The 72,089-nt window shown below is 43.1% G+C and overlaps 1 protein-coding gene across 1 annotated transcript; it reads left to right on the top strand.

Annotated features, from left to right (window-relative positions):
- The first annotated feature begins 18,278 nt into the window (after positions 1 to 18,278).
- GPR26 (G protein-coupled receptor 26) lies at positions 18,279 to 47,617 on the top strand. Its single transcript, XM_007053059.3, has 3 exons — positions 18,279 to 19,477; positions 29,836 to 29,949; positions 39,266 to 47,617. The coding sequence occupies exons 1-3, from the start codon at positions 18,810 to 18,812 to the stop codon at positions 39,495 to 39,497; spliced, it is 1,014 nt and encodes a 337-aa protein (XP_007053121.2). The 5' UTR covers positions 18,279 to 18,809; the 3' UTR covers positions 39,498 to 47,617.
- Positions 47,618 to 72,089: the final 24,472 nt, after the last annotated feature.

Raw genomic sequence — 72,089 nt, 5'->3', positions numbered from 1 at the left:
AGGACACAGGGCAGTCCTTAAGATTAGAGCTAATAATTGAAAAGCTTCCTGCGTTGTGTGTTTTTTGAGAACATCAGTTAACATGGTAAAAACATATGAATAATTGATAACTGATCTCTCTCAAACCAAAGGAAGCTAAGCAAAATGAATTTAAAGAAATTACTCTGATGCCATTATCGTATTCCTTGGTAGACAATAGCCTTCAGGCAGTTTAAATTAATGCTTGATCTGTAACTTTTTGTTCAGGATATTCAGATCAACTTTAGAGGTTGCCTTTTGTGTTTGCTTTGTCAAAGAAGTCCAAGGGGCACTCTCCTAATTGCTCAGTGATATTACCATCTAGGCTGATATGCCTCCGGCATTTCTATTGCCCAATGATTTTGATTTTGCTTTAATTCATTTTCAGTGCCACAGTGCTTTCTGACTTTTATACTCCAACTCCTCCGTCGGGGCTTATAGGTCAGGTATGGTTGCTTTTCCCTGAGCCAGATCATAGCATCTGAATATTTCAGGTTCTGTACCCACAGTTGCTCTCCAATTAATTTCAGTTCTTTTTCTGGAACACATTCTCTATGCAAAACAGGAAAGGGTCTAAAGGTACTATTTATTTTTCTTTTACTTCTGGTTTCTTTCTTACAGGGAAGCTGTGACTGAGGGCAGAAAAAGGAATGCTGTATATGGAAATTAATCAGACTAGAAATACCTTAAAGTACTGTGGTTCCACAAAGTGAACAAGACAACAATTTAACAGCCTAGCCATACACAATGTTTCAGAAAAAAATTAAAGCAGGAGAAGTGAACGGATTAGTTGTATTTGTTGATAAGTTCTTTGGGGGGTACTGACCATGTTTCATTATGGGTGTGTACCTTACCTAGCACAATGGGCCCCCAATCCCTGGTAGGGGCCTCCATGCATTACAATAATATAAATACATACAAATCATAATAGTGTCTTGGTGTTGCTCCCTCTACTCATTCCATTGTAGAGAAGTTCCACCGAAGAAAAGGGGACTATTAACAGCATTAAGGTTCTGTTCAACGTCAATAAGGGTGAGCGAATTGGACCTTAGGGGGTATTTTAGTCTTGAAATGTTGCCACCAGAAAACAAAAAGATCTTTCTTCAACAAGTCTCAGTGTTGCATTTCCTTTTACAAAAGCAGGAGCAGCTGCAGGTATTGAAATACAATGTGACAGGTGTAGTTCAGTCCCAGAATCTGCTGATTGCAGACGATGGACAATTACTTGCTCAGAACGAGCTTAGTATCCCAATATGTAAAAATAAAACACTCTGAAAAAAAGCTCAATTTTCAATGCAAGAGAACTGCTTGGTTCAAACTGAGCACCTTTCAACATCCAAATAATATATATAATTTAAGTATAAAATGGCTGAGTTGATAAAAATATGAAATTTCTCATTAAAATCACTTACTATGCCAGAGAGAAGCAAATAAAATAAGTCCCTCACAACAAGGTATTTAAGGAAACTAAGCAGTGACAGGGTTAGAGGTAAAGTTCTGATATAGATTATAAACTGGTTTAAAGACAGACGATATGGTAAAAGTAAATGGAAAATTTCTCTAAAAGAACTGATATCACTTATATTGTATATTAATGGAAGAGAGCTAAAACAGTTAGGTGGCAGAATTTGCAGGCGGCACACAATTATTTGAATCCTGAAGTTCAGAGGAGACCAAAGAAAGCTAGGTGAGTGGACAACATGACAAGCGCAAACCAAACCACATTGGAAAGAATAATCTGAACTGGTCATTGTTGACAGATAAGTGAAAACCTTTGCTCAATGAATAGCAGCAGTAAAAAAAAAGTGGCACTATCTTTTCATGAGGTCCCATCATGTATGCAAACTTTGTGAGTCCAAGGTCTCCTATACCCTATCCTGTCTTAAAGCAGGTGCACTGTACAGCTAAAGTATTCCCCCCAACACACATGCACACCATGAACTTGTAACAAAAATTGTATTCCAAACAGTCCCAATTAACATAGCAACAAATAAGTAAAATCCAAAGTTATCTAGCTAAATCACAAAGTAACTCCTGTCTCCAATGTTATAATGAAAATGTAAGATAGCTATACAGGTCGATACATATGAACATTCAGTTAGATATAGTCTGATAGAGGTGTTAAAAAGAAAGTAAAAAGATAATGGATAAGGAAAGGTCTATAGGTGTGGGTACTTTATGTAGTAGTTTGCATAAAGAAATGCACATAATCTAGGCATCATTTTTAAAGACTTTTTGTTGTGGGCCTCCATTTTAGCCCTTCTGATTGGCAGAAAGCATTCCCAGTATAAAATAAGCCTAAATAGAGATACCAGAAACACTTCTATAAAGGGCAAGGATGACAGATGTGATTTATGCTGTAACATCTTGAAAAACTATGGGGCAAACAGGAATACATGGATTCTGACTCAAGAAATATGGATGTGACAGATACTGCTTTGTTATCAGTAACTGGAAGTGATATAAAATATAATACTTGGCAGTCATGTTCCAAATTCATCCCTGGTGAAACTCCATTCACTACAGATATGAATTTGGCCTTATCTGTCTTTTTGTACCATTCTTCAGTTGCTGGATCTTTCTATAGATAGTGTTTTTTCTTACCTATTACATTCCCCCTCCCACAAAATAGCAAACCCTCCTTTCTGTGGATAACCTGAATCTCAAAGTTACTGATATTTAGTAAACAGCATGATCTAGTTGACAGTGCACTGGCATGGGAGTCAGGAGACCTGTGTTCTAATCCTGGCTCTGCCAATAACAAACTGTGTGATGTTGGACAGGACTCTGTCTACTTAAGGAGAGGTTTTTTAAAAGTACTGAAGGTATTTAAGTAAACATTTCCTTATGCACAGACTTTCAATGGGACTTGTGCTCCTAAACCTCTCAGATGCCTCTGAAAATTCCCTCCATGCAGGACAAAGACTGCCTGATAATATATGTATTGTGATAGACCCAAGGCAGTTAGGTACAGCAGAGTAGCCTTATTGGGATCCAGGAAGTAGGTGGGCAAAGCCCGCCCACTGCTAAAGGATTCCCCCTTAGCATAAGAGGGGGGTCCACAGGACCTGGAAACCAAGTAATTACGGGGGACAACTATTGAAAGAACAGGGACAGGAGTGCGGTCAAAGGGTCAAACGAAGGGAACCAGACGGGGACACCGAGCAGAGAATCACAGACAGCTCCCACTGCTCCTCGAAGGCATCAAGGGAATCAGTGGACGCTGCCCAGAGGAATGGATGGAGGATTGGAAATAGGCTCCACAGTCACAGGAGACTCCATCGGCCAACCTCCTCACCCGGTTTTATAGATGGCCACTTTAGCCAGGGCCAGGAGGAGGTTGACCAGGACGTCCCGTGACTTAGTGGGGCCACAGATAGGGAGTGCATAGATAAGGAGGTGAGGGGAAAAGTGCAACCAAAATCTTAACAAAAGGTTTGTGAGGAGCCGGAACGGGCTGCAGCCTGGCGCACTCCAGGTATATGTGAGCCAGGGTTTCCCTCATGCCGCAAAAGGGGCAGGTGTCTGGGATGGGGTGAACCACGCCAAGTACACGCCCATGCTAACAGCCCTGTGAAGGAGCCGCCAACTGATATCCCCGGCGGGCCTTGGGACCAGGGTGGAATATAGGCTAGCCCACCAGGGCTCCTCACCCTCTAGAGGTGGCAGGAGGTCCCGCCACTTTGTGTCAGGGCGGGAGGTGAGGGTGGGGGGACGTGAAGGGTGTGGAGCACAAGCGTGTATAGATGTTTGTTTGGCGCAGTCTGGAAACGGACTGGCTGCAAATCATACAGCCGGCTCACAGTGAAGGGGGGGGGTCGGTCAGGTCCATGGGGCAGGGGCCCAATGAAATGGTCCGGAGGGCCTGGGGTGGAGGGTGGGCGGGGCACACCCTCGTGCAGGACCCGGTCAAGGTAAACCCGAGCAGCGGGCGGCAAAGCGGCCCTCACCTCCTGAAGTACGCACCGGGGAGTACGAGGCCTGGAGAGCCCCATGCACTGAGCAAGCATCAGGGGATCCAGCCGTCTCCCCAGTCGTAGTCCAGGAGGTCTCCGACTCTGGTGACTTCTGCCAGGACAAACCTCTGGAGCACTGACCTCTGCCACCTGCACATGGAGCTGGGGATTGTGTAGCAGGGACTCCATGAGGAGATCTGCCCCCACGGTGGCTGCCACGGACCTGGTCACTGAGAACAGTTTCCAGGTCCGGAGGAGGTCCTGGTAGAAGACTGGCAGCCCGGAGAGGTCTCGCAGAAGACCTCTCAGATGGAGGTAAAGGAGCTGCCGGTCATATTGGAGCCCTTGGAAGTGGCGCAGGAAGGCATGTGCCAGTACGCTCCACACCGGACTACCTGCACCATAAAGGAGCCTCTGCAGGGCCTGGAGGCAGAAGACATGGACCTGAGTGTGGAGACACTTCAGGCCCTGCCCTCCCTCCTCCAGGGGTAGATGGAGAACCCCTGCAGAGACCCAGTGCAGTCCTGACCAAAAGAACGCCAGAATCGATGTCCAGAGGTTGGCCAGGAATCCCAGGGCCAGGACCAGGGTGTTGAGCCAGTACCAGAGCGTGGACAGGGCTAGTTGATTAAGCACCAGTGCTCTCCCTCGAAGGGAGAGGCACCGGAGTAGTCCTGTCCATTTCTGGAGTCACTCTATCACCGTGCCCTCTAAACCGTGCCAGTTCTCCGGCAGAGAGGGATGCGTGGCAAAAAGGTAAATGCCAAGTTAGAGCAGCGGACCCGCACTCCACCGGATGGCCTGAAGCGCAGGTGGGAGGGAGCTTGCCTGCCACCAGTCCCCTACCACCAGGCCAGAGCTCTTGATCCAATTGACCCTGGTGGAGGAGGCTGCCAAATAGATGGCCTGGTAAGCCTCCACCCACGCCAAGTTGCTCGGGTCCTGGACCACGAACAGCACATAGTCGGCGTACGCCAACAGGACCAGCCGCAGCTCCAGCTCCCGCAGCACCAACCTCATCAACCTCCTACGGAGCAGACAGAGGAAGGGCTCGATCGCCAGAGAGTACAGCTGGCCCGAGAGGGGGCACCCTTGCCGTACTCCTCGCCCGAAGCTGACCGGTTCGATCAGGGTCCAGTTGAGCTTAACCAGACACTCTGCGGAGGCGTATAGCACCCGGAGAAAACCCACAAACTGGGGTCTGAAGCCAAACGCCTGCAGAGTGCTCAGGAGGTACCCGTGGTCCACTCTGTCAAACGCCTTCTCCTGATCCAGGGACAGGAGGGCGAACGACAGACCGTCCCTACACCCGAGTTCCAAGAGGTCCCGTATCAGATTCAGGTTGTCGAAGATGGTGCGACTCGGGACGATGTAGGTCTGGTCTGGGTAGATCACGTCTGCCAGCACAGACGCTAGCCGCAGCAAGATTGCTTTCGCTATGACTTTGTAGTCCATGCTGAGGAGCGAGACGGGATGCCAATTTCATAAATCACGGTGGTCTCCCTTCTTCGGCAATAAGGCGAGTATAGCTCGCCTGTACAAAAGAGGGAGGACACCGCTCTGCTCAGACAGTGACTAGATCTGGGCCGAGGATGTCCCAGAACACGTAGTAGAACTCCACGGTCAGCCCGTCCATGCCCGGAGATTTATTGGTGGGCATGCAGCAGAGGGCTTCCAAGAACTCGGCCAGAGTGAGAGGCAGCTCTAGCCGGTCTCGGTCACCCCCACTGACCGTTGGGAGTTCGTCCCAGAGCACTCTGCAAGCGTTAGCATCGGTCGGATCTGGGGAGAAAAGGCCTGCGTAGAAGGCCCTGGCCCTCCCACACATCTCCGCCGGTTCCGTGAGGGGGGTGCCGTCCTCTGCTAGGAGGCAGGTGACGTGCTTCTTGGTCCCCATCTTTTTCTCCAGGGCGTAGAAGAAGCGGGAGCCGCGATCCATCTCCCAAAGGAGGCAGATGCGGGATCAAACAAATGCACTCCGGACCTGATGGTCCTCGAGGGCCCGGAGCTCCTCCCGCTTCTCCTGGCATGCCCCACAGATGGGATGGATCCTCGGGGCTGGCGGCCAGACACCTCTACAGCTCTAAGACCTCCCGTTCCAACTGCCCTATCGCCGCACTCTCCGTCGGCTGGCGCCCTGGGTGTGGTCACAGCAGCAGAGCCAGGTGCACACCTTCCCCAGGTCCCATCACCGCTGCGCCGAGGGAAAGGCACGCCGCTGCCCTTGCCAGGCCAGCCAGAACTCCTGGAAGGACGCCACGAAGCCCACATCCTCCAACAGGCTGTTGTTAAAATGCAAATAGGCCAGCCCCGGCCTCTCTGCGCAGAGATTGGTTGTCACGGTGGCTAAATGATGATCGGAGAATGGGGCCAGCCGGATGCCGGAGGAGTGGGACTGTGAAAGGTGGAAATGTGATAAGTAGATGCGGTCCAACCGGGAGTGGCACGGCCGATGGGCCTCCACCTGGACAAAGGTGAACGTCAAGACGTCGTCCGGGTGGTGGTCGCGCCAGACGTCCACCAGAGAGTGATGGTCGACTATCTCCCGGAGGATGTCCGCAGTGGCCAGGCACTGCTCGGTCCCCGAGTGGTCCTGCTCCTCGAGGGTAATATTAAAGTCCCCGCTGGAGAGCAAGCTGCACCTTGTTACGGGAGCCATGGACGTCCTCAAGGAACTCCCGCAGCTCCTCTCGCAGCGTTTGGGGGGCTGGGGTCACTAGCCCCAGGCTTTCCTCCGGAGGGACCACTGACACAGCCCCGTGGCCCACCGAGACAGGCAGGCAAGGGGCGGACCCCCGAAGTGGCGCCCGATGGGCTGGTGCCACGCGGCCTCCCTCAAACCCTGGCTCAATTGGGGGCGGTGGAGGGAAGATAGCAGCCCCTGGTGAGTCGGGACAGGGAAATACAGAGGCCGCTCCCTGGGGGCTATCCTCTGGCATCGAAAGGTGGACAGCCTTCAGTGGGGTCCCCGCCCGGGAAGGAGGTAGGTTGCCCCACGCCCACGAGGGACATCCCATGGGGCTCAGGTCCCAGCTGCATGGCACCGGCCATCGCCTCAGTGGGCTCGGCGGCCATCAGCAGGGTGCCACCCACGGCCGGGGAGATGGAGGAGCCCAGGGAACCCTCGGAAGCGGGAGCGGAAACAACGGTTAGGGGGAGGGAGCATGGAGAAGGGGGGCCAGGGTGAGGTCGCTTAGATCGAGGCCCGCTGGCAGAGGGTCGTTCTCCCCCTGGGTGACCGGGGTCAGACCCAGGGCATCGATCTCCTCATAGATGGAAGGGAGCTCTCCTTCCACCACCCCGGAGTTCTCTCGCCTCGGGGCTCACAGGGGCTCCAGATGGTAACGGGGCAGGAGGGGCTCCATCGGGGGCCTTGGAGGGAAGGGACTCCAATGGAGGGGCGGTACTGCCCTCCCATGCTGCCACATCTTCCCCAGCCGGTACCGGTGGATGGAACACACCCTTGGGCAAGGCAGAAGGCTCGGTATCGGTGCCCCCCTTTCTTGTCTTCCGGGGGGCTTCCGCATCAGTGGAAAGGAGCAGAGCTCGAGCCTTCCGCTTGCCCCGCTTCCCCTGGACTCAGGCCCAGCCCTCCATGGCATCATCCAGGGGCCTGCTAGCAGGGGTCGGGTCGGGGGGCAGGGGCAATGGCTCAGGGACTGTGGGAGGCAGCGGTGGGGCGGCATGAGGGAGGGAAGATTCCCCCTGGGGCAGGCCCTCTCCCATGCTTGATGGTATCCCTGCCGCACCCTCCTCTAGGGGCCCCACCAGATTGCAGGCAGCGGAGGTGGGGCTCTCCTGCTCGTCTGGGCGCACTGGAGGAAGTACCCCTTGGGCCTGAGCGGGAGCACTGGTGGATTGAGGAGGAGGAGGAGGGGTGGCTCTGGGTGCCAGGCAGCCAGGGGCGCTGGTGATCACAGGGCCGGCGCCCTGCCAGGGCTCGGGGGTCCCGGATGCCCCTCCTTGACGGGCCAGGGGGCAGTCCCTCTGGATGTGCCCCATCACCCGACAGAGGTAGCAGCGGGCCTCCCCCGTGGAATAATGCACCCGGTAACGGGCCCCCTGGTAGGGGACCAAGAATGACCCCTCGAGCGCCTTTCCATCACATGCCTCCGCCGGCAGTTGAAGCTGCACTTGCCAGCGGAACAAGAGGACATGACGGAGGGTGGGGTTCTTGCAGCCCAGTGAGAGGGGGCTCACGACGGAAATGGGCTTCCCCAGGGTAGAAAGGGAGGGTAATAGGGCGGCCTTGGGAAGAAAGGGAGGGACAGAGGTCAGGACCAGGCAGACGCCCAGGTCCTCTAGAGGCTCCAGGGGGACGAACACCCCCCACACTGCCAGGCCCTTCTCCACCGCCTCCTGGGTGGCGGCCTCTGATGCTAAGAAGAAGACGACCTTGCCATACATTTTGGAGGCTGCCACAATGGCCGTGGGCCCCACCACCCTCGCCAACGCCCGCAGGTAGGTCTCCATGTGGGGCAAGGCGGGCACCAGGAGGCAACGGACGCCGTGCTTCCTGGCCATGGTGGGAAAGGGCCCCGGCCGCTATAGCTGGTAGCGGAGGCGGTGGGCGGGAGAGATGACATAGCGGCAGGCGGGGGGGGCTGCCGCCACCTGGGCAAATGCCCTGGGGGCCGGTGGAGGGACACCCGCAGAGCTGGTGGAGGGAACGGCGGGGAGGGATGCCGCGGCAGTCCGTGCCATGGAGGGCCTGGTCTTTTTCGCGGGGCCCTTCCCCTTCTTCTTACTCTGGCCCTTCCTGCCGGCTGGAGGCCTCCCCCCAGAATCTGAGGGGGCAAGGGACGTGGCAGCAGCGGAGGTCACCCCGCTGCCTGCCACTGCCGGTGCCCCAGCAGGGGCGGTGGCAGGTGGTTTGGCAGTGGCGGTTAAGGTAGAGGCTTGGGGGCGGGGGGTGACGGAGGGGCAGGTGGGGGAGGGGCATCTGGGGCTGCTGGAGGGGCCCCACCCGTCGTGTCCCTGCCATAATGAGCAGGGAGGGAGGGGAAAAACACCAGAGAGAGGACAGGAAAGGGGAGGCAGGTCAACCACTCCTCCCCGCTAGGCTGCAGGCAGGGGAGGAGGGCGCTAAAAGGGGTGGGCTGGACAGGGGGTCAATCAAGGGCTCGTGGGGGGCAGTCTCCGACTCAGGATAGAAATCCGGCTTCTCTAGCTGCACTAGGGGAGGGCGGGGTCATAACAACGTTGGGGGGGTGCAGTGAGATAGGGGCAAACTCAAACAGGGGAAGAGCACAAGCGCCTGGGAGGGGGCATGGGCACACTGAGTAAGGGGCCAATCAGGGCAGGGGAACCACGTCAGGAAGGGGGGGAGAACTAGGCTGCAGGTAGGACAGGGAACCAAGGAGCTAGCTTCAGAGGCCGGGGCGGGGCAAACAAACAAAAGCTGCGGAGGGAAAAGGGCGGGGCAGGCACACAAACTGAAGCTAGCGAGGTGCTGGGGTAAAAGGGGGGCAAAAGGCTGCAAGGGGCGACATGGGGCAGGTAGCAAGGGACGAAGCTGGGGGCTTGCTGAAGGGGGTCAGTCCGGGGCTGGGGGCACATGCGCCCACTTGCGCTTGCACAAAAATGTCAGTATGGGCTGGCTGCTGCTTCAGGCCCAAAAGGTGGTGAAAGGGCACGGCAGGCCAAGCAAGCAGCGGAGTCCCAGAGGCAGGAGCTTGAGGCAGATGGTAAGCGTCCACTGGGGGTGGTGGAGGGGTCAGCGATGACGGTGGTGGTGGGGGTTGGGGGAGACACACAGATGGACTGGGGGGCAGGCTTCACACCACACCCCTCTGTGTCCCCACAAACACAGTCAAAACCCCCACCACAAGAGCACAGTTCATAAGTCACTCATTTTTAAGGCCCCCTCCACAGTGGTCTGCAGAGTCCCTGTGCGCTCCCCCAGCAGCAGATGGCCCCGCCCCGTCCCCTCCTCCTTCGGGATCCAGCAGCTCCCAGGCAGCAAAGGCAGCAGCAGCTCCAGGCAGCAGCCCGGTGGCCAGGCAGGCAGAGAGGACCCCTCACAGGTGGTGGTGGTGTCCACAGCAGTAGCAACGGCTGGGGTAGGGGTCTCTCACTCCCCCCATCTGGGGAGCGGGCCAGCAGCCCTCCCCCCCAAGGGGCTGGAGGCTAAACTGTTTTGGCATGAGGCCATAGGAGCAACAGAGACTGGGAACTCTCTCACCAACCTCCATTGCTGGCTTATGATGAAAAGAGCTCAGTAGGCTGTATTCCTGGCCCTAGGGAGAGAAGGGCTACGTGGAGGGTTGCAGTGAGCCTCTGCAGCTAGCATAAACCGCCTGGAAGTGCGGGACGCACGGGGACAAGGTCGGAGCTCTGCCACAGTATCTAAAGTGCCTGGTACAATGGGGTCTGATCTTATTTGGGGCCTCTCCCACTACTGTAATAGCATGCTAACAATAACATCAGTACTCATGTTTAGCAAACACAAAGTAGAGTAGGAATTTTGCCAGGATTGAGTCCCTGAAGTTCAAAATAAAGCCCTAATACAGTTCATATTGTTAGATCCATTTACATGAAAGTGCTACACGTCACCTAGAGCCCCCAATGCATTACATGAGTGGCAGGCCCGACAAAATGAAAGTGCATCTGCACCACTTCCGGCAGCTGAATTCCAACACTACTGTAGAGTCAACTTCAGTATTTCACGCTCGCTATCTTTCCTCATGGGGAATGTACCTCAGGCCCTCACCAACCCTCTTTTAAACAAACATTGGCATTTGTTCTCATCTTCATAATAATTTAGGCAGAAAGTGAAATATTAATATGAATACATTTTCAATTTTGACAAAACTAATTTTTTCAATGAAAAAAAAATATGGTCAGAAAATTTCAACCATCTCTCAACGGTACATTATGTTTGGGGATAAGCCAGCTAATGCAGTCATACTTGCTACATCATCTCATTTAAAATATGTTAAAATGGAATTTAACATTCAAAGAAATAACAGAATGCAGTTCACTCTTGAAACAAAATATCAAAAATTGCAATAATTGTGTACAATGCACTTTTGAAATAAAGCAGAGGTATGACTTGGCAATATTTACGCTACTGACAATACTGTACCCATGAGATTTAAAAAGTATAATTTAAAAACTAAATATTGCATTGATGCTACAAAACTCTGTGTCAGTATCATCTCTCATATTTACATAGATAATGAAGACAGCTACATTTACTGCCATAGGCACACCGAGAAATTGAGCACAATTCAGCCACTGACTTGGTTATAGGGAATAAAGCTCAGAAATTATTCAAAAACAGACCACAGAAAGAGCAGTGCCTTCCACACATGAGCGTACATCCACCCACAGAAAGTTCCTGAGTCAAAGATTCATGTGGGTTGCTGCTGGATTGATTTGATTGTCTAATCTACCCTAAGAGCCCTTAAAAAAAATCTATGCAGCAGGCAGAACAGCCAGAAGCAGCATCCGTGTGCCTGAAGACTTGATGGGGTTTTTTTTAATTCCATGAAGCAAACTAATAGTTAGTGACAACCTGAGCATTAATCATTCAGTAGAAGAGCTTTAGTAAATAACATTGTAGTAATTGTCACTGCACTAGCATGTCTCAAATCGTGCAAGTATGGAACTGGGTAGTGAAACATAGAAAGGGTTCTCTATGTAGTTTCAGAAAGCAATGGCTTCTGAGAAAGCAGTGGCTTATGAGAACTTAAAAATTGATTTCAAATGCAGGCTATAGTCCACAAGTGATATTCTCAGAACAATGCAATACATAGGAGAAGGGGAAATAGGATGGAAATCATTCTACTCAATAGTCATGCATCTCTTTTTAAGACACATATTTCAGTTTATAAAAAGAAAAGGAGTATCTGTGGCACCTTAGAGACTAACCAATTTATTTGAGCATAAGCTTTCGTGAGCTCACGAAAGCTTATGCTCAAATAAATTGGTTAGTCTCTAAGGTGCCACAAGTACTCCTTTTCTTTTTGCGAATACAGACTAACACGGCTGTTACTCTGAAACCTGTCAGTTTATAAAGGCACCAGTTGGGGAAGTATGAGGGACTGTGGCCAGTACAACACACTTGAAGAAGGTGCAATATTCATTCACCTCTGCCCCATGCTAGCTGTGCTGGTCACAGTAGTAGGGGAACCAAGGAACCATGTCCTCTTCACCTTTCCATCCCCATTGAAGAGGCTACCTGCTGTATAGGTTTTGTGCAGTGTCAAGCTGAAGAGAGCATACAAAGAGAGGAGGTTCCTTGTGCCTTTTCCTCTCCCACACTTGCCAGTGCTTTTCAGAAGATTCATAGCACTTCCACTATTGTAGTACCCCAGCATGTAAGTCCTTGCACAAACAGAGGAGGAAGGGTTCTCCACTGCTTCTGACCCTTTCATCTGAGAAAAGGAATATTTATCTGTACTCTCTGCCCCATTAAATCTATCCATCACCAAGCAAGATGGAGGCATCATGAAAATCAGTACTCATGTTATCTGTTGTAGATTTACTACCAAGGTGAAAATTCTGCCCCTATTGAAGTTAATGGAAGTTTACCATTGTCTCAACAGAACCAGGATCTTACTCAGCTCATTTGAAAAGAGTTAATACACATCATCTGATATTATATTATTAGAATTATAAAACTGTTACTCAAATACAGTTTACAAAAACAATGAGGAATCCGGTGGCACCTTAAAGACTAACAGATTTATTTGGGCATAAGCTTTCATGGGTAAAAAACCCACTTCTTTAGATGCATGGAGTGAAAATTACAGACTAACATGGCTATCCCTTGATACTTGACAACAAGTGCAGTTTAATTGATCATAAACAGAGGCCAGAGGGAATGCCCGTACACCATCTCCAGATATGCTGATGTCTGAGAGAGGCTAGCGAAATTTGAACAGGCAAAGATACTGCTGCTGCTATAAGGTAAGCAATCACCTCTGTTCATCAAAAATATAAGGTACCTGTTTGTAAAGTTTCTGACATTGTTAGAGGAGGAGGAGAAGTGGTGGGGCAAAATGCATTTGGAACATGAAAGTGGGACAAAAAAAAGGAACTTCCAAGTTGCAATAGTCATTCCTACTGAAATACATCTAATCTTAATGAACTCTTCAGTGTAGAGCCCTAATTTGTTTTTTTTTTTCAATTGTTTAGACACTTAATATTAGTTTCTTGTAGAAGAAGTGGCTTAGAGGTTTTAATCAGTTAGGGCCCCATTTTCAAAAAAGAGTCTCCTAAATTGTACCATTAAGGACCCAAATTCACTAATTTGCATTGAGTAACTTATTTACCAGTGATATAATCCAATTGCATTTCCCCCCCAAAGGCTTTTGAAGATCAAAGAACATTTAAACGCCAGTAATGAACCTTAAATAACACCGATTTAATTAGCCTCATGCCTTAGACCAGTGCCTAATATAGACAAAAATGTTATGGAAATGGTTTTGTGAAGACTGAGAAGTTAACCTCTTGCCCAGGCAAGTTTCAAAATACTACAGTGGTTCTACTATATAGCTAAGGTGATGTCTAGGTAAAGAATGTGGGACCCTCAGAATAATTATGATATATTGTCACATAGCAAAGGTATTAATTATATGCCATTCACAAGAAAAAAATGTGTGGTGTACAGTTATGGACTGCACATTAATGATGATTAGTTATTATTGGTATTATAATAGCAACGAGTGGCTCCAGCTGAGATCAGACCCTCACGGTGCACAAACACATAGCTACAGACATTGTTCTATTATTATAATTTTATTATAATGTATTAAATGCCAATGGATCTTTGATCCCCTCAATCAAGGTCTACCATGTTTTCAGATGTCACTGGTAAATAGTTGGCTTATAGTTCTAGATATTCATAATATTTTTATGGTAGCATGGATATATTGCAGATGAATATATGGTACAGTCTCTACCCTAAGGAACTTACAATCATGTCTTACAGCACATTATTGCCTCTGCAATAACAGGATAGTCACAGCACAGTTTCCCCTTCTACATGTCATATGAACTTTTTTGTGGATCCTATCACTGCCTCTTAGCAATAAACTGCTAAATCCAAAGACAGTAAATAATAACCCCACAGCTGCAGAGATAACTAAAAGGGGGAACAGGTATGCACAGTATCTGGGTTTCAGCAATTTGTCATATGTATTGGAATTTGAGTGAATGATAGACAGCAAACCTCAGCTCTTTGTTGAAATCTGTATTTTCAATTGGAGTACAATAGCTTTGCTGTAAATATATATCATTTAGACCTTACACATAAGGATGGTTTCTCTACTCTGGAACCAAACAATTAATCTGCTATAACAAAGAATGTGTTTGTGAATTCAATAGACTTTGAAGTAGTAAACCTAGGAATACTTCACGTGAGGGAATGTTTACCTCACCGCTTTCAGACAAAATGCAAGACTCACTGTTCAGTGTAGCTTTCCCAATAATAATAATAGCAGTAACAACTTACCAATGGGGAGAGGTAGGGAAAAAGAATCAGGGATCCATATAACTTTAGGGTTTGTAATAAGGAGCTCAGATACCATAGTGATGAGCACAGCATAAAGAAGATAAGACACAGAGGGCTTTTTTTGTGCTTGATAAGTCCTGCCCTAGTGGGTAGACACAGAGATGAACTACCTCATTAGGAACACATCAGAGACACAATGTAAGGGACATGGGCACAGGCAGCCTGGCCTAGCAGTCACATCTGGGCTGGTGTCCACAAGTCAAGGATGGTCACAAGGCAGTAGTCAGCAAGTAGGGATCATAGTAATCACTAAAGCCAGGACGGTTAAGGACGAGTCCGGGTCAGAGTCAGGCTGGGGTCAGAGGCCAGAGATCAGAGATTGTTACTAGCCTGGAATCAGGATGCAAGAGTCAGGATCCAAGTCAGGTTGGGGTCAGAGGCTGGAGATCAGAAAAAGATGAGGTCTGGAGTGTCAGGCTGCCAGAAATCTGCATGATTACTCAGGCAACTTCCTGCGGCACCCTCCAGGGTTCAGTAGTGAGCATGGGCTATTCAGAGGGCCGGAGGGTGCTGTCCCTCTGGACCCTTTGGGCAGTACTTCATGCAGCACCTAAGTGCCACAGTGCCCCTTGGAGGTAGCACTGTAAGGCCTCTTAGTAGTGATGTGGGAATATCAGCTCTCCCAGGCTTTGCAGACCCGGGTTCTGATCCCAAGAATCCTTATAGACAAGACCCCAAGAACTCTTGGGCATGAAGGAGGAATGAGCCTGCTACCACACCACTTAACATGCACTCATCTTCTGCTGGTGGTCGGGTCTGTCAGCTGGTGCAGAGAGAGATGAGGCCCTTATCCCACCCTCTCCTCGCCCATTTGGATTGTCTCGCACCTATGGGGGTGCCAGCAGAAAGCAATTATGAACTCAGAAGTATGCTACAAATGAGGCTGTTCTGGTTGGTTGGGGAATGATGTGCTTTTCCCCTCCATGCCAGAGAAAGGCCACAGAGCCAATCCACACCTGCTTTAGAAGCCTCTCATTTTCAATAGCCTGCATGGCTTCTGTGCCCCCAGTACACGGGGTGAGGGTTGGCTAGTGGATGCCTATAGTCATCAATCCACTTCACACTACCCCCATTGCAGGTGAACTCCCTGCATCATGGTCCCTCTACACGTTGGTCTGCTGATCTGGGGGTAGGATTTACCTCACTCTAAGTTACTCCTGAAGTGCTCACTAACCTTTATTAGCTGAATTATCAAGTTAAATAGTGGTAATGGCCTATGCTTCCTTGGACATTAGAACGTACCCTACCAGCAGAGGGAATGTCAGCAGGACAGTGGGGTTCTCCTCTGCGCTTTATAACCTGTGCCATATGGGTAGCACCTACACAGACAGCTTCATTTAATGTCTCATCCAAAGGTTTTCCCTCCAACACTGCAGCCCCCTGTTTAATATTAATAGCTCCTAGAAGCTGTTAGGAATTCTGTTTCTTTCTTGCAGAATACATTAGGAGCAGCAGCAGTGATTCCACAGTTAAGGCTGGGTTCTATTTTGCAATTAAAGCAAGCGTTCAATCTTTGTTCCTGGTATGAAAGAGTGTATCTGCTCCAAAATTTGAGGCCATAATCTCTGAAAAGAAAATCCTACTTCAAACTCCAACCCCACTCTTACTGCAGACCTACTGTCCCCTACCACTGCCAGCCCACCCTACCCTGACTGATACATCCTCCCCACCATCACCACCCAAGTCCCTTTTCTTTTTCTGTCTCCCTCACCCAAACCCACTCCCCCACTCAGCCTCTCCTGACAGACTGACACAACATCTTTCTCCAGTCAAGCCAGACTTGCTCGCATCCAGGCCTTCCCACCAGACCTGATCCTGATGTCCCTCTTCTGTCTCTCATGTAGCCCCAACACATTATCTTCCCATTTCTATCACTCCCAGAAAGACCCCCTTTCCTGTGGTATCCTCCCTCTGCTCCACAGAATCCCATTACCCTCCCACCCCTCCTCCTCCTCCTTCAGTGCTGAAATCAACCCATCTGCCACAGCTCTCTGAAACCAAGGGGAATTGCAGCCGCTGAGGCACAGAAGTTGAGGACACTGCTTTGTGGAGCTGCCCTGCAGTACTAATCCTGGAGCACATGTGACAGGTGGATGAGCGGCTGACTCAGGGGAGGAAGCGATTGAATGTATTCCCACATTCTTTAACTCCTTCCCAGTCAGCCTGGTAACAGCACGTCCCTAGGCCATTTGGCCCCTTCCCCAAGGCTCTACAGCACCTACCTCAAATGCCCCAGCTTCAGACACCAGGTTTCTCACACCAGGAGTCTCTCCAGGTCTCTTTATGGAGACACTCTGGAATGTCCTGCTCATCTTGGGTCTCCTGCTGTCATACTCCATCAGTCTTTTCCTACTCTCCTGCTTCAGCCAGACAGGGAGGTATGCTGGTCGCACCCTAGGCCTCAGTGGAGACATCTATGCCAGGTCTTCCCCAGTCCCTACTATCCCCCTAATTGAGCAAAAGTCCCCCTGACAGGAGGCACTACCTACAGGCTGCTGTCACTTGACCCTTGCTCAGCTGACTCAGGCACAGACCTGAAACTGGAGTCTTACTCCCTTACAGGCACAGTTCACCCTGTGACAAGAATGCTAGACTTTTGTCCTGGTGTGCAGGAGACCACTTTGAAATTAGGGCCTCTTTACACTGTGGACCATTTGATTCCCAATTTGCCTTTTGTTTAGGTAAAGGGCCTGTGTCCTCTGCCCAATGTTAGAGGTAAATGAGTCCAAGAACTTTAATGGCATGTTTACATGGCTTAGTAGGTTAATTTCCTTTCTCTTTTTAAGATCTGTGTTAAGCAAGAAACATCTGGACGGAAGAATATGGGGCTCTTCACTAATACACAAGCCATTGATACAGTAGATAGAGACAGCTCTTCTACTGTGTGAATTAGAGGTTGGGTATTTTAAAAATGAATAGACACTGTAAATCAACCATGAACTGTATTGTGCATGTGATAGAAGTAAGCAGTAAAAAATCCTTTTAAAAATGTAGTCCCTGCACACATGTACTGTACTATGTGCTTATTAAGCCACCATAAACCTGCAGCAGGCTATATTTTGAATTCTTATAGCAGGAGTGTTGAGAATTGACTGCCTTGTTCAGAATGCAGCACTGCTTGCTTGCAACATTTAAGCATTTTAATTAGAACAATTTTAAAGTGATAGGAAAGGAAACCTCTACCCAGACAATTCTTTTAATTCCTTCCATTTAAAAATCAGGACACAAACCAGGTTTAATTTTAACAAATAATTGCATATAGTTCCTACCAGGTTCCGTTTGTCTTTGCCAAGCTGCATCTTGTTTACACGCACACAGGAGTCATTCACCTTTTATTACAGGGGGCTGGTGACGATTAAGATGAAACAAATGTTATCATAGAGTCAGGAGACCTGGATCCTGTTCCTCTGCCACTGACCTGCTCTGTGACACTGAGGCAGGTTACTTTACCCTTCTGTGTCTTGGTTTCCCGCTTTCTAAAAAGGGGACAAAGAGGTGTTCACTGCTCAAACATCCAGGAATGAAAAGAAGTATAAGCTATAGAATTATTATTGTATCCCTATCACACTGTAGGAATAGTAATAGAATACATTATCCTGACCCTCCTTTTGAGCACAGCTAATCCATCCTGTGCCTTAGCCGAACAATAGTGATTGTGCAAACAGATGCAGTGAAATGCATGAAAAATGTTGGAGTTTAGGAACTCAGTTAAGTGTCTGTTGTTTGTAAATTAATGGCTAAATCGATTACATAGAAGCATGGGATTTTTCCTGAGGAAAGTCTAGTCACTCTTGCAGCTTTCTAAGGGGCGAGGAGGGAGTGGGGGGGCGGGGACGAGAATTAATGTCTGCGAAGCACCAGCAGTGTGCATGCTTTAATCAATTAATCGGGGTTTTACCTGTGATCCTAAAAGCACGTTAGCTTCAGCCTGAAAGGGCTGGGGTTGGGGGGAGACTCTAGATGCACTCGGTGAATTGTTGGGACTAATAATTAGGGATCTCAGGAGAACCGCTTCTCAGAACAACCTGCCCCTTTTGGATGGAAGGAGTGGAGACAGTGGTTCAGTCCTGCTGATGGTTTTTTTAAGCCCTCCTCGCCGTTTGACGGGCATTCCCAGTGCTTTTGTGCGCGCCGCTGAAAGCTTTGACGTGGAAAGAAGCAGCGGAGGTGGGGTGGGGGAACTGCAGTTCCTCTAAAAATACTGAGGGCATGCCGGAGTGTGAGCAGGCGGAGGTGAGAGTACCTCGCACCATGTTGTCTGGGTGCCCGCTGGGTGCAGTTTGGGAAACGTTCCTCCTGTGAATGGACGCACCATGAGCATTTGGGAAGTGATCCTGGCTTTCCTGGTTGTGGTCCTGATCCTCGTGTCATTGCTGTCCAACGTGCTGGTGCTGATCTGCTTCTTGTACAGCGCCGACATCCGCAAGCAGGTCCCGGGATTGTTTATCCTCAACCTGACCTTCTCCAACTTGTTGATGACTGTCTTGAACATGCCCCTGACCCTGGCTGGGATCATTTACAAGAATCAACCGGGGGGAGATCAGTTTTGCCACATGGTGGGATTCCTGGAGACTTTCTTGACCACGAACTCCATGCTGAGCATGGCAGCGCTGAGCATAGACAGATGGATAGCTGTGGTCTTCCCTCTAAGTTACCATTCCAAAATGCGTTACAGAGATGCTGCTCTGATACTGAGCTACACGTGGCTACACTCTGTGTCCTTCCCTATAGTGGCAGCTTCTCTCTCCTGGGTGGGTTTCCATCACCTTTATGCCTCCTGCACCCTGTGCAACAAGAGATCAGAGGAGAGGACACAGTTTGTGATTTTCACTGGGGTCTTTCACATCCTCAGCTTCCTCCTCTCCCTCATAGTGTTGTGTTTCACCTATCTAAAAGTGCTGAAGGTGGCACGGTTTCACTGTAAGAGGATTGACGTGATTACTATGCAGACACTGGTGCTGCTGGTGGACATCCATCCCAGGTAAGGAGATGGTCTGTATGCTCAGTGAATGAGGCGGTCCCACTAAAAAGGAAGCCAGATCAGGTGCAAGACTGGGTTCAGCATCGTAATAGGACCCGATCTGTATCACAAGGAAGGCAAGGAGGGTATTGGGGAGGGGAGGACAGAAGGAGGATCTCTAAAATATAGCTCTGGTCTGCTTATAATCAGCATGCTTGTTTGCGTTGCGCGCACATTTGCTGTTAAATTCGCTGCCAACAAATCCTGAGATGGGATAATGGCAAGCAATGTCATTTAACGACCCTGGTTTGTTATGGCCAGGGGATTGCATTGGGGTGGAGTTAACAGGAGTAGCGGGCTTTGGCTAGGACGGCACTTTCACTGCAAAGAGTTCTTTGAAAGTTGCCCTTTTGGCTCCGAAAACGGACTTAGCGATGAGCACGTGCCGATGGTTTGCTAACGACAGTCTAAAATGTGCCTGGGGACTACCGGGGGTGGATTAAACTGAAAATCAGCACGCCCTTTACCTTTGGCACCGTGCAGTGAGAAACTGCTGCCCTGAATGCCATTCCTTTGCTCGAGCCTTGCGTTGGCAGCGCGGAGTCAGGAACTGTATCCGCCTCGAAGGAAGTAATAGGCACCAACTAAACACGAGTGAATAGCTGGGTGTAAATCCACACACGAGAGCATTCAGTGCCAGCCTTCATCTGACAAGCAAAGGGAACGTGAGTTAAATCTGCCCCAGAGACCTTCCATCAGCCCACCCTGCCTAGGTATGGGAGGAATGGGACTCTGGAATACAGGGGGCTAATGATTCTTAGATGAGCATGGGGGGTTGAAGGAGTGGGTGTGGGGGGGGGGGGGAGGTTCAGACGAGGGTAGTTGCAGCGTGTGAGGAAGGAGTAGTTCCGGGGGGATCGGTGAGAGGATGGTAGGGGGTGGATCTGGCCGGGTAGAGAAGTCCGGAGGGAAGCAACTTTTGCTGGGGGTTCTTCCTGGGTCCGTAAAAAAGGGAGGGGAGTGGGGAGTGGAGGCTGGCGGAGTGGGAGCCTAGTTGGAAGAAGCCCATGGACAATAGGAAGGGAATAAGGCTGGCTGGGTGAGTGTGTCTGGCGGAGGGGCAGATGCCTGGCCGTGGGGAGATCAGAGAGGATGAGGCTTTGGAGAGGAGTGGAGGGGAACAGATCTAGCTAGAGGAGGCAGACAGGATGGAAAAGAGAGGACCAAATTCTTGAGGAGTCCAGGTCTGGCTGGAGCTGGATGGGTGTGGGGCTGGAGTGATGGAAGAGAGCAGGTCAGGCAGATCAGTCTGAGGGGGACAGGTATTCAAGTCTGTCTGGGGGCCCTCATGGATCTGGTGGGTGGAGGTGGAAGGGAACAGGTCTGGCTGACAGTGTCCTGGTTTAGGATGTAGGGAGTCCTGCTAGTTGGGGCTGGGGAGAAGGTCTGGTTGAGTGGGGTGGCTGAGGAGAGTGGGAATGGATGGAGGGGTGAGTTCTGGAAGGGGAAAAGTAGGGAGGAATGGGTCTGGCTGATTGGGCTTGGGGGGCCGAGAGGAACTGGTCTGGCTTGGGGGATCTAGCAGAAGTGTGTCTGGCTATTTGCAGTAAGTGATTGAAGGGGAACAGGTCTGTCTAGAGCTACATTTGGCTGGGGGAAGGAAGAAAATGGTCGGACTGGGGCTGGGGTGAGGAAAGGAGGTCTGACTGGGAGTCTCTGGCTGGAGGTGGACAAGGGGAGGAGGTGTATAAAGGGAGGAGCTGGGAGTGGGGTGGAAGGGAAGAGATCTTTCTGGGAGATCTGGCTGTGGGTGGGTTGAGTTGAGGTCATCAGTCTGGGAACTTGTTGGAGGGGAGAAGAGCTGGCTGGGGGTGAGAAGGTCTGGATGGGGAGCTCTGGGTGGGATGGAGAAAGGGTTCCATTCCAGTCCATTCATCTGCAGTGACATTCTTTTCTATTGATCAATCTCAGCCTCTATCCCTGCAAGACAAACATCGGGGCTCCCCCTGCTGAGAGGATATTCAGTTTGCAGCTAGCTAGCAGCTGAGCTCCAGAAGGACAAGACAGCTTCTTCCCATTGGTGAAGAACCTCCCTTCATAGGGACAAGAACATGAGTCAGATTTCTGGTACTGCTGAGCCTTGGGTCCCCAAGCACCAAAGGGATGAAGGGGTAGGATTTCACGCATCTTTAGTGCCTGCTTTAGTTGCAGTTGACTTAGATGAGAGAGAAATGGAAACTTTAGTTCAGAAAATCTTTTCTTTTTCCACTTAAGTAACAATTTAGGGTTGTTTTCAACTAAGGATGTAGGGCAGATAAGGGAGTAGCTCCTGCTGACATTAATGAGACTCTCAGGCATAAATCACTCCCTTATCCATAGCTTCATAGCAATATTCCTTGTCTGGAATATTGTGTGCAGTTCTGGTCTCCCATGTTTAAGGAGGATGAATTCAAACTGGAACAGGTACAGAAAAGGGCTACTAGAATGATCCGAGGAATGGAAAATCTATCTTATAAAAGGAGACTCAAAGAGCTTGGCTTGTTTAGCCTAACCAAAAGAAGGCTGATGGGAGATATGATTGCTCTCTATAAATATATCAGAGGGATAAATACCAGGGAGGGAGAGGAATTATTTAAGCTCAGTAGCAATGTGGACACAAGAACAAATGGATATAAACTGGCCATCAGGAAGTTTAGACTTGAAATTAGATGAAGGTTTCTAACCATCAGAGGAGTGAAGTTCTGGAATAGCCTTCCAAGGGGAGTAGTGGGGGCAAAAGACATGTTGGCTTCGAGACTAAGCTGATAAGTTTGAGGAGGGGTTGGTATGATGGGATAGCCTAATTTTGGCAAGTAATTGATCTTTGACTATTAGCGGTAAATATTCCCAATGGCCTGTGATGGGATGTTAGATGGGGTGGGTTCTGAGTTACTACAGAGAATTCTTTCCTGGGTGTCTGGCTGGTGAGACTTGCTCACATGCTCAGGGTTTAGCTGGTCGCCATATTTGGGGTCAAGAAGGAATTTTCCTCCAGGGAAGATTGGCAGAGACCCTGGTGGTTTTTTGCCTTCCTCTGTAGCATGAGGCACGGGTCACTTGCTGGAGGATTCTCTGCTCCTTGAAGTCTTTAAACCACGATTTGAGGACTTCAATAGCTCAGACATAGGTGAGAGGTTTTTCGCAGGAGTGGGTGGGTGAGATTCTGTGGTCTGCGTTGTACAGGAGGTCGGACTAGATGACCATAATGGTCCCTTCTGACCTTAAAGTCTAGGATTCTGTGAATAAGGATTCCCCTACCATATGTGCCATTTGGTTGATAAAAAATAGCCAAATAGTTCTCAGTAGTATTTCTTGCAAACACTATCAGATGTAATAGTTACGTCCATGAGCAGTGCCGTAGAAAACATTGGGACCAATTAAAATAGTCATCACTGTTCTTGACTCTTTTGGCAGTATTGGGCCCTAAAATAGTTTCTACAGTATTTAGAAGACAAAAAAATAAGTGTCCAAACAAAGCATTTTCTGTTTTGTGAAAAATTTTCTTATTGCTAATACAACTTATTGTGATTTTCTCTAGCCTAGGTTAACTTGAGGATGTTTCTGCACTAAAACATTGAAACAATGGTTTCTAGTTACCAGGGGTTGATCCAAAGTGGTTGTGCATGTTACACACCTTATCTTGCAAACTGACAGGATAACATGGAGAACATCATGTCCATTAGTGATAATTATAATCCATTCACTATATCAAATTCCTGTACATTGCATAGAAAAAATCCTGTTGTAAATAACAGAAACATTGGCTGACTTTGATCTGTAGCTGTGCTGTCCAGCACTGCTGTAACAAATGGATGGAATTACTGTATATGAATCAGTTATACACTGGAACAGCTCCTATGATATGAAGCCTATAAAAAAACCCTCTTATCTCCGCATATGTCTATAAAGTGCTAGTCCAGCAAAGCACGTCAGCAGATGCATAACTTTAAATACATAAGTTCTCTTATTGATTTATCTTGTGGATCAAGACCTAAGAAAGTCGGATGGGATTTTAAAGGAGTCTATGGGAGTTAGAATTCCAAATCCCCAAAATCTTCCAGTTATAGCAAGATAATTGGACAGGGTTACCTTAGTATCAGCCATATTCCCTTGTGCTTTCTTGATATTTATTGTGGGAAATATCTTGAATACTGCAACTACTTTACAGTTATCTAAAGCAATCTGCAATTTTTAAGGGACAACACTATTATTTACTCTCCTCAAAATAATGCTATTTAGTTGGTTAAGAAAATTGAAAAACGAAATACAGAATATAGCAGTTATATTCTGACAGTTTATGCAGTGGTGAACTAAAAATAATATATGGTAGTTATTTTCTAACAGTTTAAAAAAGGTTCAGAGGTAGGAAATACTCTTTTTGGAATAAAACAATATAAATACATCATATATTTAATGAACTCTTTTGAACTGCAGTTTTTAACATAGGATTCTGGGTCCACAGTTAGAAACCAAGTGTCTTCAATTATATCGGATACATCACCAAATTATAACACACATAGCCATGAACTACTTTTCACCCCTATAATATTATTCTGAATTTGTCCTGAATATACTGTGTACCTCCAGCTAATCCTCATCCACTAGATAACTCATTTATTATTTATTATTCTTACTGTAACACCTATAAACTTCAAGAATCCATGGTTATGGGTCCTAGGCTCAATATTAATAATAGTAATAATTCTATTAACAGCAACAACACATGTAAGGTGAAACAGATATGTAGAGCAAGTAAGGAAGAGAAAAAAAACAATATACAGAAACTGGGAAATGAAAAAAATATAGCAGGAATATAAGAGTGGGAAATACCTGGATCTGAGAAGACAATTGAATGAGAGAACAAAAGGGAATAAAGACAGAGAAGGAAAGAAAAGCAAGAACTCCCCCACCACAGAAGGGAAGTTCCTTAGAAATTATTAAAAGACGTTAAATAGGAGGCACAAAGATTTAATGGTATCATCTAGTCTTTATATTCAATTGCAACTTGTTTGGCAAGACCTGAATAATTCACCTGTTGCTCACTACGTGTGGAAAATACAGTCATTTCAAACATCCCACATACTCAAGAGACCATTATGAGGCACTGTACAAACTACTAACAAAAAGACAGTATGAGCTCCAGACAGCTACAATGTAGGCACAATACAAGGCACAATCATTACACACAGAGACCTTTCAATTTTTTTCAATACTGTAACCCCAACATCTCTCAATCTTCATTTGATTCAATCAGTTACTCTCCATCCTCCATGCCCCCATTCACCCCCTTTCTACCTACATTTTCCCCATAATGTCTGTCCTCCAGTTTCTTTCTCCTTACTCACAGTCTCTCTCTGTCCCCCTCCACCTCTCATTCTCCATAACAAATATTCATTTTCCCCTCTGCCTCCTTAATCTGGTCTATAAATGTTAATTTTTTGTACTGAAAATGATGGTGAACCCCAGCATACAAAGGGGTTCTTCCCACTCAGTCCTTTTCCCAAAATCTTGGACCATCTGTGTCATACAGCAGTACAATATGGTAGAGTATATGGCCTACATATGAGATTTATACGAAAGCCCACTTTTTATTGCATTATCTGAGATTATATGTTAAGGAATGTGAATGGGGGTGCAAAGTTCAAGCTGAGTGTCTGTCCTTCACGTAGCATTTCCTGACTTGCCAGTGCCCAATTCCTCTTTTTGGATGGAATATATTTAGACCACAATCCTGCATTGAGAAATATGTCCGCACATCCCCCTGTCGTTCATAATTCAGGATTGGGACCTTATGTACCAATATATGTACACACAAGGATGTATAATGCTGGAAAGGATGGTCACATTATTCCTGAATTGTAAAGCAACAGGTAATCTTTGAAGATCATCCAAAATGAGTGCCAAAAAAACTTTTAAAACACCTCATATGATCATGTGTTTGTTTAGGGCACACCTTTAAAAATGTTTTACATTTTTTATTATTATTGTTTTTCATCTCTCTACTCATAAAGCCATGTTGCCTTATAAGCTGGAGTAGATGGCTAGAAAATTTATAAATCTCTCTCTCCTCCCCCGCCCCACCCCCCCACAAATTAGCTTCGATATATATCACATTGTGATTATTTGAAAGTCCAGTATCTCATAAACTTTCCATTCTAGAATGAAGTGCTTTACACCAGCTTTCCAACATAGTATAGCATAGTTGTGAAATGTCCTTAATTAATGATCTCAGTGATCTGAAGAAACATTAATGAAAGGTAGATTATGAGTGCAGTTCTATTATCATTATCAAAACATATGTATATGTGTGTATACACACACATTAGGGCTGTTGATTAATCGCAGTTAACTCACGCGATTAACTCAAAAAAATTAATCGCGATTAAAAAAATGAATCATGATTAATAGCAGTTTTAATCACACTCAAACAATAGAATACCAATTGAAATTTATTAAATATTTTGGATTTTTTTCTACATTTTCATATATCTGGTACTCTGTATTGTAATTGAAATAAAAATGTATATTATTTTTATTACACATATTTGCACTGTAAAAGTGATAAACAGAAGCAATAGTATTTTTCAATTCATCTCATACAAATACTGTAGTGCAATCATTTTGTCCTGAAAGTGCAATTTACAAATGTAGATTTTTTTTGTTACATAATTGCGTTCAAAAACAAAACAATATAAAGCTTCAGAGACTACAAGTCCACTCAGTCATACTTCTTGTTCAGCCAATCACTAAGACAAACAAGTCTGTTTACATTTGCAGGAGATAAGGCTGCCCACTTCTTATTTACAATGTTACCTGAAAGTGAGAACAGGTGTTCGCGTGGCACTTTTGTAGCCGGTATTCCAAGGACTTACATGCCAGCTATGCTAAACATTCGTATGCCCCTTCATGCTTCAGCTGCCATTCCAGAGGACATGCTTCCATGCTGATGACTCTCATTAAAAAAAATGTGTTTATTACATTTGTGACCGAACTATTTGGGGAAGAATTGTATGTCCCCTGCTCTGTTTTACCTGCATTCTGCCATATATTTCATGTTATAACAGTCTTGGATGATGACCCAGCACATGTTCATTTTAAGAACACTTTCGCTGCAGATTTGAGAAAACACAAAAAAGATATCAGTTTGAGATTTCTAAAGATAGCTACAGCACTCGACCCAAGGTTTAAGAATCTGAAGTGCCTTCCAAAATCTGAGAGGGGCGAGGTGTGGAGCATGTTTTCAGAACTCTTAAAAGAGCAACACTCCGATGTGGAAACTACAGAACCTGAATCACCAAAAAAGAAAATCAACCTTCTGCTGGTGGCATCTGACTCAGATAGTTAAAATGAACACTTGTCAGTCCACACTGCTTTGGATTGTTATCGAGCAGAACCTGTCATCAGCATGAATGAATATCACCTAGAATGGTGATTGAAGCATGAGGGGACATAAGAATCTCTAGCGCATCTGGCACGTGAATATTTTTCAATGCCGGCTACAACTCCTGTTCTCACTTTCAGGTGACATTATAAACAAGAAGCAGGCAGCATTATCTTCTACAAATGTAAACAAACTTGTTTGTCTGAGCGATTGGCTGAACAAGAAGTAGGACTGGGTGGAATTGCAGGCTCTAAAAATTTACATTTTTATTTTTTAATGCATTTGTTTTACATAATTCTGCAGTTGTAAGTTCAACTTTCATGGTAAAGATATTACACTACAGTATTTGTTTTAGGTGAATTGAAAAATACTATTTCTTTTGTTTTTTACAGTGCAAATATTTGTAATAAAAATAATATAAAGTGAGCAGTGTAGACTTTGTATTCTGTATTGTAATTGAAATCAATATATTTGAAAATGTAGAAAACATCTAAAATATTTAAATAAATGGCATTCTATTATTAACAGCATGATTAATCACAATTACTTTTTTTAATTGTGCGATTAATCATGTTTAATTTATTTTAATCACTTGACAGCCCTAATATACATATAAGTGTATTTTCATATGGAAATATACATATACACATAAATACATGTATATGTGTCTAAGAAAAAGAGTGAAAGAAAATATATTATGTGTTTATCACATGCTTTTGGGATGGTTGTGTTAGTCACCAGTGTGGAAGTCTGGAGTGAGATATGCAGTGTCCCAGTTGAGTGCTAATAAAACCTGAATACTAAATCATTCCAAATATGCTACCTAGCACAGAGAAAATATATTTTAGAGAGTTAAAAAAATTGATGGGAATTGTGGTTTTTTGGATTATGTCCCTTCACCTACAAAGCCAGATGGCTCAGTTGCCATGAGTCCAGCTGTACAGGGCAAAGAGGAAGCAATAAAAACCTCTACAAACCTAAAATGGATGGTCAAAATCTAAAACGCCACATGTGTAAAATCCAATTTCCCAGTTCCTTCAGGACTGAAAGCAAATCCTGGGTTCCAGTGGAACCTTTTCCCAAAGGTATAAAAATTCCACTTCTACCCTTGAAGAGATGAAAAACAGGAACAAAAAATAAAACAAAAAGAGAATTTGAACATGTGGCATTGTTGAGATATGATTCTCCCCGTCCTGGGCAGGACTATTTTTTCGAGGAATAGGGGTGGGGATCACATATTTCAGGGGAGGAAGAACCTTTTTTTTTGGCATGTTTGTTTTAAAAAACAGTGATTGAAGATGCCCAGGGAGCTGACAATATAAGGATACATTTCCAACGGATAAAAGGAAATCTTTTTTCTTGAACAAAACCCATGGCAAGCATTGGAACTCATTGCCACAAGGTAGCAATGAAGTACACAATTTAGGTAGGATTCAAAAAAGGATTAGACACTTAGATGATAATGAAAATCTTTGTGTTTCCATTAGACTTAAGTGATATCAGAATGAGGAGATGGTAGTAGGCCCTATGCCTGTTACTGTATACATGTTTGGAACTGAGAACCAGTAATGCATTTACAGTAAAATTATTGAGAAACAACAATTACAGAAATGCTGCTCCTGGCTCAAACTGTGAGGTCCTAACTTAGGATCCGTAGTGGCTCTGCTGTTAGTCCTGTGCATGAACAGCTTCCAGTTGCTGCCCCAGGAGCAGAGCAGGGAACAGACTGACTCAGAGCCCCAGTCTGCTTCTTGGTTTCCCTTGCTCAAGAGGGAACGTACCTTTGCCAGCCCTGTACCTGCCATAGCATATGTAGTCGTGCTAGTTGGGACATTGAGGGAGATGGGGCATTTTCCCTGCCCCTTTCAACCCACATGCACAGTGCAGATGTAACAGCCCTGAGAAAGTGCTCTTCTCTCCATGTATAGAGGTGCAGAATGGGCCTCAACTGGATCCTAAATTCACTCACTCCTAATTTAGGTAAATTGATATTGATTTCAGTGGAAGTTTTGCCAAGTAAAATGGAGGGTCCACTTCAGAAAGTGCTGAGGATCCTCACATTAATTTCAATTTGAGTCCAGCTCCTTAGCAACTCATAGGTGGCTCATAGAACCAGGGTTTCAGAAAACACCTCCAGATCCGGCCCAATGTGAGTTTTAAGGAGCAGTTCATGTGCTAAAATGGCAAATATTATACTGAAGTAAATATATAGTTAATTTCTTTCTATTTGTCTAGTCAGTCTGTGTAAACAAGCTTGCAGGTTTCAGTCCAGAGTTAAGGATGTTATAGCTATTTAGACTTGATATTTAATTGTCTGTTTTGCAAAGTTACATCAACTTTTTCTAGTACTATGCACAGAAATTTACCAGTAATTACAAAGCGTATGGCCATATAATTCATATCTATGTGATAGAATGATCTTTCTAATGTCACACAAAGCTTTCACAGTATGTTGTATTTTTCCAGTTACATTTTTATTGCTTTTAACTAAGGTATTAATATACTAAATATTTATTGGTTGTCGCTTTGGGAAGTTCAAATCTCCTTTTTTCTCCTTTCCTGTAATATGTTGTTTAAAACGTTCTTTCTATAGACTAGTGTTCCATATGTACTATTTTGTTTTTTTTCCAAATTCCGTTGAACAGAAAGGGCCAAATTCAGGCCTGATGTAAGCAGGTACAACTTCCACTGATTCCAATGAGAGTTATAGCTACTTTCACCAGAACTGAATTTGACCCAATCTCATTATAAAAGAAAAGAAAAAAATTCTTACAGTAATTATTGTTGGGGTGGGGAGAAATATAAGTTAAGGGATACAATGAATTAATAGATAGCAGTGTCCTGTATGACTAGAATGTTTTCTGGGAAGGCTTTTATAAATCATGCCAAGAGTAAAACCATTAAAATCTGCTATTTGGTATTGTGATTCATGTTATTGTTTGTGTTAAATGTTACACAGTGTACGAGAGCGTTGTCTAGAAGAACAAAAGAGACGGAGGCAACGAGCAACAAAGAAAATCAGTACCTTTATAGGTACTTTTATACTTTGTTTTGCACCTTATGTAATTACAAGGTAAGTTCAAACCTACCTACTGAAATTCCATATGCACTAACTCAGAAAAGTTAGATCAATGAATCAGAAAACAGAATATTAATCCCAAGTCTCCTACTCTCTTCAAAATTTTTGTTAAACATTTCCACTGTTATGACAGAGGTTGCATTTACTGTACTAATGGTATTGTACATATTTTATAGTTCTTATTCTGACCAATTCTCAGTCAGGCAACAGGCCAGACTTTGATCTCAAAGTCCAAATAGACCAGGATTCTTATCTCATACACATCAGAGTTCATCAGGAGTAACTCCATGGAAGTCAGTGGGTCAGATGGGTCTGCTATCCTTATTAATACTTAGTTCACTTCACAGATTGTCCCACTGATTTCAGTGGGACGCCTTACAGAGTAAGGTACTACACAGCCTGAGTAAAGCTATGAGAATCTGGTCAAATGAGATCAGAATCTGGCTGACAGACTTAAATGGGAATTTTGTCTGACTGGATAGAGCTCTTAGTCATAAACGGAATATCGAAGCTTTCGTGGCTCAGAGCTAAAACAAAAATTCTTGTGATTTATGATCAGATGCCATTTTCCATCTGCTATCTTATCTTTGAAAATAGTCCTATAGGAAGCACAAAATTAATCCTATGAGATAAAAAATGTTAAAGCATGTAGCCCAGATAAACATTCTGAAGTTACATATGTTGGAAAGGAATGTACAACTTGCATTCTTTATTAAAGGATTCCAGAAAAATTCTGGTGCAGAACTAGAGAAGGAAATATTTTCTTGAATATTACTTAATGCTGTTCCAGTGAAAATAAATTATTGGAAAGTCAGACCCAACATATGTGGGCACAACCTAAAAGGTTAAGTTAATTTTTTGGCATATTTATGATATTTGGTATATTTAAAAAAAAAAAAAAAAGGGCTTAAAATCTCTTGCCAGAACTGGAGGCTTGATGTCATTCATGACGTTATGCCCATGACAATAATGACCATTAAATGCATGGTGTTTATTTGTGACAGAATGTGACTGTATTTATTGATAAATTCCACTTAATAACAGTAATAAGATCTTCTAGGCAACACATTCTGACACTTTTTAGATTATTACAATCACTTAGTCTTCAGTCTCATGCTTTACAATGTCAGCGCTAGAGTATTTGTCTGATTTCAAGAGGCTAACTTCATTTTACATTAAAGCTTTGCACTTAAGGACGAATGGTGATTTTTAAGGTTCTTGCAAGGTGCTGAGCAGTCTATCCTAAATCCAGCAAAGCACATTAGGTACATGCTTAACTTTAAGCATGTGAGTAATCCTGTTGAAGTCAATGGGTCTATTGAGTGCTCAAAGTGAGGTAGATGTCCAAGTGTTTTCCTGGATTGGGAACAGAGTTCTCAACACTTGTCAGGCTTGAGCGCCTAGTCATTTTTCTAAGCAAAGAGTGAATATAAGGTATGCAGGGAAAGAGAATGTTAATCACTCAGGCCCTCTTTCAGCAATCTGTTCCTAATTCAGCAAATCACTTAACCACATGCTTCAATTACATATGTGCTTACCTGCTATGCTGTGTAGGGATGGAGCATGTGGGTTAATGCTTTGCTGAATTGAGGCCACAAAACTGTAAATCATGAGGCGTGATGATTAATCTGGGTTTAGAATAAGGTGATCTCAAAGTAACTTTTTGGTTTAGCCAGGTAAAAGCTTACCTAACTGGGGTTAAAAACCAGTACTTTCAGTGATTCAAACAAGTACTGGAGGCACCTGTTTGTTTTTAGCTCTGGAGTAGAAACATGTGATTAAATCCTTATTAAGAATAAGCCCCTTTAATTTATAACAAACCTTGTTAGCTCCAGTCACTGACATGTACCCATACTCCTTGTTTCTGAAGGACTTTGGTCCGTATTTTTAGAGTTACTAATGTAATAATATGATAGCTGTACCTTTCTAATTTATATGCTAATATACTTTGATTTGCAGTAATGCTGCTAGTTCATGCTTCTGTTCCTTATATCTTTATATTTAGATATCTAGCTATACCATCCTCTATCTCTTTCCTCACTGAACCCAGTTATACTTTTTGGCCATCAACATCCCGTGGCAATGAGTTCCACAGTTTAACTTGCCATTGTGTGGAAAAAGTACTTCCCCCATGTTTGTATTAAACCTGATGCCTATTAAAAAAAAATTAGTGAGAAAACATTCTCACACGTCCCTTTATTTTCTGTATGTAGCTTTTAAATAGGAAAACAAAAATATTTTTATTTCAATGTTTTTGGCACCTATTGCAGACTCTAGGCCCTTCATATTATTACATAATATTCAGCATTTACTCATGTGAGTAAATTCTATGTCCATAATCAGGCCCCAAATTAATGAATTATCCCACAATATCAGCAAAAACTAGCCCTAACAAATGAATCCTCAAATTTTAAACAAAAAAGGTAAGAATTCGCTTATGTCATCATGAAACATTTGACAAACAAACAATGCCACATTTTTCAAACCTGCTTGTCTGATCTTTGCACACAAAATCCTGTTTGTACAAATGAGTATTTGGGTACAGAATTCCCATGAGGGGTTCCTATTTGCTAGTTTGTGCATATAAATATGTGATTTTTATAACCAATTTTGGGTGGCCAGTTTTGAAAAAAACAGCCTTCTAGTCTCAGTTAAAAGCCTTAGTTGATGTGAAGTGGAGATATGACAATGGCTAGCGAAAATGGCTTCTGGGGCTCACAGGTCAGGTTATAGGAATTCACATGTCACTCTGATTCCTTGCAGAACATGGCAGGTCATGATACATGCACACAGTGAAGAAGCAAGACTGACTATTAATAAGACTGCTCACAATCACTAAGAAGCAGTCATTTTCATACTTTTGGAGGTTATCCAGTGCAGTGGCTATTAAAACAGCACTTTATCAAAAGGAGGTCATCATGCTAACAGAAAAGGAGGACTTGTGGCACCTTAGAAACTAACCAATTTATTTGAGCATAAGCTTTCGTGAGTTACAGCTCACTTCATCCGATGAAGTGAGCTGTAGCTCACAAAAGCTTATGCTCAAATAAATTGGTTAGTCTCTAAGGTGCCACAAGTCCTCCTTTTCTTTTTGCGAATACAGACTAACACGGCTGATACTCTGAAACCTATCATGTTAACAGACTCCCATTTTACCAAACAATAAGGTGAAGAGCTTTGTGCCCAGAGCTGCTTTACAACAATTAACACAGAAATCAACATGTAGCACCAAAACTCTCTGATAAAGCCTTGAAAATAAAGATCTCAGCAGTACAATATATATAATGAGAAACTATTCAGGTCAAATTCTGATGTCAATGGGCGTTGTGTGCAAATATCTGAGGGCAGAAATTGGCCCTTAGTACTTCGATGTATACTAAAACAATAAGAATTCAGGGTAAATGGAGGAAATACACTAGAGAAAGTCTTAACCAAATTTCTGAAAAATGAATGGATTTGTTCTGATATGATCATCTAAGACCCAGAAAATGTGTGTTTTGTCTCACTGTTTAATGATAAAATGTTTGAGACTATCTGTTCTATACTGTGTTTTTCCTATAACTGTTCTCAAATTATAGCACTGAAAAACAAGTATGTTGGAACTACATCACTGTCTAAGCTTCTTTAGTGTGTTTGCAGTAAAAGCTTTCACTACAACAAATGTTTAGACACAGAGGCATGCACTGACTTGACTTTAGTACAAAGGGGTTTCATTAGAGTGCCTAAGAGATTAATGTCTTAATTCTCAAACTAAACAAACATTCTCTCCTGTTTACTGGATGTGAAGTTAAAAGGTTTATTATCTACATGACATCCTTTCTAATAATTATAAAATTCTAAAATATTAACAAAATATTACAAGAAATACAGTTTTACAGCTTTGAAGCATTAAGGCACTTGGAATTATGTAGATGATGCTGTGGAATTTAATTTACGGATGGCACTAAAATATTAATGCTACTTCACTGAAAATGTCACTTTGGGGCTCTAATGTGTCATGAAAATTGAAACTGGATGCATAGAATGTCCCTCATCAATAGGAAACAAAATCTTCCTTCAAAGATGATGACAAATACAATATGCCTTGAATATCCATCATGGAATTATCTGTGCATTGTCCAACATTCAGCATGGGGCTCTGTGTACATTTCTATGCCTGGGATTTTATTACATATGTTACATCTGTAATAAAACCACAGGCATAGAAATATATATATGTATAGTTGTCAAAAATAATGTGCTATATATTATGCAAATTGTAAGTTTCAAGGACACTTAAATATAATTTAATAAACTACTAAAAATTCTGTTGATAAAAGTGAGGGATTTCTAATAGGACTCAATCATTGAAGGAAAAAAAACAGAGAATCTTGGATTGCTTCCTCCAGCTGTCTACTTGATGTGCATTTAGGGAAGATTGATTATAATTCATGGAATTGATTGACACAGGGTCAAACACAAAGTTCACATCTTGGTTATTGAAGGCATCCGCTGAATTTAATGAAGTTCCATCAAACTCTATCAGAATATGAAATGTCTTACCCAGTAAAGTGTTCTGTAGTTACCAGAGGTTGAATGATTTATTCTTCTCCTATATGATCTCTTGACTTCTGTCCACATTTTAGTGCACTTCCTCTGTCTGAGAAAGAAGTATACAGCCTGTTACCAAACAATTTTAGAATGGCTATATGAAGAAAAGATTAGAGAACCTGAACAGAATTTTGTTAATGGGAATCTTCAACATGAAGGGGTCCTGGTTATGTGTGATGGAAAGAAAACCCCATTTGAAACTTGACAGTTTTGCAATAGCCAATATGCAATTATTTGAAAGGGAAACTAATCTACAGTACAGCACTTTTTGGTTTAAACTCAATAGCCAAACATTGTCTTCACTTGCTGTCCATGGACAATGATTCCATTTAATTTAATTTAATTTAAGTCTTAGTTCATATACATCTAAACATTCATGGTATTGGCAACAGGTGACAGTAACAGCTCACAGAGTGCAAGTAATTACACTGTGCAATGCGCAGACATTGAAGGCATGTTTGTCAACTGATTTTAAAATGAAAAGTCCCCCTGTGGTTTATGAAAGGTTTATCATCATGATATTGACTGGGAAACTATGAGAGCAAAAGTGGTTTTCACAGCAAATAAAAAAATATGAAAACTGGCATGTTGGAGAGTACAGCTATCACAAATGTAAATTTTGATTTTGGGAACATTTCACTTGAATTCAAGATGACCAGCTATGGTTACCTGAATTTCTATCATGGGGTCCACCTTTCTGCTGTGTCACTCCTTCATTCCCTTTCTTTCACTGTTCCTGCCACATCTAAAATCACACTAAGAAACTTTACCATTTATATAAACAAACACCCCCCCCCATACAAAATACTATTTAAATGCTAGTGTAAAAGACATAGAACTATCTTCATTCATATCTACATTACAGTAATGTCTACAGGCCCCAACTGAGATCGTGGCTCCATTATACAGCCTCAAAATGACTTTGACAAATTGGAGAATTGGTCTGAAATCAACAAGATGAAATTCAATAAAGACAAATGCAAAGTACTGCACTTAGGAAAAAAAAGTCAAATACACAACTCCAAAATGGGAGATATCTGGCTAGATGCTAGCACTTCCAAAAAGGATCTAGGGGGTATAGTGGAAAGTAAATTGAATATGAGTCAACAATGTGATGCAGTTGCGAAAAAAGCTACTATTCTCGGATGTATTAGCAGGAATGTCACATGTAAGACATAGGAGGTAATTGCCCTGCTCTACTTGGCACTGGCAAGGCCTCAGGTGAAGAACTAGGTTCAATTCTGAGCACCACTCTTTTGTAAAGGTGTGGATAAATTAGAGCGAGTTCAGAGGAGAGCAACAAATATGAAAAAAGGTTTAGAAAACCTGACCTATGAGTAAAGGTTAAAAAACCTGGGCAAGTTTAGCACTGTGGAAAGAAGACTGAGAGGGGACCAGATAACAGTCTTCAAATACATTAAGGGCTGTTATAAAGAGGCCAATGGTCAGTTGTTCTCCATGTCCACTGGAGGTAGGAGAAGTACTAATGGGCTTAATCTATAGCAAGGAAGGTTTAGGTTAGATATTAGAAAAATCTTTCTATAAGGGTCATTAAGCTCTGTTAGGTTTGCACTTAGGCTTCCTAGGGACATTGTGGAATCCCTGTCATTGGAGGTTTTTAAGAACAGGTTGAACAGTTGTCAGGGATAGTCTAGGTATGCTCGGTCCTGCCTAAGCACAGGGGTGACCTCTCGAAGTCCCTTCAAGCCCCACATTTCTATGATTCTGAAATAGGTGCTGTACAAACAAATAGGGCTTGTCGACACTTACAGCATTGCAATGGTGCCTCTGTCTTGCTTAGTGAAGACGCCTACTTGGACCTTCTCCCAACGGCATAGGTACTCCTCCTCCCTGAGAGGAGATAGCTATGCCAATGGGAGAAGCTCTTCCATCAACACAGCACTGTCTACAGCGGGGATTAGGTCATTATAATTACATCGCTATGGGGTGTGGATTTTGTAGTGTAGACCAGGGCATAGTAAGAGACAGCTCCTAAGCCAAAGAGTTTACAGTGTAAGTAGACAGGACAAACAAAGGGTGGGAAGGGAAAGAGAAACACAGAGAGGTGACGTGACTTGCCCAAGGCTCGTTGCGGAGCCAATTAAGGAACCGAGGTCTCCTCAGTCCCAGTGCAGTGCTGTAAACTTTGGCCCATGCCGCTTCTCAATTCTCCTTGAAAAAGCATGATTCAGAGAGGAATTAAGCAAAAGATTAATAAATCAAGGGAGAAGACATACACATTTGTAAGATGATTGAGTCAGACAAAGCTAATTTTAATATTGCTTCATAAACTGCGCCTCAGTCACGCTCTCTGAAACAGTACTGACATTTTTTCCCCTGCAGGAACACTAGCAATAAACCCATTTGCTGTACATGTTCAGGGGCACCTGCTGCTGAAAACTTTCAGCAAAGATTTAATTTCCCAGTGCAAATCAGGGCATTTTATTCTCACATAGCAGGACATGCATCTTTTGAAACACTGTTCTGGAAAAATCAATTGTTTTTCAACAATTTTGGACACATATTGAGCAGAACTGCCCTTCAGTGCTTCTCAAAGACATTGCAAGAGAAAAGCTTGCACTATAGTCAATATTGTCTTTGTCACATTGCCTGAAATATCACAAAATGAAGTATTTGTATTTGAATCAGCACAAACTGAAGTAACTTAGCTGAGAAATTCTTTTTTCCTGCTGCTTTGAAAAATTTGCATTGCTATATTGCAAATGTGTATTTTTTTCCATTAAATGACTATTTAGTAATTCAGAACATCTCTCTAATATTAGCCTCCAGATGATCTCTCAGTGATGAATTTTCCCACATTGCCCCCTTTTCTTAGAGACAGATCAAATGTTGAATGAAGACAATTGGAATCTCTCCATTAGATTTAATAGAAATTGGATGGGTCATCGATTATTTTAGAGCCAGATAGATAACACTCATGATACTTGCTACCATCTAGGGTCATTAGCCAGGCTGCTCAAGAGTTGGTCCAGAAGAACAGGAAGAGGTATATGGTTCCTCTGTGACAACAGGAAGATTTCCAAAATGTCTAATATACAAAAGTTATCAAGAGCATTACAGGAACTACCATCCTTCAAGATCTAGGATACATCTACACTGCAAAAACAAACCCTGCAGCAGCAAGTTTCAGAGCCTGGGTCAACTGACTCAAGTTCATGAGGCTTGCACTACAGGGCTAAATATAGCAGGGTAAACATTCCCACTCGGGCTGGAGCCTAGGTCCTGACACCCATCGAGTGGGGAGGGTCTCAGAGTCCAGGCTTCAGCCTGGGCAGGAACCTATACACTGATATTTTTAGACCCATAGTTCAAGCCCCAGTTAGTTTAGCTGGGCTCAGACTCACTGCAGTAGTTCTTTGTGTTTGGGGGTGGGGGAGGTTGTTTTTGTTTTGCATGTAGACGTATGGCTAGTATTCTACACATGCAATCCATTAGCCTGAGCAATGGCACTCCTCTCGGTGTTGGACTCGAGCACACTAAAAAAGGTTTTAGGACAATATTTAGAAAATTATTTTATACAATTTGGAAAAAGGTTCTTGTAATAGTTGAGATTAATTTGTTGTGCACAAGTGATTGTGTGATAATAGCATGATATTTAATAGGAAATTTTCAGTGAAGACTGTATTCATTTAATTAATTAATTTGTAACTAAGCAAAACCAATAATAAACATGAACCTGATGATACACCACTATTCAAAATAATTTCTGAAAAAAAGTGAAGTGTAAATTCATGCTTTCCTTTACTAGACCAAGGACTTAAAGGGATAAGCATCCCAGTAGAGATCAAAGAAAGCATTACACCTTCTCAGGATGGGCATACAGATAGGATATGGCCTAGCAAGTCAAAGAATAATTGTTGAATATCTGGTATGTATCTTAAGACTTGTGTGAGGTCCCTAAATGCTCAGTCTGAGACCCACGCTGAATGGGATCTGCTCTAAATCAACCTTCTTTGTTTTCTTTTCGCTTTGTTACCAGATGGGAGAGCTCATACAAGTAAAGTCATGTTCATATCAATATTTACAAAAATCAAGCTTGAACAGTAAACATAGCCTTGCTCCAAGTGGATGCAACTGCATTGAAGCCAGTGGAATGCATTTACTTACAGCTGGCTGTATGTGGCCCAATATAGTGAACATATCTACTCAGGTCAGATCCAGAGATGATTCCTCAGGATTGCAGACTACACTAAATGCAGGCTTATCTGAGAAAGGACTGAGTAAATCATGAGAATTTGGCCTCTGCATTTAGTTTAAAGATCTTGGGGAGGTGGGCTCATGCTGTTTTCCGTTCTTGATGCTATCATTTGGTAACTTCAAGATCCCAAGAAGGCAGCTGTATATGGCTTGTGTGTAGAATGTGGTTTTCACAATAAAGAACCACCACATAAAAACCAGTACAACTGGTACTTGGTCTGTGTAGGTTTGTTTTGTTGTGCACAGAACTGGTCATCCAGTTATAGTCCTCTGATAACCTGCACACGAAGGTAGGCATGTAACTTCCATTTATAATAAAGGCAGCTGTATGTAGAACCAATGGACTATGTTGAAATTGTAGTCCCTTGCTCTGTTAAGAACTGAACAATACAAAGAAAATTCCCCTCCCTGATCCAACTGGTGTACCACTAGCAGTTTGCTCTGTTTCCATCTGTACTGTTATGTCTCTCTCTCAGTAACACTTTTCCCTGTTTCTTGGCAGACTGGTAGAATTATCATCTGTAGTCCCCATCAGTTCTCACTGGGGAGTCATTTCCAAGTGCTTGGCTTACAGCAAAGCTGTTTCAGACCCTTTTGTGTACTCTTTATTACGACACCAGTACAAGAAGACATGGAAGGACATAATAAACAAGATTCTTAAAAGAAGCTCCATAAATTCCTCAGCCCTCACAAGCGAATCACACAATCAGAGTATATTGCAAATGACTGAATGAGGAAGCTGGCACGGAATCTCCACGAAAGATGGAAGAATACAAGGGGGTTGTGGGGGAGTAACATGTAGCTATCATTAACTAGCAATGGTCATGAAAGTTATTCACTGAAGCTCACAGTCTAGCTTGCACCTCATCAGCAGCCCATGTAACAACTTTCAGAGTGAAGCTGGCTGCTTCACATGTCCTTCTTTTGACATGAAGTGTTGTAATTGATACCTGAACCTGCCGGCTCTCCAAACACAAATATCCCATTGACTTCAATGCGGGGTGATGCATCCATAATGGGTCAAACCCTGTCCTTATCTGAGGGAGCCATAGAAGTGGCAGGAGCAAAATGCTGCAGGGTCCATTTTAAAGTGACTCTAAAAAGCTGCAGTGTGCATCCCTGGCTTGCACATGTTGCTGGCTCTATATGATGCTCCACCCGATCCCCCTTGCTAGAACTACAGAATGACGCTAACCTGGCTGCTTGAGTAGGTCCCTATTGAAAATCTTGTTAAAGCTTAATAGAAAATTATCTGTCTGTTTACCTATATACTTATGTGGCCCCTTTGCTGTAGTATCTGAGGTCCTTTTTCTATATGCTTTTTTGAACTATCCTGTAGAACTGAATAGAGAATGATGTCTTCTATAGAGAGCTAGAGGATGGCTCAGTTAAGGCCATCTTTCCTTATTAAATCCTGTAGGTTCTCAGAGTAATTTCTATAGAACCTTCTTGGTTTCCTTCCCAAGAAATTCTAGAGGACTTTTCCAAAGGGTATACAGAGATAAGAGGTCAGGGTACTTATGTCCCTTTCCCCCAACTCCCTTTCCTACATGTCTGAACTGTATAGGGATGGGGAAGGATTTTACCCAATGACTGCAGGACTGGACTCATTTCCCAGAAAGTTTTTAGAGTGTCTAATTATTTTCCTCACTGAAACTTTATTAATCATGAAAAGCTTTAAATTGTTATGGTTTTGATGGTTAGTTGTTTTGGGGGAGAAGTAGGAGGTGGTTTGAAGTAGAGATAGGCCCAAAGCTGAAATGGATTTGGCCAAAAATCATGGATCCAAATTCTCCCAAATTTGCGGTCCAAACTCTGGATCAAGATTTGAACTTCCCAAATTTCAGGGTATTAGATTTAGCCCCTTATAGAGCTGGATTCAAGCTGCAGACTTCAGTCTGAACCCAGATTTGAAGCTAATCCCATTTGTCTTTTAGAGGTATGGTTTCTTCTCAGTCTTTTATTAAAGAACAGCTCTGTCATTAAAAATCACTGCATTTTCAATTCAGTCAGCTGTTAATGCAGATACACAAACTGGCAAAACATTCAGACAAAATTAAGACAATCCTGTGTACAATATTTCTATGGGGACTTCATTCTGTATGTTACATTTGGTTCAGTACTTCGCATAAGAATCTTAGAGTTCAGGGCAGCACAATTCTGTTTTGTAAGTATTATTCAGTTGACTTTATCCTTTAATTATAACAGTCAGTAGATGACTTCATAATTAAGTGACACATACATATCTGACCCTGAAACCATCATCCAGTCATTCATTCAGAATTATATTCATTGATCATTTTGAATCTTATCAGCTTATCAGCAATTGTCCTTTTGATTCAATGAAAACCAAGGTGGCATAAGATTATTTCTGTACATTCCAAATGTTTTGCCAGTTAACTGATGTGTAAAAAAGAAAAACAAGAACAATAATCAATCAATCCTCATTTTTGTTACTGTAATTTTAAAGTTAATTGGTAGCACATGATGTCCTCATTATGACACGAGATTAATTTTAAGTCAAGCTCAGTTGGTTTCAAAAACCTAATATGGTATATATGTTTGTTAAATATATCAACAAGATTTTTATAAACTCACTCTTTGTGCCAGTAACCAAAGTGTTCTGATACTGAGATAATGCTTCTTGGTGGATTTTAGTCAATTTTTCTGATAAAGAGACACAATTCTGCCTCAGACCTGCACACTTATCTCCAGAAAGTGATTTACAGTCCAGGAACTTAATACAAAGGCATAATTACATCACAACAAAAATTAATTGTCAAGGAATAGATTTGGATAGTGTTCGGTCTAAAGTAATCTGCTCCACAAAACTAGCTGAATGTTTTGGTGATGATATGATTGCAGATTTGTGCCCAGAGTACACCTGGAATTGAATGAATATAGTGAGATACCTTCATTCATATGATTGCCGTCTCTCTACGACTGGCATCTTCCAATAATGGTTGAAGTCCTTGATGAGATTGAAATTGTTTTGCTCTGTTCATATTCTGCAGATAAATATGAAACTGAGGGCCATATTGAGCTGATGAGGCCCTCTGCACTGAAGGGCTCAAATGCATTATTGGAGTAAGGTAGGCAATGGTACTGCTCTCCCTTATATTTCTGCTATGTGAGGGGAACTTTATTCCTATCTATGGGCTCCATTAGCAGAGGCTCATAGGCTAAATAAAGGTATTGTCCCAGGTGGTTTGGCCATGCACATTTACCAAGCAGCTTTGTCCACTTTTTGGAAACACTGGTCCTTTACAGCTGTCCCACCCAGACAAGGGAGGTTGTAGATGCTCTCTTCAACCTCCTGCACCTTGGGAGAATGTCTATTGTTGAGGCTTTAGCAAAAGCCTGATCCAAAGCCCATTGAAGTCAATGGGAATCTTTTCACTAATTCCAATTGGCCTTGGATGAGGCCCCAGGAATCCATGTGGGTATTGCCTGCATAGAACCATGGTGAATTTAGCCATTGCTCTATGAAGATCTCTCTTCTATAGTGAAGTGTACGTAAACAAACATTCACATACTTTAAAAATGAAATATTAAACAAGAGAGATTGATAGCTACACTGTAAATAAATATTCTCATGTTAACTATTAATAGTAGTCAAATCAATTCTATAACTACATAAAAAGTTAGGGAATTTAAATAAATTTCCTCTGATCCAACACCCCAAGTTTAGCCCCTTCCCCCCAAATTAAATTGTCTACCTCATCTTAATAATTTGATTTATCGGGCTTAACATGATTTTCTCAGGTGCAATAAGTAGAAACATCCTGTTCAATATTTGTTTCTTAAGGACATATTTTAATGGCCTGATTGTATTTCTGACAAGAGTTGGGGAGAATGACTAACAGCTGATAGTCAGTTTAAAAATTGTAAAGGGCATAATATAGATAATTGTATGTTCCATAGTGATCACCTTTGTTTAAGCAAATTGCAACTCGCTGTCTTAAGGCTTGTTCCTGTTGTCAGTCTGTGCATGGGACTGCTACTTAAGTCAATAGGAGGTTTGCATGCAGAACCACCATAGGACTGGTTAAATATTCAATACTGTCCCCATAGAGATTAACTTTTTAAAAAGAGCAATCATTCAAAAAGAGTGAGATGACTTCCGAGCCAACTTTTACTAGAACTATTAAGGTGGCTAGTAAAAGATGGAGAAGAATATAGACAGGTTTATTTCATTACAACTGTCACACTCAGTCCTTGGTTGATTCATGTGTCATCATGAGCAATAAATCTCTCCCCCTCTATGTTGTGTAGCAATTTATCTTTCTTTCATGGTGCCTTTCTTCTACAATTAACCTTATAAGAGAAGCAAATTTAATTTCCTCATAGTTGCATTTTTTTAAACTTGATACAGATATCTGACACATTACCATATTTCTAGCATGGGAGACAAGCTAGAGCTGTAAATGCTGGTGCTCAATAAACTGATTCAATATACAAAATAAAAGTAATATCTGAACATTTTGCTGATATTTTATAGGATGCTAGAAATATGATTCAGTGGCTCATTAAGTGCTAGATATTAAGCTGAATTCTTATAGGCAATGGGCAAAGTTTTCTAAAATATGTGCCTAAGTGATGAATGTACATGCAAGTTACTATGTGTCTATTATCACATACACTATATGAAACTTTCGCTCCAGTGAGTTAGAATAATGATGGCAAATGGAATGCACAATACTTTGTCTCTCACCATGAAGCGGAATTGCAGTCTTCCTGTCGGAAGCGCAACTGTGTATGTATGTTTTATGTACAGTTGTTATTTTAAACTATTTGAATATTTTTTTTAAAAGTGTGCATAAAATGTGCTCAGTAAACCTTGTATTGCATCTACAAAAGTTGCATAACTGCCTGTACAATATGCAGTTTGCTTTTTAAATTCACAATTCCATATTCTATATCCATTTTCCCCATGCATGTCCAATTACCAATCTTCCCATGTGCAACTCTGTGTTTTGCAGACAGAACTTGGGTGGCTATTTATGAAAATTTAGCCCAATATGCTTTTAAAGCATGAGCTTCTTTTATGTTCATTGTCCTTTGACGGACACTTATAGCATTTAAATGGGTGTATTTGGGTTAATAATGCGAAAAACAATAAGAGATTGAAACTGACCATTCCAGTGAATAAAAAGGCCAGATCTTCAGCTCACATAACATCATCATATTTTTATTCATTTCCATAGTGCTATGCTGATTTATATCAGGTAAGGATCTGGCCCTATTTATGATTGGTTAGATATTATTTAACCCAACCATAAAATTTCTTGTGGACAGATTTTTAAAGGTGTTTAGGTGCTGAAAGACTCAGATAGACACCTAGTGGGATTTCCAGAAGTGTCTAGGCACCGAACTTCCATTCATAAGTATCTAGGTTCTTCTGAAAATCCCACTAGGTATCTATCTGCATCTTTAAGGTCTAAATACTTTAAAAAATTCTGGCCCTAGGTATGTAGGGTCTGTTTCTGGGCCCACTGAGTAAAATGAGAAAGGATCCTCTAATTTCAGTGGTCCCGGATCAGACCTGTTATGAGAGGCTGCAGTTCCCAACTTTTTTGGAACTAGATATTCAAAAAAGTTCTCTGAAAGTGATCCTTCCTGGCAGTGCTCCCAATATCTGCAGTAGGACAGTGTCACCTTGTCTCCCTATTGAAACCTGAAAGAGGTCATTCACAACCCACTCCTCAACCCTCAAAAGATTGTCTAATAGTAAATGTAGGAGGTTCTGACCTGAATATCCATCTAGTGCGGAGTACATGGAGAGGACACTGGCTCTGTAAACAGTATTGATTCAAGTCCATAGAATATTTACATAAAGGGAGTTTGGGAGGACCCAAGTGGCCCATGTTTTCAGGTGAGTTCAAGTTTCCACCAAAACTATTCTCACAGGCCAAACCAAGCCCTCTTTTGAGGATCAGAAACATTTTGGCCTTGTGAGAATCTGTTCTCCAGAGATTTTCAGAATAATTCTGTAAACCCAAGTGGCTTGGACAGTCTGATTAAACAGCCAAATGTTTATCTAAAACTTAACCTCCAAACTCTTGTTGGTCACCTCCCACTAATTTACTACTCAAGTTTTAAACATGACAAGCATCCAAGGTTTTGAATATCTAGTCCTATACAATTTCAACTTGCATAGTGCGTGTATTGAACACAACATCTTGGAGGTTGTTCGCTGCCCACTCAGCACTGGAATCATCAGTCAACATTAAATTCAGATAATCTAACAAAACTTTTTTAAAAAAGCCAGAGACTCCATCTAAGTCACCCTACCATCACTATTACTGAGCATGTAATACAATACAAAAGCTCAAGTAAGGCCCTGATTTTTCACATACTTATGCATGTATTTTAATAGGGACTAGCCATGTGCTTAAGTGTTTGCAGAATCAGGGCCTACATCTTTAGCAATCTCTCCAATACTCAGATCCATAGGAGTGAGCTAAGGATAAAATGTTAGCCTTAATTCTTTTTTAAATTACTTTTTATGGTTTATGTCAGGCCACTGATGATATTTTTAGTCCTTGTGTGTGAACTTTTTATTAAAATATACTGCTAAAAAAAGAAAGATGTCCCTCAAGGAGATGTATAAGAGTTCACATGGTAGGAAGAGTTGTTAAGGTCTGTACAAAACGTCTACTACTGGCCTCCAAAGTCATTGCTGTGTATCATGTAAATATGTATTTAGGGTTTACTTTTTCTAAATGAGGCATAGTGATTTAACAAACTGCTAATGGTTGTTATGGTTTATCGTATATATCTATATTTATAATGAAGATGATTGGCTGGATAGACTAATTGCACTGTCAAGAATGTGTGTATTGAAAAGCAAATACATGGTTAGTAATATATCATGTGTACTATACCATGCATGTGCCGTAATTCTGTGTAGTAAAAATATGAAACTTTGTTTAAGAAGTGTTATCGCACATGGTTTCAATGTACCCAAAAGGCACAAGTCCACATAATTGACTAATGCTCTACAAAAGCTGTATTTGAAAAAAATTCTAATGTTGTAATTATTGTTAAATGCTGGAAAACTATCTTCCAGTTATTTGTATACCTAGAGCTTAAAAAATATCCAGTATTTATCCAGAATACTAGAAAACCACCAACCACTTCTTTGGTTTCAGCCCAGTCAGAATTCCTAGAGAAAAACTAAAATAGTGCTTTACAATGAAAATGCAAACACAACCCTAATAATAAGAATACTAACAGAGAGCCTGATTCTGTTTACACTACAGATAGTCGGATTTACTTTAATTACTTTGCTCTTATGGATCCTGATCCAAAGCCCATTGAAGTCAATTAAAAGACTCCTGTTGCTTTCAATGGTCTTTGTATTAGGTTCTTATAGAGCTTTCTTATCTTCAGATCTCAAAGCCTTTTAAAAAGTATTATTATCCTTGCTTTGCAGATGTGATAACTGAGGCCCAGAGATGTTAAACTGTGAAAGGATCCAGAGCAATGGACGGTCACTTGTTACAAAACAAAATTAAGTGACTCGCCCAAGGTTACACAGCAGATCAGTGGCAGTGTCAAAAACAGAACCCAGGTATGCTAACTCCCAACCCCAAGCTCATCCCAGTAAACCTTCTAACCAGAAAGTGTGAAAATGGAGCTGCTATACTAAAGAGAATCAAGGGGGCTTCCCCAGAGGAGATATTTGAAAATTCAGTATCACAAATTGCCTTGGAAAAGAGAAATATATAACTAAAAGGTGCCTTGATTTATCTTTATTTAGATACAGGGCATTTTTCTAAATATCAGATTTTTTTCCATTATGTTTTTATTTTCTTAAGATCATTTTAGAAAACAAAATCTCATAGACTTGGCAGTCACTAGTGAATAACTTCTGAATTCTTACAGGAATGTAACATATTGCCAATGTTTCCAGATGAAGTTCAGTAAAAAACTTTTCCTCAGGATTAGATTTTTTGCCAAACAATCATCAACAATGATTATGGGACCGATCACACAAACCCTTACTTAAGTCCCAGTGGGACTACTTGGATGCATAAGATTCAGCCACTTGACTAAAGGTTTGAAGGACTGGGCCTTTATGTTTCCATAAATATAAAAGATGATTATTTCCATGTCTACTAGTACCTAGCAAGTTTGATGTAAGTTAGTTCTGAAATACAGTTAACAGCTACTGTACCCGTAGAATATGTTGACTTCTTCAGCATTAAAATGTGCCATATCATTTAAATTTATATTTGGACTTCTTTAAACTCCTTTTTCTTCAATAATACTGTGTGTTTATAGGGACTATTTATTCAGAAAAATAGCTAAATAAATAAAATACTTCTAAATTTCATTGAGGAAATTTACATCCCTATAAATGTCGAGTAACAAAACAGAACAAGACTGCTATGTACATAAGAACACCAATTTCCCGGGTAGGCTAAATGATATACTCCTTTTTTTCATTTTGTCCTATTTATGTTTCAGATGTACTGAATCATTTGTGTAAAGACAGATTGACAGACATCCTAACTTTGTTACAATAGTACCTTGAATTAAGAAAAAAAAAAAGATTAAAGACCAATGTAATTAACTTACTTACATATTTTTGAACAAGAGGCCTGTACTGCCTGTTCTGTTTACAATGGCTTGTGCTTTGTGAATACATATCAAACGTTGTAATATATTTTTATTATCTAGAGTTAATTGTTAATACAGAAAAATATATATGGATATTGTTACTCTGTTATACAATGTGATTCTATTATTAAATGAACTTGTGCGAGCAATTTTTGATATAAAAGTTTACATTTAAAAAATCTGCCTCTTGCTTATTGGAAAGATGGAGACTGTTTATTTTCATGTGATTGCAATGATATAAAATGATCTCATTTTATTAACAGGTAGCTGGTGCTAAGTACACGGTGATAAGGATAGGTTTCAGAGTAACAGCCGTGTTAGTCTGTATTTGCAAAAAGGAAAGGAGTACTTGTGGCACCTTAGAGACTAACCAATTTATTTGAGCATAAGCTTTTGTGAGCTACAGCTCACTTCATCGGATGCATAAGCTCACGAAAGCTTATGCTCAAATAAATTGGTTAGTCTCTAAGGTGCCACAAGTACTCCTTTTCTTTTTGGTGATAAGGATATACTTTTTCATCCATTATGAGCACCACAGGTGTACTAATTAGGAATCAAATCCTCAATCCTGCAGTGACTTCAGCTGGTTCCCACCATGTTACAGTTGGGGAGATAAGCCGTACCTGTACCTCAGTCTATCTTTGGCCACTTGCAAGTGACAGGCCTATACCTGAAATTGTCTCAGAGTGAAGTCCAGCAATAAACCCCACTCTTGACTGGATCACCAGGTTATAACATTTCCCATTTCCCCATCTGCATTACCTCCTGCAGCTCCAACTGGGTTTGGACCTATGATTCAGAATCCTCTCTGGGAACTAGGGCAGGCTGAAGAATTCAGTAAGAGAACAGCTTGTTCAAATCAGACTATAATTTATTTATGTACACATAGGAACATCACAAGCAGAGACAAAAGGGTTAAAAATAACAAAAATCTAAATGCATATCATCTTATTATCCCTTGCCAGTTTAAAAAGATCCCATTTGACCCAGGAACCTCCTATGCATTGGGGCTGGATGAAGCAGACTGCAGTCTCTGCCTCTCTGAGGGACTTTTCCCCCAGTCAGTCTCCCCCTCAGGACACAGGCTGTCTTTTATCATGTCAAAGATCCTTTGCTTGGCAGTCTCCGCCCAAAGATCTCCTGAGATTTCAAGCAGGACTCCTGAACCTGACCAAACTGATTTACACATTTCTCCAGAGGGGCAGGAGAAAGTTTTCATTCCCAGAGTGGCCCATTGGAGCCACAAGGAATTGCGCTCTATCTACAGGCAATGTTTCATTACAATGTTACAGCCATTCCTTCAGGATAACTCTTAGCTACCTTTTAACCAGCAATACAATAACTGAAAGTCCACAGAGAAATAACATTCATAAAAATTAATACACCTGCCTGTCATGTTCTTCAAACACCTATTCAGAGTTCTTGGAGGGTTGGGGCTTTTGGGCTAACCTCCACTCTGGTCCACACATCAGGTCTCTTGATGATGGTTCTGCTTTCCCTACAAGTGTGACATCACCATTGTGGGAGGGCAAAAGGACTTAAGAGAATTTAGCATCCCAGATGCCTGTTCTCTTCAGAGAGAGTCAGCAATTCTATGTCCTGTGTGGCCTTGGTTCCTATTTTCCTCCTTTGTTTCAAAAAATTCACCAAATGAGTTTTCATTTTCCAGCTCCCCATCAGCGCTGGTTTTAGGGCAGTGCAACGCATGTGGTTGAATGAGCATTTTTCATTTTGTCAGACTCCACTTAAAGTAAAATCTGATGAGCTGTACAGAGTCCATACAAAGGAGACAATTCCCCTACCAACCAGCATACGCATGCATGGTGGAGATGACCTTCTAATGACAGTTTGGGAATAGAGAAACTGGGATGCAGAAAACAAATAAAAGTTTTCAACTAAGGGGATGAAGGAGAGTGATGATGTTGCCATGGGGAGGAACAGAAAGAGGGGCATGGTGAAAAATAAAGAAATTTGAAGGGGATGAGAACCTAATGAGAGGTTGATAAGATGAGAAACCATGGAGAGAGAAAGGCAGAGGGAGAGAAAGACAGGTGTGGGGGACCCTAGAGAAGAAGAGAGAGATATTTGTTTCACAACTGTTGTGATGATTATTGATGGGACTCAATCCTAACTGGATCCAAATGCCCCTTTGGAGTAGAGAGAGAGGGATGATATCCAGATGGGAATGTTGCCGCTCACAGTCAACTCTACTAGAAGTGAAGTTCATAAAATACAACTTCCAGCTTTAAAAAAATTAAGTCACAGTAATATAATTCCTCAGGTGAAAAGTTAGTCATTTTAGTCCTTCAAGGGAGCTAGCAAAAAGTCAAATGGGAGAAAAGTAATTTTCTGTGCAAAGGTTCTTACCCAATTCCAGTGCCTGGACATAAATGTGTAAGGGGTCAATCATTAAATAGATCTATTAATATAGAAAATGACTTTTTGCATAAAATGTGAGAGGGGGAAAAAGCAGGAGAAAAGTTTCAGCAGAACATGATGTGGAAGAATGCACAACATAGAGTGAAATCCAACAGATAGAGTAATAGTGAGAAAATACCATGGGGAAATAGAAAGTGCTTTTACATAAATGAATGTCCAGTGAGCATAATTTTACTATAGATAAAATATTCTGAAATCATAGAATTTCTGGTTCTTGTCCAGCTTTCTTTTCTGCAATAAAAAAAACAACAACAGCAAAAAAAAGTTTCCACTAAACTAAGTTTGGGGCGGGGGGTCAATTAAAATATTTTTGTTTGAAAGCATTGAATTATTTTGTTTTGATTTCTACCTTTTAAAACTTCATTTTTTTATATAAAATACCAATATGTTTTCTTTCAAAAAGGCATTTTGAAATGGAAGCATTCTGTTCCAAAAACAGTCAAAACAGGTCGTTTCAACATAACAAAAATGCTTCATTCTGGTTTTCTCCCTCCCCCCTCAAAATAAATTTCATAAAAAATCAAGTTTAACAGAAGTGAGTCAGAAGAGATGCGTGTAATTTTTTATATCTGTTCAATGGAAACTATGACAATTTGGTAATCAGTCATAAAACAAATTTCAGCTAGTTATGTGATCTCACCATCACTTGTCCAACAGTGTCGTCATTCCTGTATTTTTATATTTTCATATCATTTCCATACATTTATATGTAAAATAAAATAAAAAAATCAGTCTCTGAAGTATCTGTCACTGTTGAAAGTGGGATGTAGGTCTTGAATGCTGAGCAAAGCAACACCCACATATCTTTGAAAATCTGGGCCTAAGAGCCTCTCATGTTGCCTCCAGATATTCAGAGAAAGACCAGTTCTGAAAACAATAGGAGTTGCGGGTATATAAAGGATGCAAGATCAGGCCTTAATGTAGCAAGCTAGGGAAAAGTAAACCGGTGCTTCACTCAAAATAAAATAAGAAATCTGGAGTATGATATGCTCTCACAAAGATGAGAAACTGGACTAGCTCCAACAACATAGATGGCATTACCCTAGTTTCATACCAGTGTAAATAAGAACTTGTCTGAGAAGAAAGAGACATCACTACTCTGAGACAACTCAGACACCATTACTCTTGATCCTGTGCACATGATGGGCCAAATACTGTTTCTGGACATGTCCTCAGAGCACCACTTGAACTCCATGTATGCATCCAAGGACAGAAGTTCACCTATTATTTGTAGAAAAATGAAGGTGCAGAAAAGTAACTGCCAGAATACAAAAAGAAACACAACCAAATACCTTTATATTCCCTAAAGTATGGCTCTCCGAAAAAACAAATTGAAAAGGAGACTACAATCTCATTTACTGACTTTTCAATAATATTCATCTCCACAGTGCCTGAGCACCTCACAGACATTAATGAATATAATCTGACGTTACCTCACAGAGGTATGGAAGCATAAAGAAACCCAGTTAGAAAATATTTAGATATATTCAAGTTGGCAGGGCCTGATGACATTCATCCTAAGGTACTTAAGGAACCAGCTGAAACAACCTTGAAACTATTTGCAATTATCTTTGAGAAGTCATGAAAGATGGGTGAGAATGCAATGGGACTGGAGCAGGGCAAAGACAGTACCTATTTTAAAGAGGGGAACAAAGAGGAACTGGAGAACTATAGACCAGTCAGCTTAACTTTGAGACCAGGAAAGATACTGGAACAAATCATTAAACAATCAGTTTGTAAGCACATAGGACATAATAGGGTTATGAAGAATAGCCAGCATGGAATTGTCAAAAAAATCATGCCAAACCCAACCTAGTTTTCTTCTTTGACAGGATTACTGTCCAAGTGGATGGGGAGTGGGAAGGGACAGGCCACGCTGTAAATGTGATCTATCGTGATTTTAGTAAGGCTTTTGACACAGTTCCACATGACATTCTCATAAGCAAACTAGGGAAATGCAGTCTAGATTCAATTGCCATAAGGTTGGTGCAAAACTAGTTGAAAGAGCATACTCAAATAATAGTTATCAGTGGTTCGCTATCAAACTGGGGAAACATATCTAGTGCTGTCCCACAGGAATCTGTCTTGCGTCAGTACTATTCAATATTTTCATTAGTGACTTGGATAATGGAGTGGAGAGTATGCTTATAAAATTTGCAGAGTCCACCAAGCTGGAAGCGGTTGTGAGCACTTTGGCAGACAGGATTCAGATTCAACACAACCTTGTCAAATTGGACAATTGGTCTGAAATTAACAAGATGAAATTTGATTAAATGCAAAGTACAACACTTAAGAAAAAAATCAAATGCACAGCTACAAACTTGGGAAGTACTGCTGAAAAGGATCTGGTGGTTAGAGTGGATCACAAATTGAATATGAGTCAACAATGTCATGCAGTTGGGAAAAAGACTAATATTCCAGGTGTATTAACAGAAGTATTGCATGTAAGACAAAGGGGACAATTGTTCCATTCTACTCAGAACTGGGCGAGGCCTCCCCTGGAGTACTGTGTCCAATTCTGGGTGCCACACTTTAGGAAAGATGTGGACAGGTTGGAGAGAGTTCAGAGGCAAGCAACAAAAATAATCATAGGTGCCGATTCTGTGGGTGCCCCGGGCCCTCCCCCTCCACCCAACGCGTCCCACCCACCGGCAATCAGCACTTCCCCCTCCTTCCCAGCGCCTCCCACCTGTCGCTGATCAGCTGTTGCGCAGCGTCAGGAGGCACTGGGAGTATGGGGGGAGGAGCAAGGGCACAGGGTGCTTGGGGAAGGGGGCGGAACTGGGTGGCGAAGGGGCGGGGTGGGAAGAAGCAGAGTGGGGCTAGGGCTTGGGGGAAGGGGTGGAGTGGGGGCAGTGCCTGGGCAGAGCCAGGGGGAGCACCCCCTGGCAGATTAGAAACTCGACGCCTAGGGAAATAATAAAAGGTTTAGAAAACCTGACATCTGAGGAAAGATTTTAAAAAAGCTGTCCTGAGAAAAGACAACTGGCAGTATGTGTATGTGGCGGGAGAACCTGAAAACAATCTTCAAACATGTTAAGGGCTATTTGAAAAAGGACAGTGATCAATTGTTCTCCATGTCCACTGAAAGTAGGAAAAGACATAATGGGTTTAATCTGCAGCAAGGGAGATTGTGGTTAGATGTTAGGAAAAATTTTCTAACTGTAAGGGCAGTAAAGTTCTAGAAGAGGTTGCCAAGGGAGGCTGTGAAATCCCGTTCATCAGAGGCTTTTAATAATAGGTTGAACAAACAACTGTCAGGGATGATCTAGGTATAATTGTCCAACCTCTGTTCAGGGTGCTGAACTTGATGACCTCTCAAGGGCCCTTCTAGCCCTACATTGCTATGATCCTATCATAATTATCTCTGTGTTACAGATGGGGAAACAGAGGCACACAGCAATGAAGTAATTCATGTGAAAGATTAAGGAAGTCTATGAAAGAATTCAGCTCTTCTGATCCCCTGTCCAGTGCCATAATCACCAGACAATCCATCCTGCCTACTCCAGGGTAGGTTTCAGTTTTCCATGACTGATCCTAAGAATGAAAAGCCTAATGTTGTGCTCTTTTCCCCACCCACATTTTAAATTAATAAGCCAAATAGAAAATGATAAATTGGCAGCTACCACTTCAGAAATTGTTCACGAGCCAGCTGCAGTAGGAGTCCCACACGAGACAGTTTCAGTTTGTTTGTTTTTTCATTTTGCAGCAGTACAATAAATAAAACAGTAACTTTATGTCACTCTTGATTATCCTGGGCAGTAAAATAATTGAAAACAGATGGCTTACATTCAAGTTAACACCAAAAGTACCAGTAATGCTCTTTGTCCTGGAGTAGGAATAAGCCACATGGGTGTGGGGGGAGGCATGCCTCCAGTTATATGGATTGGAGATTGTCTTTGAGAATAGGTTAGCAATCAACTATTACTTTAGGGAGAAATTATTTTGTCCTCACCAATTATCTTTTAAAAGTAGCCTTGATAAACCAAGCAGTTTCAGATGTATTGTTACATAATATACAGGCCTAATGTCACACTGTAGTCCAATAATTATGTGATAGCATTTTGCATAACAATTTTGCTTCTACTTTAATCTTTGCCATCTTGCAATCATTTAGCATAAAAGGCTGACTCATTTCCACAGCCCATCTTTCCTCTCCTCTTGGTGATTGCTGAGTGATTGGCAATGCCACTCTGTACTTACCATTAAGTATATTCAGAACTTGACCTGATCCCACAACTTGCCGAGCACTTCCTGCAAGATACTGATTTCCCTCAATTCCTCATAGGATCAGGCCCACAGTGTCAAAGTTATGTCCCAAGTCTATAGGAGTCAGAGATGGCCAAGTCAGTTAGCATGGATTCCAACTGGAAACTAAGAGGGATCAAGCTGTAATTTTCACATTTTAATCTGGATTTTGAAGACCACAAATTTTAGAGCAATTCAGATTGAGATTTTGGATTGACTCATTATGAAGATACTGCAAAATTCAGATCTGGATCTATGTTTGAATATCAAACCGCATCCAAAATTTTTTGCAGGGGGCAGGGTGGAACTGGATCCAGGTTTTATTCTGGGCCCATCTTTGGTTGCACTAATTGTAAACTCCCTTTTTCGGGGTCAGGGCAAAACCAAAATAGGGGAGGATAAACTGCCACACGATGCATGTATGTACTCATTGTATACCATAGAACATAGATTTGCATGTGGCAAATGGGTAACTGCATACCTAAAATTCCATTTTGAACAAACTATTACCCATTTTGCATGCAGAAATATCCCTTTGCCTGAATTGATGCAGGATTTGCAAGCACAGCTTAAGGATTCATGTCTAAAATTTTGGGCCACTTTCTCTATATTGTCTTTCTTTTCTTTGGGACAGTGGAAAGCTGATTTCAAGGAAAGACCTTTTCTGCTTAAAGGCTACAGGAAAGATATTGTAGGGTTGGGTGCCCTGCCTGCTTTCTAATTCCATAGCAGTAGGAAATGAAAGTTTTCTGTGGGCCCCATTGAGGCTACTGACATTACAATTTTGCATCCCTATGGGACAGACACTCCGGAATGCAATGCTGTAGTAGGAAGCTCCCAGTCTTGTTATGGAGCCCTATGCGGTTGCACTGTTCCATACTTTTGGAGTAAGCACATCACACAGAAGACCTTCCGTACAGATTATTTGATGGGCAGATGATTTACCTCACTGGTCTTTTAGAGACTAAAGATGGAGAAGCAGGCCAGCCAGTTGTCTCAGGAAGAGGCCAGGTGGTGGAAGGAGACTTGCCAGTTATGAGCACTGGTGAGTGGTAAAAAGCTACTGGGCCTTTTATCCCAAGGAGATAGCAGTGGGTCAGGGAGAACCTAGGGAGAAGGGAAGGAACCCAAAATGCAGTCCAGATTTGGCCCAGCTTTATCAAAAGTTTCACAATCTGGGAAACAAGGCCAAGTTTGGAGTAAAGCAGGGGTGGGCAAACTACAGCCTGCGGGCCACCTCCGACTTGTCAGACCATTTAATCTGGCCCTCAGCTCCCGACGGGGAGCAAGGTCGGGGGTTTGCCCTGCTCCGCACGGCTCCCAGGAAGCAGCCGGCATGACCCCATCTGGCTCCTACATAGTACGCGTTGGCATGGCCAGGTGACTCTGCGGGCTGCCCAGTCCACAGGCGCTGCCCCTGCAGCTCCCATTGGCCGCGGTTCCCAGCCAATGGGAGCTGCAGAGGTGGCTCTTGCAGACGGGGCAGCATGCAGAGCCGCCTGGCTGACCTCAGAGCTGGAGGGGGACATGCTTCCTGGAGCTGCTTGCGGTAAGTGCTGCCTGGAGCCTGCACGCCTGAGCTGCCCCCACCCCATGCCCCAATGCCCTGCCACAGCCCTGATCTCCCCCTCCTGCCCTCTGAACCCCTCAGTCCCAGAGCCCCCTCTTGTACCCCAAGCCCCTCATCCCCAGCCCCACCTTCCCCTGGCCAGTCCTAGTATTGCCTTTTATTGGGTTTTTGTTCATGTTCAACTTTAATTTGTATTCCACTCCAAATCCAAACCAGGCCCTCAAATTTCAAGATGGAATAATGAAATTCAGTCAATAGGATCAGCACCAATCAAAGGCCTTCACTGATTTCTAATGAAAAAGGTTAAAAACCATGCAGCTGCTGCTACCATCTGTGCAAGTGAATCTACTGGTGGTTTTTTAGTCCTGGTCTCCATTACAACTTGCTCTTTGCATTACTCTAAATACATCAAACATTGCCTTTCATGTCATGGAGGCTCGTGCAAAGGGAGACCAATTCCTGGAAGGCTCTGCATGGAAACTTAACAGAGACAGAATAATTAGTTTGGCGAGTTAGTGCTCCATAATTTAAAGAGTTTGGCTTGCAGATCGTTGAAAAACTTTTTTCTTTCACCAGCTTCTTGTTGGAACCCAGTTTAGAGCCTCATGCCAATTTCTGTTACCTGGTGTTCAGAATAAAGCTGCCTACAATTTCAACAGTACAATATGCAAGTCCCTGCTCTGGGAGGGACAAATATGGCACCACCAATATCAGTTCAGAGGGTTTGTTTTATTTCTTTGCATTTCTACAAAATCAAAGGGGGTCCTATCCAAAGCACTACGACTCCTGATAAAAAGTTCCAAGAACAGACAAAAACTAAACAGCTTAATCCCCCATCATCAGAAATCTAGTTCCTATGCACTAAAAAACTCCTCTTCTTCATGCATTCTTACTTCCATCAAATCCCCCTATAGAAGCATGCCCAAATAAATGCACCATGCCACATATCTTGAAGGTCAACAGACCCAGGGTATTTTGTTCCAGTGTGAAGTTGGGCTTGTTCCAGAGCTAAAAGCCTCTCATAGAGAACATTCCATATCAGCCCCCTCTTTTAAATGAAGCTGGATTGAGCCCCAGGACTTCCACTGATTGCAGTTGTGACAGAGAGAAGAGGTCTCATGTATATGCTCACCTAGGCTGATATTTTCCCCACCTATATCTGAGCTAAGCTCGCCAATGTATGCCATACAGATATGCCAAGGAAGCACCATACAGCTGCTAGTATCTAAGGCCACTTATTCAAGTCACTTATATTAGTGTCTCTGCAATTTTTTCAGGGTTTTTTTTGGCAGAAAAATTCTAACAGGCAAGACTCGAGAAAGGAAATCAAATGTCATTATGTGGCAGAGAACAAGCAGTTACCCATGTTTAGCTTTTGCTCAGTAGAAAGGAAAGAAACTCTGGAAGAAGAGGAGATTACAATATTTGATGGTTCTTTTCGGCATAGTACATTGTGCCTTTGACAAGGCAGCACCTCAAGGAGGAGATTCCTAATGAAACAGGATAAGAGAACAAGCAATGGCAGCTAAAATACACCCAAGACATTCTGCTTCTCTCTTACTATTTATTTTCCTTCTGAAGTTCCTGCAAGCTTTTCATTACCATTTGTCTCAGCATGCTAATAGACATTTGTTGTAAAATACACAATACACAATAAGAAAAGGAGTACTTGTGGCACCTTAGAGACTAACCAATTTATTTGAGCATGAGCTTTCGTGAGCTACAGCTCACTTCATCGGATGCATACTGTGGAAACTGCAGAAGACATTATATGCACAGAGACCATGAAACAATACCTCCTCCCACCCCATTCTCCTGCTGGTAATAGCTTATCTAAAGTGATCATCAAGTTGGGCCATTTCCAGCACAAATCCAGGTTTTCTCACCCTCCGCGCCCCCCCACACAAACTCACTCTCCTGCTGGTAATAGCCCATCCAAAGTGACCACTCTCTTCACAATGTGTATGATAATCAAGGTGGGCCATTTCCTGCACAAATTCAGGTTCTCTCACCCCCTCACTCCCCTCCAAAAACCACACACACAAACTCACTCTCCTGCTGGTAATAGCCTATCCAAAGTGACCACTCTCCCTACAATGTGCATGGTAATCAAGGTGGGCCATTTCGAGCACAAATCCAGGTTTTCTCACCCCCCCACCCCCATACACACACAAACTCACTCTCCTGCTGGTAATCGCCTATCTAAAGTGACCACTCTCCTTACAACGTGCATGAAAATCAAGGTGGGCCATTTCCAGCATAAATCCAAGTTTAACCAGAACGTCGGGGGGGGGGGGTAAGGAAAAAACAAGGGGAAATAGGCTACCTTGCATAATGACTTAGCCACTCCCAGTCTCTATTTAAGCCTAAATTAATAGTATCCAATTTGCAAATGAATTCCAATTCAGCAGTTTCTCGCTGGACTCTGGATTTGAAGTTTTTTTGTTGTAAGATAGCGACCTTCATGTCTGTGATTGCGTGACCAGAGAGATTGAAGTGTTCTCTGACTGGTTTATGAATGTTATAATTCTTGACATCTGATTTGTGTCCATTTATTCTTTTACGTAGAGACTGTCCAGTTTGACCAATGTACATGGCAGAGGGGCATTGCTGGCACATGATGGCATATATCACATTGGTGGATGTGCAGGTGAACGAGCCTCTGATAGTGTGGCTGATGTTATTAGGCCCTGTGATGGTGTCCCCTGAATAGATATGTGGGCACAGTTGGCAACGGGCTTTGTTGCAAGGATAGGTTCCTGGGTTAGTGGTTCTGTTGTGTGGTATGTGGTTGTTGGTGAGTATTTGCTTCATGTTGGGGGGCTGTCTGTAGGCAAGGACTGGCCTGTCTTCCAAGATTTGTGAGAGTGTTGGGTCATCCTTCAGGATAGGTTGTAGATCCTTAATAATGCGTTGGAGGGGTTTTAGTTGGGGGCTGAAGGTGACGGCTAGTGGCGTTCTGTTATTTTCTTTGTTAGGCCTGTCCTGTAGTAGGTGACTTCTGGGAACTCTTCTGGCTCTATCAATCTGTTTCTTCACTTCCGCAGGTGGGTATTGTAGTTGTAAGAATGCTTGATAGAGATCTTGTAGGTGTTTGTCTCTGTCTGAGGGGTTGGAGCAAATGCGGTTGTATCGCAGAGCTTGGCTGTAGACGATGGATCGTGTGGTGTGGTCAGGGTGAAAGCTGGAGGCATGTAGGTAGGAATAGCGGTCAGTAGGTTTCCGGTATAGGGTGGTGTTTATGTGACCATTGTTTATTAGCACTGTAGTGTCCAGGAAGTGGATCTCTTGTGTGGACTGGACCAGGCTGAGGTTGATGGTGGGATGGAAATTGTTGAAATCATGGTGGAATTCCTCAAGGGCTTCTTTTCCATGGGTCCAGATGATGAAGATGTCATCAATATAGCGCAAGTAGAGTAGGGGCGTTAGGGGACAAGAGCTGAGGAAGCGTTGTTCTAAATCAGCCATAAAAATGTTGGCATACTGTAGGGCCATGCGGGTACCCATAGCAGTGCCGCTGATCTGAAGGTGTGGGGGGGGGGCGGAGGGTGAGAAAACCTGGATTTGTGCTGGAAATGGCCCAACTTGATGATCACTTTAGATAAGCTATTACCAGCAGGAGAGTGGGGTGGGAGGAGGTATTGTTTCATGGTCTCTGTGCATATAATGTCTTCTGCAGTTTCCACAGTATGCATCCGATGAAGTGAGCTGTAGCTCACGAAAGCTCATGCTCAAATAAATTGGTTAGTCTCTAAGGTGCCACAAGTACTCCTTTTCTTTTTGCGAATACAGACTAACACGGCTGTTACTCTGAAACAATACACAATGGTCAACCAGTGAAGTAAGTGGCTGACAAAGTCTGTCTCAAGGCATTCTGTTTCTAAGTGACCTGCCTTTAACACCAAGGCCTTAAGAACGTGACTTCCAATATATGTACACATATCTCCATACATATTATCTGCACATACATTCTGAAAAGATCATGATGACCAATGAGAGACAGGCTTTCAGTAGAAACATTACAGGACTCTCTTTAGTGAACTAGAATGTAAATACCAGACTCAACAGCCTATGTGCCTGGAAGGTTAATTTCCGTCTCAGACTATTAGTTGGAAGCCTGATGAACTCTAATACATAGGTTTCAGAGTAACAGCCGTGTTAGTCTGTATTCACAAAAAGAAAAGGAGTACTTGTGGCACCTTAGAGACTAACCAATTTATTTGAGCATAAGCTTTCGTGAGCTACAGCTCACTTAAATCATAGAATCATAGAACATCAGGGTTGGAAGGGACATCAGGAGGTCATCTAGTCCAACCCCCTGCTCAAAGCAGGACCAATCCCCAATCAAATCATCCCAGCCAGGGCTTTGTCAAGCCTGACCTTAAAAACTTCCAAGGAAGGAGATTCTACCACCTCCCTAGGTAACGCATTCCAGTGTTTCACCACCCTCCTAGTGAAAAAATTTTTCCTAATATCCAACCTAAACCTCCTCCACTGCAACTTGAGACCATTACTCCTTGTCCTGTCCTCTTCTACCACTGAGAATAGTCTAGAACCATCCTCTCTGGAACCACCTCTCAGGTAGTTGAAAGCAGCTATCAAATCCCCCCTCATTCTTCTCTTCTGTAGACTAAACATTCCCAGTTCCCTCAGCCTCTCCTCATATGTCATGTGTTCTAGACCCCTAATCATTTTTGTTGCCCTTCGCTGGACTCTCTCCAATTTATCCACATCCTTCTTGTAGTGTGGGGCCCAAAACTGGACACAGTACTCCAGATGAGGCCTCACCAATGTCGAATAGAGGGGAACGATCACGTCCCTCGATCTGCTCGCTATGCCCCTACTTATACATCCCAAAATGCCATTGGCCTTCTTGGCAACAAGGGCACACTGCTGACTCATATCCAGCTTCTCGTCCACTGTAACCCCTAGGTCCTTTTCCGCAGAACTGCTGCCTAGCCATTCGGTCCCTAGTCTGTAGCTGTGCATTGGGTTCTTCCGTCCTAAGTGCAGGACCCTGCACTTATCCTTATTGAACCTCATCAGGTTTCTTTTGGCCCAATCCTCCAATTTGTCTAGGTCCCTCTGTATCCTATCCCTGCCCTCCAGCGTATCTACCACTCCTCCCAGTTTAGTATCATCCGCAAATTTGCTGAGAGTGCAATCCACACCATCCTCCAGATCATTTATGAAGATATTGAACAAAACCGGCCCCAGGACCGACCCCTGGGGCACTCCACTTGACACCGGCTGCCAACTAGAAAATGGAGCCATTGATCACTACCCGTTGAGCCCGACAATCTAGCCAACTTTCTACCCACCTTATAGTGCATTCATCCAGCCCATACTTCTTTAACTTGCTGACAAGAATACTGTGGGAGACGGTGCAAAAGCTTTGCTAAAGTCAAGAAACAATACATCCACTGCTTTCCCTTCATCCACAGAATCAGTAATCTCATCATAGAAGGCGATTAGATTAGTCAGGCACGACCTACCTTTAGTGAATCCATGCTGACTGTTCCTGATCACTTTCCTCTCGTGTAAGTGCTTCAGGATTGATTCCTTGAGGACCTGCTCCCTGATTTTTCCGGGGACTGAGGTGAGGCTGACTGGCCTGTAGTTCCCAGGATCCTCCTTCTTCCCTTTTTTAAAGATTGGCACTACATTAGCCTTTTTCCAGTCATCTGGGACTTCCCCCGTTCGCCACGAGTTTTCAAAGATAACGGCCAATGGCTCTGCAATCACATCCGCCAATTCCTTTAGCACTCTCGGATGCAACTCGTCCGGCCCCATGGACTTGTGCACGTCCAGCTTTTCTAAATAGTCCCTAACCACCTCTTTCTCCACTGAGGGCTGGCCATCTACTCCCCATGCTGTGACGCCCAGCGCAGCAGTCTGGGAGCTGACCTTGTTCGTGAAGACAGAGGCAAAAAAAGCATTGAGTACATTAGCTTTTTCCACATCCTCTGTCACTAGGTTGCCTCCCTCATTCAGTAAGGGGCCCACACTTTCCTTGGCTTTCTTCTTGTTGCCAACATACCTGAAGAAACCCTTCTTGTTACTCTTGACATCTCTTGCTAGCTGCAGCTCCAGGTGCGATTTGGCCCTCCTGATTTCATTCCTACATGCCAGAGCAATATTTTTATACTCATCCCTGGTCATATGTCCAACCTTCCACTTCTTGTAAGCTTCTTTTTTATGTTTAAGATCCGCTAGGATTTCACGGTTAAGCCAAGCTGGTCGCCTGCCATATTTACTATTCTTTCGACTCATCGGGATGGTTTGTCCCTGTAACCTCAACAGGGATTCCTTGAAATACAGCCAGCTCTCCTGGACTCCTTTCCCCTTCATGTTAGTCCCCCAGGGGATCCTACCCATCCGTTCCCTGAGGGAGTCGAAGTCTGCTTTCCTGAAGTCCAGGGTCCGTATCCTGGTGCTTACCTTTCTTCCCTGCGTCAGGATCCTGAACTCGACCAACTCATGGTCACTGCCCCCCAGATTCCCATCCACTTTTGCTTCCCCCACTAATTCTTCCTGGTTTGTGAGCAGCAGGTCAAGAAAAGCTCCCCCCTAGTTGGCTCCTCTAGCACTTGCACCAGGAAATTGTCCCCTATGCTTTCCAAAAACTTCCTGGATTGTCTATGCACTGCTGTATTGCTCTCCCAGCAGATATCAGGAAAATTAAAGTCACCCATGAGAACCAGGGCGTGCAATCTAGTAGCTTCTGCGAGTTGCTGGAAGAAAGCCTCATCCACCTCATCCCCCTGGTCCGGTGGTCTATAGCAAACTCCCACCACTACATCACTCTTGTTGCTCACACTTCTAAACCTAATCCATAGACACTCAGGTTTTTCTGCAGTTTCGTACCGGAGCTCTGAGCATTCATACTGCTCCCTTACATACAGTGCTACTCCCCCACCTTTTCTGCCCCGCCTGTCCTTCCTGAACAGTTTATAACCATCCATGACAGTACTCCAGTCATGTGAGTTATCCCACCAAGTCTCTGTTATTCCAATCACGTCATAATTCCTTGACATCACCAGGACCTCCAGTTCTCCCTGCTTATTTCCAAGGCTTTGTGCATTCGTATATAAGCACTTGAGATAACCTGCTGATCGCCCCTCATTCTCAGTATGAGGCAGGAGCCCTCCCCTCACAGACGTTCCTGCCTGTGTTTCCTCCTGGTATCCCACTTTCCCACTTACCTCAGGGCTTTGGTCTCCTTCCCCCGGCGAACCTAGTTTAAAGCCCTCCTCACTAGGTTAGCCAGCCTGCTCGCAAAGATGCTCTTCCCTCTCTTCGTAAGGTGGAGCCCGTCTCTGCCCAGCACTCCTCCTTCATGGAACACCATCCCATGGTCAAAAAATCCAAAGCCTTCTCTCCGACACCACCTGCGTAGCCATTTATTGACTTCCACGATTCGACGGTCCCTACCCAGGCCTTTTCCTTCCACGGGGAGGATGGACGAGAACACCACTTGCGCCTCAAACTCCTTTATCCTTCTTCCCAGGGCCATGTAGTCCGCAGTGATCCGCTCAAGGTCATTCTTGGCAGTATCATTGGTGCCCACATGGAGAAGCAGGAAGGGGTAGCGATCCGAGGGCTTGATGAGTCTTGGCAGTCTCTCCATCACATCATGAATCTTAGCCCCTGGCAAGCAGCAGACTTCTCGGTTTTCCCGGTCAGGGCGGCAGATAGATGACTCAGTCCCCCGGAGGAGAGAGGCCCCGACCACCACCACCCGCCTCCTTCTCTTGGGAGTGGTGGTCGTGGAACCCCCAACCTCAGGACATCGCATCTCATGCCTTCCAACCAGCGAAGTCTCCTTCTGCTTTCTTCCCCCAGACATATCATCTGGTCCACTCTCCGCAATGGTACCTGTGGAGAGAACATGAAAGAGGTTAGTTACCTGTGTCTGCGTTGCTGGAACCCGGACATTCCCCCTTCTTCTTCTGGAGGTCACATGTTGCCAAGCTTCTTCACTGGCCTCTTGGCTCCGCTGTGCAACCTGCTCTAAATCTTTAGAGCTTTGCGCCCGTAGAAGCATATCCTGACTTTTGTCCAGAAAATCCTCAGATTCTCGTATGCAACGCAGGGTCGTCGGATGCATACTGTGGAAAGTGTAGAAGATCTTTTTATATACACACAAAGCATGAAAAAATCCCTCCTCCCACCCCACTCTCCTGCTGCTAATAGCTTATGGCATATTTCTTTAAGACAACCTTGTTAACCATGGAGTAAATGAAGGAGTTTTGAGAACCCTTGTTATACCTTCTTGATTCTCTTGGTGCACGGGCACTGGCTTTGGCCCATTCTATAAACTAGAGAGGCTTAGGGGATGCTCTAATTGACACCATCGATAAGGTCCCTATAAGATATGTATCAGTTGTGACTTGGTGTAGCATAGGCACACTACAGCTTCCTCCCCCAGTCCAATATGCCCCAACATATATCCCTTACCCCATATGCCAGGATGCATGGGACAGTTGGCACAGGAGCTGGCTATGTCACTTTATATCAGTCAAGAGCTCTTCTACTCGGAAGGAATTCTCAGCAGTTCTGTTAGGGCCTGATGTCTAGCACTTTATGCCAGTGGAATGGTGCAAAGTGGCCAGACCAAGAGGGGTGAACAGGGGCCAATTTATCTATATTTGATCCTGAAAACATTGTAAGTTTTGCTTCTTTATTAAAGTTCTCCTTTCATGTGTCTCTCAAAGCCATGTTAAGAACTCCAGTGCCACTCCTTGGTGGGTGGGTGTGTATTTTTATATATATAAAAAGAGACCTACAAATATCTCCCAATAATATTTTTTCCAATGTGCTTCAGAACATCTAATTTTTCCTTTGTTTTATGAAGGATAGGAGATATTACACTCTCTAGGATTTAGACTATAAAGGGGGGAGGGATAGCTCAGTGGTTTGAGCATTGGCCTGCTAAACCCAGAGTTGTGAGTTCAATCCTTGAGGGGGCCACATAGGGATTTAAATGAAGGTGGATTGAGCCCCAGGACTTCCACTGATTGCAGTTATGACAGAGAGAGAAGAGGTCTCATGTATATGCTCACCTAGGCTGATATTTTCCCCACCTATATCTGAGCATTTAGGGATCTGGGGCAAAAACTGGGGATTGGTCCTGCTTTGAGCAGGGGGTTGGACTAGATGACCTCCTGAGGTCCCTTCCAACCCTGATATTCTATTGTAACCATAACCATTAAATAATCCTCTAGCCACTTGCCATTCAGATTCTTACCTTATAGGAAAGTAACTATAACATTATATGCAGTACCCTGTTGTGCATTATTACTTAGTTAGAAGGTGGGTTTGAGTGAATAGGAACCTGTGCCGCACAATCCAGACATAATTGTTATTTAATCTGCCTGCAAGTAGACATTTTGGTGTGTTTAAACCCAATTCAATCAATTGCGGCTATTAGTGAATCAGTGCATTAATGCTAGCTTTCTATGTCAGCTTCCAACCTCTCAAAGTGCTCAGATAGGAGTAATAGGAGTGCCAGGATATTCTGAGGATCAAAATATTAATTATAAAAAGCATGGTGTTCATAATGTTAACAGTGACAGCAATCATTATCACAAGGTGCTTTGCCAGGAAAGACTCCTGAATCACACCACCAATTCAGAGCCACAATACTCCATGAGAGGCAGCAGTGAGGTCATATTAGTCACTGCACAATTTTGTATCCTGGAGATATCCAGCAAGTCTCTTGTGACCTACTAAAAATACAACTGTAAGTTTAAATTAGAAACTAGTGACAAATGTGACAGCATTCCGCATCTCATGGCACAATCCAAATTTTTGATTTCAGGGAAAAGGAGCAAAAAGCAACACTGAACTTTGTGTGTATTTGCCATTTAAATTGAGGTACAGTATTTTGCAGTTACATATTGCAAGGAACAAAGACAAGTAACCCGTCTAAAGCCCCTAATATGGGGACCTCAAAATACTAATTGCTTGTATATTGTTTTTTAGAAGATTGACCTTTCCTTACATTTGTCTGATGTGAAGATTGCTTTTGGTCTTTTAGCTTGTCATCTGTCCTTGTTTATTCCATTTCAAGAATATCCACATAGCATGGAATATTGCTGCTGATCTCATTAAGTGTCTTCTAATAATTACAGGTTTAAGCAAGCTAAAGACAGCAACTCTCACAGAAATTAAGCTTGTAGTGAAAGAGAACAAGAAAAAAAATGAGTAGGAGTATGGTAATTACATGCTTGTGACTATGACAGTAGGCAAAAGAAAACAGAGCAGCAGATGGTGTCTAAGTCTAAAGGAAAATGCAAATGAGGCTGAACTCAGACAATTACCAAACAAAGAAAGTGATGTATACATTTCTGCTGGACCCAGTAGGTAGACATTCTGCCTAAGAAAAGTTACAAAGAAAATTGTTACCTGAAAATCTTAGGGCACTCTGCTGTATACAATTGATAGCATCTTCTCTTTCATCTTAACAGGCATCCACAACCAATCACCGTGCAGGGGATTGGTGAGCCTTTGAGGTCCATACCTGGATTTTGTGACCACCTCTCTCTCCAGTGGCATTGTCGCAACCATTAAAGATGCTACTTAGATCAGATTTTCCCACCATTCCTCACACAAAGTAGAACCTTATTCTCAGAGTAGCCCTATTGATTTTAATGTGCAGTGTAAGGTACTACTCAGCTTGAGTAAGGGCATCATAGTATCTGGCTCCTAGTTTAGAGGAAAAGCCATAGATAAGACTGACATCCAATAAGAACTGCCACCAATATGTCATTGGTTAAGGGAACTTTGTTGTTGAATCCCAGACTGCTGTACGGGATAACTAGGGGAGTCATTCTGGCTTGGTGTTCTGAGATGCAGAAATCCACTTATTCTGTACAATTCCTGTTTCTACACCAGTCCAGAACTTATAGGATCTTAATAGCAATTCCAGCAAACTAAATATCTCCTCAGAAAACTGTTGTATAAATATTTAAGACAACCAGAAAGCAGGGCAGTTTGTGTATATAAGGGCATTAAAATTCAAATGCTTCATCAGCTGAAGCAAAGGTGTCACCCAAACACATTCTTAGAGGAAGCACCAATCACTTGTCTTTGCGGTTGCTACTGCTGTCATAGGGTGAGCCCACATATGAGCAGTTAACAGGTTTGTCTGGCCTTGCTTTTGCCACATCTGGGCTCAGGGAAGCGTGAACCAGGATGGTCTTGGTCTACAGATATTTATGCCTCATTTTTCCTTGCTTCGTGACACACTTTTGACAGAAGAGGGAACATGTACCTTAAAAATCTGTTTCACCAATATAGAGAATGTAAAGGCTGGTTGCTCGTGAGCTGTAGAAGGCTGTAGGGAGAAACTCCTTTCCTGAAACAAGGAGGTGTATGTCAGTATTTTGCCACCTACCATCAAATATCAAACACATAGTGATGGGACCATTTTCCCAGGAGAACTTCCTGTTTTCTCAAGTTGTCAGCCCCTACATTTTTATGCCTGGTACAAAGGCTGCTTCCAGGGATTTAAGATACATCCCTGCCCGAGATAAGAGACTAGTTTCTGACCAAAGGAGACTGGACCTAGAACCCTGCTGCTTGTGAACAAGGGAGTGGTCTAATTTTACCTTGACTGCACTGTGGTGATTTACTAAGTACCTGAAACTCCCTATAGCTTATAAACCTGCCATCTGTGTGAGAATGTTTACATGAAGAAAAGGAGTACTTGTGGCACCTTAGAGACTAACCAATTTATTTGAGCATAAGCTTTCGTGAGCTACAGCTCACTTACATGGTGTCAGATTCTTCTTCTGTCCTTTTCCTCTGCATGAGACAAGCTCTGGGAGGCCTCCCTATTCTGAGACCTTGGTATCTGTCATCACAATTTGCTATAACGGGTTCACAAGTCTATGCCTCGGATCAGATTTTTAGTCACCATTTCAGGGATCGAGGGGAACTCCACTGAGCCAGGAGAAAACACTAACTTTGGGAGATTTTAAGGAAAGTAAGCCCAGGGCAGAGGAAAGAAAAAAAAATTATTTGAGGATAACACTTTGAGCCAGGCTGCCGGGAGAACCTTCAGAAGCTCAGTTCTCTTCTGCGTGTAGCTCCTGGCTCTTGGCTCTGAGATTGTGGGTTTGTCATCTTGAGTGAAAGTGGCCAAAACTTTCCCCACACTGAACACGGAGGTAAAACATGGAGGTATGGAATGTGACACTTCTGGTCCTTGCCAGTCTTTAATTTTGGTTTCCACTCTCTGTGCTCTGCTGGTGGTGCACCTTGAGGTGGCAGCAGGATTCTCTTGCCCCCCCCCATGCTCCTAGGCCCCAAGGTGCACCCCCTTGCTCCCAGGGGCTCCCCTCTTCCTGTCTGGAAAAAGTAATTCAGGGTGGCAGCATTTTAAAACTTTATTGAGGAGGAGAAGAGCTGAGATGGGAGGCGTTATGTTGGAAGGTGTTAACAGCTGCCATCAGGTTTCTTTGGCCTATAGGCAATTACAGAGGTGGGAGAAGCTGATGTGTGGGCACTAATTAGATGCCAAGGACTCAGTGTGTGTCCCTCCCTCCTTCCCCTTTTGGTTTTTCCTATTTTCCCCACAATCAACATGAGTTCTGTCCATGAAAGCCAAGAACAGTCCCTGAAATTTTGGAATTGATTGGACGCAGTATTAAAAAATTGTCACATTACAAACTAACTAGACAGACAGATGCCACTGAGTTGAGTAGAAGGCCTTATTTTTCTTGGCCAATAATGCCTTTCCAGTTGCCTTTTTAATTACATGATCACAGACTGCCTTACACTATATTTTCTGTTTTTCCTGTGTTTCAATTCCAATTGACAGATGTCATGATCCCTAAACAAGGTGATGAGACAGTGCTTGCCATTTCTCCCTATTTTGCCTCTTTTAATGGCTGCAGGTGCATACATTATTCAAACACTTTCCCCTGGAGGCTGCAGATCTTAATCATCCTATTAAAGTGACTGTGTATCTGCCATAATTTTCACATTAAAAATAATCTAGTTTCATTACACAAACACAGCTATTCAAATTATTTGTTGTGAAGAATTCTTATGTTGCATTTAGCCTTTTTTCTGTTTGCAAGTTGTCCTCCATAACGGTACCATTTTTGTTCATTATAGAAGTTGCTCCAGGAATATTTTGTATGAAGATATTTCATCCTACGGATTGCCTGAGAAATATTGTTCGGAGTGAGTAATAATCCAAGTATGGGACTTTGGAATCTACTATTTGACATGTGTAAGCTTTGAGGTGGGGGCTGGTCTCCATGTGTTTGTACAGCACCTAACACAGAGGAGGCCCTGACCTTGATTGGGGCATCTGATCATTACTATAATATATGTAGTAAAGAACACTAATTATTAGTAACAGGGCATTGTTTCTGTTCCTTGAATACATATGAGTGGGGAAAAGTAAAGTAGAATAAGACATGGTGCAAGGAGCAGTAGGGAAAAAGAAGATTCCAATAGGGCTGTCATTACTGTTCCACATAGGGCCGAGGTAGCAGCAGCACAGATCAAGGATGTGAACAAAATAATCCCACTAAATCAAACAGGTAAAACCAGTGGTTTCTTTTTTAGTATAGAATCTGTACGTTATTCTCCACTTCTAGCACGACTCTCTCACTCATCTTCTTCCATTTCAATTGTCTGCAGTGTGTAAGGCAGGGGAGCCTGGACTCAGGTAATTAGACCCCATTTGTGTGTGCGGTCTAACTGCTTGCTTTCAATACTCTGGGTGATAACTGCCTGATATGCGGGGCAGAAATGTATGTGATGAGAAACACAAGTCAGCTGCTGTATATGTATTGGATGTGACCAGGTTGCAGGAACTGTGCTCATCTTGCCCTGTGGCAAGTAGTATGGTGGGTAAATGAGACATTTCAAGTGTCCTGTGTCTTTCTACCTTAGGAATGGTTAGTCCTTTCTGGAGAACTTGTAAATAAAATGCTGATTTTAAATTAAGGTCATGCTTAGTGATCTAAAGAGGGTTAGTTAATAGGCATATTGTTAAAGCTATTTTATGGTGTGGTTGGCAGTACGTAAGTTGTGGGTTAATTTATGGAACAACATCCCAGTAAATCTGAAAACTACAAATACTCCTAGTGGTAGCAGACAGGTAGCTGTGTTCAGAGTAAGCTCTAGGCTAGTACTGTCAACGCTCGGTGAATTTGCAAATAGTTCCTTAAAATGGCAAGTGGCAGTTTATTTTTATTTTGGCCATTTTAACTTCCTTTAAAGTTGAGTGGTTTTTTTAAAAAAACCTAATATCCCCCTGCATCATCTCCACTGAGATATGCCGGCTTCCTGCACTGAGTTAGTTGTGCTCTAGCTACCTTCTTGAAGCTGCTCTCTCCCACATTCTTCAGGAGACTTGGTTTATTATTCCAAAAAATAAAAAAGGGTTTACCAGAAGTTTCAGGGGTGCATGTCATGAAGCTCCCCAGCCCCAATATGTCCCTCCTCCTTTTTTACAGATTGTAAATTCTTTGGGGCAGAGACTGTCTTTATGTCTGTATACATTACCTAGCACAATGGGGGCCTGAAAACCCCCCTGGGTTAAAAATAATTCTGCTGGTTTGCAAAAGGGAAAAGCAAACCCCTTTTCATTTTTTCAGTTCATTAGGAGTCTTATTTTTGTATGCTCCTTACGTCCAAATGTTTACTACATGCAGAGCCATGAAACTGTGAGCTTCCTAAGAGGAATAGTGCAAGTCCTCCTTTGTGCAGAGACAGAGTGAGTTTTGCTAAACACTTCAATGCCAAAGCAGGTCAGCTAAACTGATACAGCCTCTAATTAACACTCCTGCCAGCTTTACCTGCAGCTAAATGGCACCCAAGAAAGGTGTGACATTCTTTCCTCCCTTTGAAGACAACAAATAAAATCACTTCCTGTCTGGATTTTAGGGTCAAATGCTCAGGGATCATTGGGGTCGGGAAGGAATTTTCCTCCAGGGCAGATTGGAAGAGGCCCTGGAGGTTTTTCGCCTTCCTCTGTAGCATGGGGCACGGGTCACTTGCTGGAGGATTCTCTGTTCCTTGAAATCTTTAAACTACGATTTGAGGACTTCAATAGCACAGATATAGGTGTGAGGTTTTTTGCAGGAGTGGTGGGTGAAATTCTGTGGCCTGCGTTGTGCAGGAGGTCAGACTAGATGATCATAATGGTCCCTTCTGACCTAAATATCTATGAATCTATGAATCTAAATGAGGAACTAAACCATCAACCCCACCAGCGGGAACTGCCTTTTGGAAAATAAGATTTGATCTATGTGGTTGAATGTTCACTCCAAGCAAGCCAGTTAAACAGACTTCCACAATATTCCCTTTATAGTACACAAATTTAGAAACTATTAATTTTCTAAAGGAGGAAGGTGGCTGGGGAAGAGAAGGAGAAGAACAAATGTTCATGAATTTATACTGACGCTTCAAAAATTGGTTACATATGAAAATAGTAGAATGAAACATTTCTAGAGGTGAGCCCAACCCAGAAAGTCAGTCCTGCTCCAGAACTTATTCTGTAGGCACTTAGAGGGTTAATGTTGATTTCTTTGGATTTATAAAATGACAAGAGGTACTTCTGTATGTGCCACTGACCAGTGTTTGCCAGTACAGCAAATAATTGGTATAGTATAATAGCACTCAAAGCCTTACTGCACCCAGAAGCAGTGCTGGCTATCTGTGCCACTTCCATGTTATTAATGACACCTACTTTTGTTGTGACCACATGTGCGTCTCTGTATTCCTTACTCCTGCTTGCAGCAACACCACAAGAAACACCACAAAAAAGCCTCACTCCTCCAAAACACAGTGGTGTTCAGAGCAATGCTTTTGACTTTGGGCCTATCTGCAAATAGTTCATGTTAGTTACACAAATTATAGCACATATAGGGAGGCAGCAAAATGTTACTCTGGTGTGCAGCAGCATATCTGGATTATTATTTCATTGTTAATCAGAATCATACGCCACCCAGAAACACACAACTATAGTCAAATCTTTGTTAAAAATATATATATAGTGATTGATATAGCCAGCCCCAAATGTTCAAACATCATGAGTCAAGTGCTCAAAAGCCATGACATTGGCTTTAAAAAAATCCTGAGATTTTAAAAGATATTTTGAGGTGCTTTTTATTTGGTTCTGGCTTCTGAGCCTATAGGGGAAAGGTTTTTAGCCTTTCCTCAGCAACTATGATATACTGTTTTTTTTTAAAAAAAAAAACAATAGAAGCTGAGATTCTCATGTAATCACTTGTCTCTGTGGGCTGGGCATTAAGAAAAAACACCAAATACAGTAGGACTCACAATGAAATTGCAAGAGTTGGCACCACTGTTAATATTGCCCAAGTGACTGACTTATTTTATTTATGGTGGCACCCAATATGTGCTAGAAACTTTTTAATCATTCCAGGAGGGATGGACTGTGCTCTGTAAA

This window comes from Chelonia mydas, chromosome 7 (assembly GCF_015237465.2).
Source record: "Chelonia mydas isolate rCheMyd1 chromosome 7, rCheMyd1.pri.v2, whole genome shotgun sequence".
NCBI lineage: Eukaryota > Metazoa > Chordata > Testudines > Cheloniidae > Chelonia > Chelonia mydas.
The sequence above is the reverse complement of the archived record's forward strand: the minus strand, read 5'-3'. Positions and strand labels throughout refer to the sequence as shown.

Excerpts from the sequence above, each read along its gene's own strand:
- GPR26 (XM_007053059.3), top strand. The coding sequence starts at position 18,810 with ATGAGCATTTGGGAAGTGATCCTGGCTTTCCTGGTTGTGGTCCTGATC. Across the intron at positions 19,478-29,835 it reads CTGGTGGACATCCATCCCAG|TGTACGAGAGCGTTGTCTAG; the intron begins GTAAGGAGATGG and ends AATGTTACACAG. Across the intron at positions 29,950-39,265 it reads GCACCTTATGTAATTACAAG|ACTGGTAGAATTATCATCTG; the intron begins GTAAGTTCAAAC and ends GTTTCTTGGCAG.